Source organism: Lygodium microphyllum, chromosome 20 (genome assembly GCF_053477565.2).
Source record: "Lygodium microphyllum isolate KBCC chromosome 20, Lygodium_microphyllum_v1.1.10, whole genome shotgun sequence".
In the NCBI taxonomy this organism is placed as follows: Eukaryota; Viridiplantae; Streptophyta; class Polypodiopsida; order Schizaeales; family Lygodiaceae; genus Lygodium; species Lygodium microphyllum.
Window position 1 is genome coordinate 139,912,385 of NC_141154.1, and position 72,089 is coordinate 139,984,473.

A 72,089-nucleotide genomic window follows, 5' to 3' on the forward strand; every position below is an offset into this window, starting at 1 on the left:
CATCAACTGAAGCATTCACAATCGTTAGTAAAATAACACAATTAAACCGAAAAAAGTGAATACCTAGCAGTCTTCAGCTACATAAATAAATCAACTGGTTAGAAATAAATCCTAACCTTAATTTATTACGAGTGCGCACTCTAAACTCATAAACGTTTATTAATTTAATATGCATTTTGCGGAATCACCCGCTATGGAATCACCCATGTACACACTAAATTAATGAAACGCCCGAAAAGGACAGGCGTCCCCATCAACTTCTCGCACAAAGAATCCTCTTTGTGTATGAGCCCCGGTCATCTAAGTTTACGAAATCCACCATAAAACCTCACGGAATCCACCGTGGAATATGCCTCCTGGCATCAATGCCACACTCAATGCAACTTAGATTAGCCTTTGGGCATTTGTTAGTCTCCATCAAGTCCACTAGCCTTGGTCGTGGCTCTTGTTTTATTCGAGGACTCATAGACTTGCACTTTAGTCTACTCTTTGAGCACGTCAATCAAATATCAAGCTCTCAATAGCCAAATGAAAAACACTTCAACTCTTCTTGCAATGTCAAGTTTTTGTGTGATTTGTTCTTGTATGTATGCTTCCTTTTTTTTTTTGAATCTCTAGGCTTGTTTACTCTTTCTTGTTCTCTCAAACGATTTCCTTTTTTGAAGTTCTACCTTTCAATTTTTTAATGATGATTTTCTCAAATATATGGTTCACTGATCTTCCTTTTGTCAAATTTCCTCTTGATCTTGCACTAATCACAATTGTCTTGGGCCTCACCTTCACGTGTTTCTGTCTTTAACCTCTTTAGGCCTCATAATTGTGGACCTCTTGGATTTTCTGATCCAATTGGTCTTAGAAGTTTGGATGCATCCATCCTTGGTCCTTGTGACACTCAACTTCTCAAGCTCTAAGCAATTGTCCTTCTAATCAAATTGGGTCATGAACAACAAAGCATCTTGATTGAGGTCGGTTCAAGGTCAAGTATCTCAATCAATGAAGTGAGTAAAACTCACTTGACTTTGGCTCAAAGCAGATAGAATATGAGTAATTAGGGTCTAGTCTTGGAATTTTCAACACAGCACTTGGGTCTAAGCTTTGATGCACAATAAAGAATGCAATGCGACCACCAAGAAAAAAAACCTTTGGAGATAAAGAGCACCCCAACTGGATGGGATCGTCATGCGTAGGAACTATATTCATTCCAAGGAGGTACCTCATTAGTATCTAGCAAAGTAAGAAGCCTCTCTTGCAAGTTATGAGAACCAAAGATGCTATCAACATAGCATCACATGCATGTGCCATGATTGCCCTTGAAATCAAGTAACTAGTGGCAATCAAGCTAAATTTGGGGGGCATATCATTTCAAAAGGAAAGCTAGAAATCATTGACCTCGACTCAGATGATGAAGAGATCATACGACCTGCCTATCTTAAGGCTATCTTAACTCCAAAACGGATTCACATGATAGAAGCTCTCATTGATGAAGGGGCACATTATAACATCTTAACATACGAGGCATGGACTAAAATTGGATAGCTCGACCTTGTGCTCGCGACCAACGCAATGATTACCCTATATAGGGGACTCCCTTATGCCATCCTAGGCAAGTGCAAGATTCTAATGACCCTAGAGATTGAAAGCTTTCCGATGATGTTGTATGTGCTTCCCAATTTACAAAGAATATGTCGATAAGGAGATCCTACTAGGAGAACCTTTCAAGCGTTCAGCTAAGTGTGAGGTGGACTTCAAAGCGCATCGAATACACTTGACCCTACCTGGTGTCAATATCATCACGGTCTTTACCAAAGGAAATCTTGCCATTGGTGAAGCAAAGGGCAGGCAACCAATCTTTGAACCCGATAGAAACCCTAGAGAGGAGAGTTAGATAGTTTTGATAGAGAACTCCTAAGGGCACAAGAGGAAAGACAGATCCCCATTAGCACAAATCATCCTAGTCCTAGTCCAAATGTCAAGGCATCTAACAACTCCAATGCAGCTCTCAATGCTACTTTAAATAGACCACCGTGCAGGAAACGATGAAGATCTTGGGGGTACCACTACAAGTGCCAATGGAAAGCTAGCACAACACCATGATGGATACCCAAAGCATTGCTGTGTGCCCAAGGGTATTACATAGGGAATTGCTAGATTTGGTTACCTAAAGCACATGCGTCACCACATCTTTCAAGCAAAGCCTAGCTCTTGCCCAATGTAAGCAAATGCAAGAGACGACCCAAACATAGACCACCGTCTAGGGTAAAATCCCTAGAGCAATTGAGACCTCCCAAATGAAGCCCATTAAGCCAAACGTGACCTATCAAAGAAAGGATGACCAGCCTAACATGGCTAAAGAGCAAGCGTTGCACACAGTTGCCATATCTAAAGAAAGGTTAATAGTGCTCAACGAGCTATCCATTTCAAAACAGGAAGCTAATCACCATTCACATGGTGCTAGTCAAGCTTTGAGAAAAGCTTTGAGCAAAGGCTCAAATGGGGGGGAACATGACACCTTTTAATGAGCAAGGAACAACCACTAGAGGCATCAGCTAGCCAACCCAAGAGCCCCGAGTCACTAAAACCTTGTTCACCTGGGTAGAAATGGGAAGTATGGCAGCAACAACCTAGAAAAGTATCGTTGTTCATTCTACATAGGCAAATACACAAGGAACAACTAAAGGTGATGCCAACTTGTACAAATCTAAGTAGCTACCTCAGCAGTCAGCCTTAACTAGCGAGTGTGCTGGCACAGGCCCTACTACTTCCAACCCTGGGTCCCAACTATCACAGCCTTCAACAATGGTGACAACGCCAGTTACATCCATGAAGAAACAAGACCTTGTCAGCCCATGCTCCTCCTTGACACCTCCAAAACCTCTAGAGCACTCAAAGCCTAGGCATAAGAAGAGGTCTCTCATAAGAATGGGTGAAGAGATGGCACAACAAACTAATGAACTAGAAATGAAGTGCTAGGCAAAGCTAGATCGTAAACTAACATTGCTTATAGACTCCTACGTCCATACCGACATTGGGAAACCAACACCAGAGCACACAAAGCTCATAACAAAACCCTTGACATGGGACGAGTGGCAACACATTTGATCTCAATACATGATCATTGTCAAAGAAGTCATGAAAGGTATACCAAAAGCCACAGCTAGATAGCTACGCTTAATTTCCTCCTTCTATACTGCCTACATGTGACAGACAAAGAGAAACTTGAAGCAATAGCACAGAAACTGAAAGGACATGATACCTTTGCACAGAAATGGTATTCTAGGTCAAAGTCTAGCCGCCAAAATTAGCCATCGAGCGACTGATGACCATTGTAGAGTGTACTCTATAGACCTCCATGAAGGAGTTCACATATATTTCCCCTACCTCTCTAAGAGTACTGTCCACTATCCGTAGTGTCACATTTCCCACCACTATCGAATAGCACCCCTTGTACAATAAAATTCTTGTAGAAGAAAAGCTACATGTGGCCAGTAGGTTAGGAGTCGAGAGCATGGTCCTTGATGTTAGTGCGTATGTCCTTCATCTTACCCAAGGTCCTGCAGTCCTTGATAGCTATGTTGCACTTCAATACAACCCTGACTTCTTCGAGTCTGAGTGATACAGCATCTAATCTACCCCCTAATTCTTTTATCACATCACCCACTACTACACCTACTCATGCGAAGCAAAATGAATTTGGTCAAGATCTTCCCCAACAAGGATCAGGAAGAAAAGAGTAGTAGAAATGAGTGCCTAGACCACAAAACAAGGTCACATAAAGAAAGCAATAGGAGAGACTCTAAGGGAGAGAGTAAAGCACCTTTCAAGACACAAGCACAAGAGAGCCAAAAGATGAAAGGGCCCCTCAAGTCCTAGAGTCCTTCAAAAAAAATCCAGAATCTAGACCAGTAGTTGCCCACAATTGCCGCCATGGTCACATTCATCAACCCAGCAGTTACTACTTCCAATCATGATGAGGGAACACAACTGTCGCACTTCTTGGCTACCACTAGACCCATCAACTTTTCCCAAGAGCATGCTCCCAATGATTTAGAAAAGGGTGCTACCAGCATTAACCTAATGAGCCCTAATGAGTCAACATCTCTCCCACCCAGCTCTCAAACAGAGTTGGATACAATCTCGGAGGAGCGGCGAGCCATGTGGAGGTCCTACAGAGATACAACGTATGTGTAGCTCCTACTTTGCTTTGTTTATTAGTAACTGTTAAAGGTATGAGCTTAACTGGGACCACCCTAGAATACCCCCTGCTTGATAAAATTCTCACAAAAGAGGAGCTACATATTGCTAGCCGGCTCAGACAAGGAACTGTATTTCTTGATGTCACAAAATATTTATTTTTGCTAGCAAATTTACCACACTTCCTTGACATTTGTGCTATACTTGAATACAATCCTAAGTTCTAGAATTGGCTTTTGTTCTCTCAGTGTGACATGGTAGCATAGTTGTTAGAACTGCATATAAATAAAACTTGTTCTCCATGATGGTGTATAAATAAAACCAATATAGAAAAATCCACGCATACCACAATATCACAATCCCTACCTCACTTGAAAAAAATTTCACTTTTTTCATGCCGGGAGCAAGTAAGCAAAGCTGCCACTTGGAATTTGATAAGAATCTCAACCAATTGTCAAGTTATAATTTTTCTTGATCCTATTCCATATGCTTTCAATTTCTATCAAGTGACTGTAGACAAATAGGTGACAAATGGTGAAATCATAGCAAACAACCAAGCGCTCAAAAACATGGGAAGGATGAAGACAAGGATGTGAAGATTTCTTAATGTATTCCATGGATACAGGAGACGAAACTAGACAACAAGAAGTTGATCTTGCCAAGCAAGATGGACTCTACATGCTATCTCAACTCCTCTACTACTTCAACATGAAATACCGAGGTTGGCCACGAATCCCAAGTGCATCTCTTCATCAATGCAGATCCTCTACCATCGAGGCCTATGGAGAAATCACTCTATAGTATTCATCATTCTCAGTCCAATGGACCTCAACACGTTCCACCCTATTTGAACGGCTGAAAGCCTCATTGTATGGCATTATTGTAGTATCCCACCCAAAAAAAAGAAAAAAAAGAAAAGCAAAAATGCATGTACACTCATGGCACCGCACCTAGGGATCCTCAAATTAGGTACGCCCCGTGACCTCGGTCGGCTGGCTCTGTCCCTAATCCCCTAGCCCTCGCATATTCCCCCACCTCCGCTCAGGGCATATCAAGGGCAAGACATACTTAGGGAGCACACCTCACCTACGGCTAGACCTGTCACGCTAAGCCACTTACATATCTCCATTCCATCACAAGTAGCCATTAAGAAAGGAAGCAAGGCACCACAAAAATATAAAACCCTCTTTGGCCAGTGTCTCCAGTGCTCTTCCAAGTATACCTTCCCTCGGCATTGACAATTTTTCCATCTTGTTGTATCCCTTGCTTTAGCAATTGTACCATTACGAGAAATCAGACCAGTAGTCTTCTAGCTAAAGTAATACCTAAGTATGCACGATAGGAAGACTAGCACTACCCCCTAGAAAGAGACCGCACGCGAGATTTTCCACTTGTAGGTACTAAAGATTCCAAAGACTCGGGTATCAGTGGCTCTTCTTCGACCATCAACCCACTATTTTTGTCCTTTATCTCATCACTGACACTTGCTAACGATGCTTCCCATTTGAAATTACTAAGTAGAATCCCAAAGATGCCAACAACTTCAGTAGCCATGCCTATTTCCACCACCCAACTACTATTGACCAAGCGCTGTCCGCATCCTTCATCAACAACTCCATTACAATCTCTCCATGGTGACATACAACTGTCCCTAGCATCCACGTCTTTGGTACAAGCTAATGCATGCTACCTTTGATAAAGAGTGCCATGGGGCTGGCACTCAGCTAGGAGGGGGATAATGTTAATTGTAAAATGAGACAAATGACAGATGGGCAAAGACAGAAACAAGGTAAAGGCGTAAGGTGTACAGTAATTTTTAGGAAAGCCCATAGCCATATAATTATTTGTAATATTATTTTGAGAGCCGGGTACAATACCTGTGCAAATTGTAATATTCTCTGCCAAAGATAAAGACCCGCAGCTCAGTGAGGGAATGGGCATCAGCCCCATTCATTCCCACAATGGGTGTACTCTAAATATGTAAGCTTAAATTGGCAAAGCCCGATTGAGAGCCAAACAAAAGAGATAGGTACCCAATTTAAGAGAAGGGTGTGAGAGGTGGAGCTGAGGTGAGGTTAGGACATCTCTTCTTCCTCTCTACATCTCCTCTCTTCGTGGAGCGCTCGAGGAGTGGATCGGTGGTGACGAAGTGATGGAGCTGAGGGAGAAAGCCATGCTTGGGTCATGGGACCATCATCTAGCCTTCGAGAACATCGGACTACAACGTGCGAGGGCAAGCCAGTGAGTCCACTACAACTTGGTCATGATAGATTCTTTTACTGCTGTTTGAGAGACATTGGAAGAGGAAGGTGAGAGACTAGGTGAAAGATAGTTAACCCTAGACTGTTGAGAGTCCTGAAATAATAGGAGCTCTGTGTGGTCCCAACTATCAAGCAAGGTTGAAGCCTGTCACTCTTACCATGAAAGGGGAGGAGGAGGAGAAGAAGAAGAAGAAGAAGAAGAAGAAGAAGAACAAAAAGAAAAAGAAAAAGAGAAAGAAAATCAAGGAGAAGGTGAAGAGCTTTACTATTCCTCAATCTCTCATGCAAATATAACTCTCACTCACATACACTCGTATGTGCACACATACACACACACACTTACACACACACACAAAACAACGATGAGACAGAATGGTAGAATAGAATAAGAGATTGCATGCTCAATAGTTGCACTGATAGAGCTTTCACAACATGGATACACTAACAAGGATACTTACAACTCAGACCTCCCACCCTTATATATTTTGAAATTAGCATTAGACCCCCCTTTGTGAATTAGGGTTTGCATCCCTTTATGTTTCAGGGTTTCCACCACTTTTTGGTATCCTATAGGTGGTAGTACGTTAGGGCACTACAACATATACGAGGTATAACGACGATAATAGTGACGGAAATAGTCTATTGGAAAATTGTTCCCATCGTCGCTATTTGCGGCGCTATTAGCATCGCTATTTTAGGGATGCTAATAGCGATGCAAATAGCGATGCGTGCAATAAATTTGCGACAGTTATAGCGAGGAAAATAGCGACGATAACAGAGAAAATTAAAAAATTTTGTTGTGGCAGGGTTGCATTTTATAGTTGTATGATACCAAGAGGCAAAACATATACACAATAACCAACGAGATGCTAGTATAAAACATGGATACAACAATCAAAATACTGCATCTCATAGCTGCACTGTACGAAGATAATAAAACAATCATAATGTGGATATAATGTACAATCACAAGCCGTAGCCGTGAAAATCCTACAATGCTAATGAGAAGGCCACAAAGCCCTATACAATAGATGATACATGTCGGCTCTTCCAAGTGTGACCGCTACATATCATCCTCATCAGATAGCTCCTCGTGACGCAGTGGCTCCTCGAAGGGGGTCTGCAACACAAATTAAAATAGACATAAACATAAAGACGAACCAATAAATGCATTAAATGAAAAATAAACATAAATACTATTAAGACATACCGGACTGCCGCAAGCATAGAGTCTGTCGATGAGGGCATTTAGACCATACTTCTCCCCATACGCTATCTCGAGTGCAGTTGGATGGCGATTCGTGATGGAATACTACATCATAAAACATTAAAAACAGACGTCACGTTTTCATTTACAATTACATTAATATAAAACATAGTAAGTTCAGGATTTAGTGTTGGAAAAACTTACAAAATCCTCCAAGTAAGTCCTCTGGCACCACTCCCATAATGATGTATCACTCCTGCCCTCGCCGACTCTCTCTGTTGTCTCCACTTGTCGGGGGTCCTTGTCGCCTCGTATTGGAGGTTGCTACAGTCCTCCATGTCTAGCCAATTGGGCTGCCCCCTCCCCTCCTTGAGTGATGTGCGAGCGCAGGACCGTCTGTGGCTCTGGTACGCTCGCATAACGTCTATCATCCATCCCCGAGAAGTGATCACTGCTAGTAGGCTGAGAAAACTCTTGATACAAAATCTCCACAATGTGATCCTTGCTAGCTCGGGGGACATCCTTCCAATCATCTATCATGTTGTGTCGAAGGACCTCTCGACACAACTCATGCATACGTCTAGTCACCATCTTCCCCTCATCATTCATGCACAAGCGCCCTGTCTCCTCATTTATAACATAGGAGTAGCCTAGTGGGGTGGGTAATGCGTAGGGCCTCTCCCATCTGGGGCCATGCCATGGGGTGTGCTCTGGTGATTCACCCTACGGAGTCCCCTGCAACGAAGGGGTGGCAGTAGCAGATGGCTAAGCGAATGCGGGCATCACCAACGGGGGAAGCGGTACCTAGAGGTGTGGGGGCAAAACTAGGTGATCTCTCATGTGAGACCTGCTGTGGTGAGATCAAATTGGTGCCTCCGCCTTCGGAGCATGATCCGTCTCTACTAGTCCCACTCTCTCATCTATGTGAATGTGGTGTGCCACCCTCTCTCGCTAGTCTAGATTGGCGACTATGCCTACTACTGGAGATCGATGCCTCTGATCATGCTGCTGAACCCTGAAACCGAGCCGATGTAGATGGAGATAGGTGCTGATCTATCTTGTCTCTAATAGACGTCAGCTAGTCTGGCGACATACGCACAAGATATGCCTCAAACTTCTCATCTGTGAACGATCGACTCATCTTGATCAACCTACACAGAAGGAAAAAAGAATATTTAAAACTAGTTTCTCTCACCTCTTTTTCCCTCTTTCCCTTCCACCTCTCTCTCTCTCCCTCTCTTTGTACCTCTCATCTTCTCTACCTTTCTCTCTCTCTTTCTTTATGATCTCCCTCTCTCTCTCTCCCTCCCCCTCTCTCCCTCTCTCTCTCCCTCCCCATCTCTCTCTATCTCTATTTTTACCTCTCCATCTCTCTCTATCTCTATCTCTCTCTCATCTTCACACCCTCTCTCTCTCTATGATCTCTATCTCTCCATCTCTTTATGATCTCTCTCTCTCTCTTTCTTTATGATCTCCCTCTCTCTCTCTCCCTCTTTCTCTCTCTTTCCCTCCCTCCCTCTCTCTCTCTACCTCTCTCTATCTCTCTCTCATCTTCTCCCTCTCTCTCTACTTCTCTCTCTCTCTTTATGATCTCCCTCTCTCTCTCTCTATTTCATTCTCCACCTCTCTCTCTCTCTCTTAAAAACTATTACATTTTTTTCATTCTCCCTCTCTCTTCCTCCCCCTCTCTCTCTCTATTTCATTCTCCCTCTCCACCTCTCTCTCTCTCTCTCTCTCTTTCTATCTCTCCATCTCTCTCTCATATTCTCTCTCTCCTCTCTCTCTCTCTCATCTTCTCTACCTCTCTCTCTCTTTCTTTTTTATCTCCCTCTCTCTCTCTCTCTCTCTTTCCCTCCCTCCCTCTCTCTCTTTCTCTCTCTTTATGATCTCTATCTCTCCATCTCTCTCTCTCTCTATTTCTCCATCTCTCTCTCTCTCATCTTCTCTATCTTTCTCTCTCTCTTTCTTTATGATCTCCCTCTCTCTCTCTCTCCCCCTCCCTCCCTCACTCTCTCTCTACCTCTCTCTCTATCTCTCTCATCTTTTCCATCTCTCTCTCTACTTCTCTCTCTCTTTATGATCTCTCTCTCTCTCTCTCTATTTCATTCTCCCCCTCTCTCTCTCTCTCTCTCTCTCTCTCTCTCTATTTCATTCTCCCTCTCCACCTCTCTCTCTCTTTCTACCTCTCCATCTCTCTCTCATATTCTCTCTCTTTCTCTCCACCTCTCTCTCTCCACCCCTCTCTCTATACCTCTCTCCCTCTCTCTCTATCTCTCTCCCTTCCCATCTCCCTCTCTCTCTCTCTCTCTCTCTCTCTCTCTCTCTCTCTCTCTCTATGATCTCCCTCTCCCTTCCCATCTCCCTCTCTCTCTCTCTCTCTCTCTCTCTCTCTCTCTCTCTCTCTTTATGATCTCCCTCTCTCTCTACCCCTATCTCTCTCTCATCTTCACACCCTCTCTCTCTCTACCTCTCTCTCTCTATGATCTCCCCCCTCCCTCTCTCTCTCTCTCTCTCTCTTTATGATCTCCCTCTCTCTCTATCTCTCTTTCTACCCCTCCATCTCTCTCTATCTCTATCTCTCTCTCATCTTCACACCCTCTCTCTCTCTCTCTCTCTCTCTCTCTCTCTCTCTCTCTCTCTCATCTTCTCTACCTCTCTCTCTCTTTCTTTTTGATCTCCCTCTCTCTCCCTCTCTCTCTCCCTCTCTCTCTCTCTCTCTCTCTCTCTCTCTCTCTCTCTCTCTCTCTCTCTCTCTCTCTATGATCTCTATCTCTCTATCTCTCTCTCTCCCTACAACAAAAAGGCTCCATAGACACGCTTGTAGACGCAATATTTGAATTGTGAAAAAAAAAGTCGGGTGCGTTTATTAACGTGTCTATTTTCGCGTCTACAAAATCACGTCTAAAAGTGCACTTATAGACAGAAGTAGACGCACATTTAGACGCGCCTATAGACGTGGGTATAAACGCGCTACGTAAATATATAATCATATTTAAAAAATGTGGATATATTCATATTGTGCGTCTATACACGCGTGTATCTACGCGTCTAACACCGCGTTTACTCTGAAAGTTTTTTACGAGAATAGACGCGCATTTATCCTACAATTTAGACACGTTGATAGACGGGCAAAACAGAGGTATGAAAAAAAAACCAGAGAGCATGTGGCTAAGCCACATGCTCTCTGGTTTTTTTCCCCCCCATCAACATAAAATTGTATACTTAGGGAAAACAAAGAAAGATTATTTCGAAGATTGGATACTGAAAACAAAACAATGTATGTAGCACACAAAATTTCATATATATAGATGAAACGTTTTTACATTATGAGTTCTAGTGCTTGTGACATCATGATCGCAAGCACTAGCTGAAAGTAATACATATCAAAAATGAAAATTACAAGCCAAGGGGAGGCATGCATGCATGGGGCTCCTCTATATCTCCTCAGAAGAGGCATCATCATCTTGCATGGGGTTCGCCTACACAAAGGATTAAAGTATATAAATACCATTACAAATAATAAATCATATTGATCTATACTTTTCATGTAAAAAATAAAACATACCTCTTCTGGTGGTGGAATCCTCATGGCGCGATTATATTGCTCCTCCATGATGAGTCCCTCCTCGTAGAAATGCTGCCAAGTGGACGCCCGGTTATGACCTCGATGGTAGCCTACCTCTCTAGGAGTAGGCATCCTACCAACGATATGGAACTACAAAACAATTTGAATATACAACGTATTAAAACACACTACATAATGAAGTGAAACAAATTGCAAAATTTAATTTAACAAAAAAAATCAAATAATACTTACAAACTCAGCCTCCCATGACTCCCTGCCACCCGATCCATAATGCGACGATCCCATGGTTGCCATCTAGATACGTCGCACCTCTGCATGCTGGCGACTTGTCATTTTCTCCGTTGCTCTCTTCTTGGCCTCTTTCCACTCCTTGCGGTGGCAATTGGGTGGTTGGCCATATCCAAGGCGCCCCTGCTCTTGTCTCCGCAATGACTCCTTGGCGCACGTCATAAGGTGAGACCTCTTGTTATGAAGCGCACATCTCACCTTTAACCGTCCCCAATCATCTGAGAATTGTGAATTCTCAGGATTAGGGTACCTTTTATGTACTGCTCGCAGCACCTCTTGCCACAAACCATTTTTTTGGTGCTTGAAGGGAATCATGCAATCTTTGTATGTGGCATGCACGACACTCCTCAAGTAGGCTATCACTTCCCTCCCCTCGAAGTCATGCAAGATACCACCAGCATCAGTGATAGAGTAGTACATTTGTGGAGGCTCACCTCTCTCATTTTCCGGTGAGCGTGATCGAGAGCCACCACCTAGGCAACCCCCACAAAGCCCTCGACCTCCTCGTCCTCCCGCACCACTCTCCCTTCTCCCTCGACGTGCACTACCCTCTATCTCACTCGATACACGTGCCTCTGCAGTACGTGCTTCGGCCGATCCATGTACCTCAGTTTATCCCTGTCATTAGGAGAAATATGGACTCTCTTTTTTGCCCTTTAAGGGGTTTCTCTCACCTCTCTCTCTCTAAAAAGAGATTCCAAAATAATATTATAAAAAGAGATCTTCTACAATCAAGAAAATCTCATTTTTGTGTTTTCAATAGATTTCACCTATTATTTTATTCCCAAACTGCAGGATAAGGTCACTTTTTCTCAAAATCCTCATAACTAAAAAAATACAATTCTATTTTTTCTAAAAACGCAGCCAATCATTCTTTAATGCCCTCATGACTCTTTAATGCCCTCTTTAGTGCCCTCATGACTTTTCAATCATTCTCATTCTCGCTTCTTAAAAGGGCGGAAGTTAAAAAACGATATAAAATGACGTACACATCATATTTTAAGATTATTTTTTACCCAGAGACACCTTTTTGACTCAAGAGTTTCCTTGTAAATTTTCGTCTTTTTTGGACAAGTATATACCTATTTCTGGGCATTTTTTCATTCCCTCAGAAAGCTCTAGTTTTGTCCCAAATTTTGTGCATTCTTCTCTTTCCCTCCAGAATATGGTTTCTTGCATACGAGTTCTTCTGAAGCAGCATTGAGGAGTAGTTTTGATACCATTTGTTGAAATCAAAGAATCTCTATCTACAACACACTCTACCCTGCTACAAGCCATCTTCCTCTTTAGAAATATGCAGTAAGAAATCTCCGTCTTCAACAGTCTATACTACAAGCAATCCAGTGATAATGGAGGTATCTTTATTTTTTAAATCTTTGTGATGTTATTATTCTTCACAGTTGTTGTTCAGTCCTTAAGCATCAATTCAGAGAGAGAGAGAGAGAGAGAGAGAGAGAGAGAGAGAGAGAGAGAGAGGAGGGGAGAAGGGGGGGGACAGAGAGGACTGTGTGAGATGAACAAAGAAAATAAGTGATAGAGTGACAGATAGTAAATTAGGGTAGAAGATAAGATGATGTTATTGTTTTCCACTAGCCAAGCTTCAGTATGAATGTGTTTAGGGTTTCCTTGATGAATTTTTGTTGAGAGAGAGAGAGAGAGAGAAAGAGAGAGAGAGAGAGAGAGAATATTTTGGATAGAACAGAAGATAAGATTTGATGCTAATTAGAGGTAGATTAAAAGCCAAGATTACAGGCTGATTAGGGGTTGATTAGGGTCTATCAAGACTGAAAGCAAGAGAAAGAGACAAGAACCAACTGGGTTTTAAAAAAAACACAGATATAGTGAATCAAAGGGGTGTAGTTCTGCTATTTGAATGTTAATCCAAGTTAACATTTGCATACTTTTTTTTTTGCAGAATGCAGGTGCAGGATGTACCAAGAGAAAGAGAGATATTCACTTTCAATTGGACGATGAATATGCACCAATGTTCAAAAGAACTGTGGAAAGAGATGATGCAATAAGATGTAGGATGCAACAAGAAAGAAATGCAGGGAAAAAAAATGTGGACCTTTGGGTTGATGGGTGCATTTATCCACCCGATCCACTCACTCGAAGGCCACCACAATTTGAAGGGCTTACATCATTTGTAAAGTTTGCTTGTGAAGGCAATGAAGGATTGTATGGATACACATGCAGACTTGTCACACAAGGAATAGCAGGGGCTCATCAAACCTTGACAAATATGCAGACAAGATTACAAGGGAATATGCAGTCTTTGATGGAAAAGGATAGATTATTGGCTGAGAAGGATAGAGAGAACCAGAACCTACAACAAGCAATGTCTGTCATTGAAGATGCTATGCATGCTACACACGTGCAGAATATGGAGTTACAGTCTAAAGTCAATGACTTGGAGAAGGAGAATCAAAACATAGAGAGGAAGCTCACAAAAACTTTGGAGATTGGGCCCACTTTAAAAACCAAAGGGGCACGTCGGCGCATTCGATCCGTTAAACCAATTGGCCAATTAGCCAAAGGAAGTGGACAATATCATAGACGGATATATGCTCAATCTACTACAATGAGAAATATGTTTCCTCATGCAGAGAATGATACTATTGCCAAAGTCCTTAGCAAGAATATGGTAAAAAATGCATTGGAAAATCGTAAATTCAGGGACATTGTGGATGGTGTTGCTAGTGAACGTCTTAGGGATGTGAGCAACTTGTTTACTGCTACAGATGCTCAGGGATTATGTGACAAGGTGGGAATGAGTTCTGAGTCATATAGTATGCTCTATCAACAATTGGATACAGGTTTTAAGCAAGTCTTCAATACTAAGCGAGTAATGCCTCTGCCAAAACCATTTCACGTGAAGAAGGCTCGAAAACAACTAAATGAGAAAGTTTTAGAACTAATTGGTGAGCCTACGCATCTGGAACACACACACATATTGAAGTATGGTTCCAAAGAAGTTGCCTTTGTATTGAATGCATCCAACAACTTTGTATTGGATATATGTAGGGTTCAGATTGCTATGGTCAAGTTTTACAATATGTCTATGGAAGAATGTAGAGGCAAGCTTAAGTTTGTCCTCAAACTTGATGAGAGTGAGATTATCAAGGGGCAAAAACTTGAGCGTGTGAGTATAACACTTATGAATCGAGCATTGGATCCCAACATCGATGAAAAACATCCTTTATACTTCAGTGTACAATCGGAGAATGAAATATGGTGGCTTGCAGCATTTGAAGTACCAAAGGAGGACCATGAAGTACTTAAAGTTTTTTTTAACCTCACTAATATACCCAGTGTTATTCAACAGCAAAATAATGGAGCAGTTTTACATGTTGAGGGGTTTGGGGACTATCAAGTTGAATGGCATCTTGCATGTGATTTAAAAACATTGAAGTGTATGTTTGGTTTATCAAATGCAGCAAATGCAAAATTTCCGTGCATATACTGCATGCAAACTAGGAAGAAAGGGAAAGATGGAAAGAAAGAATGGCTTGCCAAGGCAGGACAACAGGGTGCTCCGACACGTGATCAAAAAGTCATGAGAAATGGAATGCTAATTCCAGTGGATCCAAACTGGCGCCCTATTTTGGAAATACCACTAACAAGGGTTCACTTTTGCACATTGCATTGTTTGGTTAGAATAATTGAGAAGCTAGTATATGAATATATATGCTTTGCATACAAGATGCAGCCCGTGTCAGAATCTGATGCTACATGCAAGAAGGTAGAACAAGTCCTCTCTGAAGTTGGATTGCACGGAGGCCAAGTAGAAATAAAAAAGGACGAGAAAAAATCGGGGAAGAGTGGAAATGTTCCTTGTAAACCATGCTTTGGCGGACCCAAGGCTGGGAAGTTTTTATCTCCACCTCGAGATGAGGAAGGCAATATACTAGTAAAACAACCAAAGAAGTACGAAGCATGGAAAAAGTTGCACCTTGCTGTTTCAAATTGGAGCAATGGGGGACGAATGAGGATTGCGAAGGCAGAAGTGTGGATACACCTAGATAGATTAGCAGCTCTCTTACAGAAGTTGGGGTTTATGGATGGTGATGCCAATGCATTTAAAGAAACAGCTGCTAAATTTCATAAGTCCATGGTGGAGGCATGGACTACAAATAGCATAACACACTACATGGTCAGTATTATCACCATTGCAAAAAAAAATCATCATTTCGAATTACTTTGTGTTTCTAATCTCTTTTCTTGTGCAGCATATACTTGAAGCACATGGTCCATACTTTGCAGATCAAGGAAGTTTTGCAATATGGTCAACTCAAGGCATGGAAAGATCTCACTGGCAAGCTCGCTGTGCTTTTCAAAAGGCAACTGATCATGGAGGTGGCATCAATGATTCCAATTCTATGAGGCAATTATTCCAATGGTGGTATAGGAGACTAGAGATACGATACGAGGAAAAAGAAAAGAAGTCCAAAACATCTCAAGCAGAATCTATAAGAAGGGCAATATATGAAGTGAGAAAAGCAAGATATGAAAACAACACAGCTAGACAACGGCACGTAGAATGGTTGGCAACCCAAGAGAGAGATGGCAAAAAATGGAGACCTAGATAAAGATAATAATTTTGATGCATTTAGAGTCCACAAGAGAGCACAAGTCCCAAGGATATGACACATCAATACTCATATCTCTAACATGAGATGTCTTATAAATTTTCTTTAAAATTTCAAAGGTTTGTCACTATATTTTTCAAAGTCGATTTCGAACTTTGTTTTTTAATTATGAAAAGTCCATTTTGAAATCCTAAGACAAAGATATGAAAATTCTAAACATTGGAACATTCATTGGCCTAGAGAGAGAGGGGGGGCATGAGGGGGTGTCAGGAGATAGAGAGAGGTAGGGATGGGGTGGAGAAATGAAATGAAATGATAAATTTAAAATTCATTTACACCACAGTAAGTTTGAAAGTTTCGTATTTAAGTCGTCTCTCCTTTCATTTTTTCCCATTGCTCTCCACTCTACCCTCCACCTTTCTATCCTTCATTATCACAGCCATGGCATGTTCCAAGCTTCCTATCAAAAAGGCGCCTGCGAGAGCAAGAGCTCAACACTCTTCCGAATCTAGTGAGCGTACTGTGAGTGACAAAGATCCCCTGGTGACCGATAACGGTGGCCCTACTGCAGCCAATAATGGTGGCGCTACTGTGGCCAACAATGGTGGCCCTAGTATGGTCGATAATGATGGTTCGCCATTGTCCAGAAATGGTGGTCCACATGCTCCAGCTGCTCCACCTTCCACTACGGCTCCAACTCGTAATACACGCCCTCCAACACATAAAAAGCGAAGATGGAGACCAGGCACAGCTGCGCTACGCGAGATAAGGAAATTCCAGAAGAGTGCCGACTTGATTATTCCTAAGGCACCATTCTCCAGGTTGGTGCGAGAAATACTGCAAGATCTACAGTCAGGGCATCATCACAAGTTCTTTTCGAGGAACCAGGCAAGGAATGTGGGGCGATGGTCAAGCCAAGCCTTGCTTGCTCTCCAAGAAGCAGTTGAAAGCTACTTGATTGATCTAATGAGTGATGGTCAACTTTTAGCCATTCATGCCCGACGTATCACTATTAAGCCCATAGATCTGGTTCTTGTTCGCAGGATCCGCAATAACAAGGATGCATTTAATCTTAATGTCAACAATATGCTTTGAGAAGCTACCTTGTAATTGGATCTATGTTTTTAGCTCAGGTTTGGTTGTAGATTGTAAGGATCTTAGTTTTGGGTTATCTTTCCAATAGACCTTCAAGTATTTGATAGTAGTGGCCTGCAAAATGGAGCTAAATTTTCCCTAGCTCTAGTCGTACTTGGTGCGATGCACTATCTACCGTGTATTTCATAGTTTCGCAATGCTAAATCCAATATGTGATATTCTATTTTGACCATGTTTCGCATTGTGTGAATTTTCAAGTTTCCAATTTTGTAAGTAGTTTTGTTGAGGATAAATTCAATGTGCAACCACGTACACGTCGGTGATCAGTTGTACATGGGCCGATGCACTATATCCTTACTATATTTAGTGGTTTGGCAACAGTATATCTGATGCGATATTCCATTTTACCCATGATTTATTTTTTGTCAATTTTTAAGTTTCCAATGTTTCGCATTGTGAGGTTGACAATACATTTAATCTGCAGTTGCACACACTCATTATCAATACATTTAATCTACAGTTGCGAGGTTGACAATACATTATCAGTGCAGTATAATGCAGTTAACGCATTTTCAAAAAAAGATTGAACCGTCAAATTTATAAATCGGAATCTGGTGAAACTTCACCCTCATGTTGGGCATTAGAAAAACTCATTTATATTAAAAATTTGGCCCCATCAGAAGCCTCTGGGTCACCTGTCCGGAGGCTCGCGTCTGGGGCCCTGAATCCCCAGCCCCATCAGAAGCCTCTGGGTCACCTGTCCGGAGGCTCGCGTCTGGGGCCCTGAATCCCCAGATTCAAGGCCCAGACGCGAGCCTCCGGACAGGTGATCCAGAGGCTTCTGTTGGGGCCAAAATTTTTTTGGATGGTTGATGTGTCCTTGAGGAGCCTACAGGTAAAATTTCATGTGAATCGGAGCACTGGTGATATTTTTCCTAAGCGTGGATTCATTAATTGAAATTTTAGGATTTTTGAAAAGTTTGGCTATAAGTTTAAAGTTTCACCTCATTTTACACATTTCACTTTTGAGTTCTGAGTTCTCTCTCCTAGAAGACATGGTACGCACCAAGCAAGCGGCCCGGAGATACCCCCCTGGAAATTCCATACGGCAGCCACGTCCTCCAGCTCCACCACCACCACCACCACGCCAGCATCGCAAGCGTCGATGGAAGCCAGGCACAGTGGCTCTTCGCGAGATCCGCCACTACCAGAAGACCACTCACCTCCTGATACCGAAGGCTCCATTCCAAAAGTTGGTGCGGGAGATCATGGAGGGCATACTGATCATGAACAACAGGAACCAGTTTCCAAACACATCACGCGCGAAACAACCGGATCGCTGGACTGCCCAGGCCCTCCTCACACTACAAGAAGCTGCTGAAGCCTACCTCGTCGACTTATTTGGAGACTCAGTCTATGTAGCGGTGCATGCAAGGAGGGTCACTGTCACCGAGAGGGATCTGCGGATAGTCAGGTTCTTTTGGCGATGGAAAGATAGTCCTCACGGAGGTTAGCAAGGATAGAGGTGTACAAACTCAAAAGCACATGGAATGTAGCTTCTGAAGACATTTTGTAAAGCCTTGGTCGTAATGGACCCCATGTAAAATTATTATTAATACAAATACAAAGTTTTTGGCGCGTCTTATTTTTGTTTAGTCACTTGATATTTATTTTATTTACGTCGTTGAGTTATCGTTACATGCGTTCGAACAAATACATGTTGCGCACGAATTCGATAAAGCACTGTGTATTAAATTTAGGGTACGAATTGTGTTACGTATAAATTCGATAAATAAATGTAATATTCAAGTTAAAAAAAACAGTAAATGACACGTATCACAAACTACATTGCACGCGAATCCAACAAACATCAGTTTTCATTACTTGAAGAGAAGATTACAAAGTGCAGTACATCAATGATGCGATATCAGTAGGCAATAAGTACATCTATTCTCTCCTAGGCTTCTTGGAGCTAGGGTCCCCATGGTCAGAGCTATTCTTGATCATAGGCAACAATACATTTTGCCCCAATAGTTCCTGTCTAATGACAGTGGGGTCTTCAACACCGGCAACCATGCCACGGGCCACCATGGAGAAAAGTGGGCCAGACCTAGTACTCGTGAATAAGTAGAGAAGCTTCGAACGTCGAAGCAACACTACTTTCTCCAGGCTGGAGTTGGTCGGGATGGTCTTGAAGGGCCCAGCCTTTGTTAGTGCCCTCAACTTCAAGAAGTTCTCTGCAAAAGCAGGGGAGCATGTCTTATGAAATACAATAATGTCGTTGACAAGCTGCCCAACATACTCCTTCAATGCCGAGTCTTGCACCCTTCCTTGGCTACCAGATCGGCCACCCTGCCTAGATGAAAACTCATCTATATAGACAATCTCCTGCAACACACAAGTTCAGTATCAGACTCACTATGCATGGAGTGTGCTGAAGATATATAAATCATATTCATATGAAACTTAACCAGTAGGGTCTCTAGGGCATCGGGAGCACACACATGTGTTTTTGTCGGGATCGGACCCCCAGAAGTGCCCTGGCCGGAGGCTCGCGTCTGGGGGCCTGAATCTGCATAACCAGTAGGGCCTCTAGGGCATCGGGAGCACACACATGTGTTTTTGTCGGGATCGGGCCCCCAGAAGTGCCCTGGCCGGAGGCTCGCGTCTGGGGGCCTGAATCTGCAGATTTAGGCCCCCAGACGCGAGCCTCCGGCCAGGGCACTTCTGGGGGCCCGATCCCGACAAAAACACATGTGTGTGCTCCCGATGCCCTAGAGGCCCTACTGGTTAAGTTTCATATGAAACCGAGAACATTACCTTCTCTGCATCATCTATCTGCCGCTGTAATGGAGCATCCAGGTCTGCTCCTGCCACTGGGCTGCCCTCGTCTCTCTCCTGGGTAGGCACTGCATAGTCGGGTCGAGGACCAAAAAGGCTTTCCTGCAACCGCTCGAACTCCTCATCAGAGATCTGATACTATGGCGCCGCATCCTCAATCTGCTCCTGGATGCTCACAATGGCAGAGATGTCATCGATGCTCGTGCCATCATAACGAGCCACCTCATCAACATGTGGTGGGGCATCCTGTAAATCAAAATCTATGAAATCACTAGGTGCATCACGCACCATGATACAGTATAGTTCTTCTTCCCTAAGCTCCAACAACTCTAGCACATCCTGCATGAGTAGATATTCCACCCCCTCGATGGTGATAGCATGGAGAGAAGAGAGGGGTGGCTCTTCGCTCGTGGGCATCTCATCAGGGCAGGGAGGTGGGTGCACAATGGCCAAGCTCTGTGCTGCCTCAACACTCAGATCGAGAGTGATCTCCTCAGGCTCCCTCTCAAAGTACTCTAATAGTGGCCGAGAGGGTGCGTCGATGTCCTCGTCACTGTCCTCTTGCACCTCAGTGCACATAACATATATGGCAAAGGCGGCATCCCTCTCAATGAGATCCATCGTGACGTGGTCCTGTGACGAGGTGGGCACTGCTCTAGCGCGGAGATGTTGCCCCACATGCACCAGGGCTCGACTTATCACCTTTATGGCTGGATCCGGCACACAAACTATACAAAAAATCCATGGGAACCCACCTGAGAGTGGAGTCGGGAATAGAGCAAGTGAGAGGGTTCACTGCATCACAAAACGATGCTAGTATACTAGAGTCAGGGTCTACAGCGGAAAGCGACCTCTCTAGACTCAAGGTCACGCAAAACCTAGGGTATATCTGGTCCCCTATGTGCGCGTAGCATGTGGAACTGATCCATGTGGCGAAGGCGGGAGTGGTAGCCATGGCACACAAAGAGAGAAGGAATGAGAACACAAGTGTAGGGAAGTGAAGAATGAAAGCGAAAATGAGTTTGGAGTTATAGCTTTTATGTGTCTAGGGTTTTAAATAAAGGTTCTTTATAAAGTTATTAATTCTAAAGTTTCAAATTAAAACTCTTACCTTAGTTTCTTTATTTCAGTACTTTAAAGTCACTGTTAAAATTACTCATACAGACAAACGCTTCGTTCTACATCATTATATCCTCGAATATGTTTGGGTCGCTGAGTATATTCAAGTCTAACGAGAGAAAATATATAATTTTTTAAAGAAAATAAATCTAAAAGGCCTTGAAATTCCCTTTGGATCCAATTTAATATTAAAATGTAATAAACGAGCAGCAGAGATGCGCTACAATATATCATTGTGCAAAGACAATATTCTCTAGATTATAGACCTCTAACCTGCAATTTAATTATGATTTTTAACTGCACGATTGAGTAATTACAGTATGTATTATCGCACGCTTGGATCACAGTAAACTAAAATTTAAAGTACTCAGAAGTTTAAAAAAGGTATGTATTCGCTCTTTATAAAGTTTTTTTACAAGGATTCCACTATCTCAAGGATATGTGGAGAAGCACATTGTTTACATGTCATGGATTGCTCACTACGAGTCCTGACTTTTCTATTATCTAACTTGAAATAGAAGTTGTAGAGGGGCTCACTAGACATTAATTGGATTTCTTGTCTCAGAAAATAAATGGGCCAATGACTCTCTGCACTGACTATGAAAGGATTATGACCACTCCACAAGATTACCACATCTACGAGCGCTGTATGTGTGTCATCTCGGATATCTTGATCCAAGCTGATCCACTCCCCTCGCAAAAGTCGCCATCTTCTATATCGAAAGCGAACGCACAGAGTTTGTCTAGCAATGAAATACCTGTAATAAAAACAAAAATAATGGTAAGTGATCAATGCGACTAACATAACAATTCATCTAAGCGAGACCTATGTCAATTAAATCAAGGTATGCAAAGTAGTAAAAAAGTTTTACCTGAATGTAATATCAGATTGGTTGACCCTGCACTCAATCGTCTCATCAAAATGTGTTCTTTTGACTTCCCAAGACTCACCCAATAGCTGACTCATCCATTCCTCGGATGGACACTTGCATTGATAAGTAATCTTTGTTTTCTTCAAAACATCACATGAACCAAACAAATGTGCAAACAATGAGAATGGAATAAACCAATTAAGATGCACATCTTTGGAGCCTGTGGTGGGTTTCATAGCACTATTGATGTCAGATTTTATCTTCGACTTGCAAGCTCCTGACAACTCCAAGCTACCAATGAACCATTCACCACTAGACAATGGCGGCAATGGGACATGCTGCAATCTCTGGCTTTCTACCACATACAATGAATTATAAAAAAAGATATTTTGAGTGGCAAGTTGACTTGTAGAGGTATTATCATAGATCAAAGAACCTATCTCTTCATGCCAAACATGTATCTTGCCGCTTAAACATTCCACATTCTGCCATTCATGCAAAGTCGATGGATATAGAGCTGTCAATCAAACAAGACTGAATTAGAATACTGCAAAGAATTTTAAAAACAACTCTGATACAAAAGAATAATCAATGATAAAATTTAACAACTTACTGTTTTGTTTATAATTTGCAATGTTGTTCTCATCGTGTACAGAGATTTGTTTATGCGTATAAACATGTTGAATCAACACTTCTGTTACTGCACTTGTGCCATTAAACACTTTTCTGAACTCTAGAATTCTACCTTTCCAATGTTTGCTAGGGTTTGCAACATCCTTGCGCTTGACCTTGAAACTCCCTCGAGTACTTGGGTGCATCAAAATCCAATCCAACTTATAATACTTATCACAAATCCAATTACCGCCATTATCTTTCCTATTGAAGACCTCCACTGCAAGTATGCTACTGATATTTTTCCTCCGTGAAGACATCTGTAACAACCAAATACAAAAGTTACCTATTAACATGTGTATAATTTGCAAATGTTATCTCCAAATGAAATTAAATTTAAATGGATCAATTTAAAAAAGAAACATTGTACCTGTAATTTCTTTCACAAAGATCCCTAGATATGTTGAACAAGAAGTTGACTTATAGCAAGACCATTGTTCCTTCACTGACAGATTCCTGTAGTACAAAAACAAAAGAAATATTGGGTCAACACATATATATAACTTATATAGGCTTTGTCCAAATGCGTTGAAATTTAACCATGGAACAGTAGTAAAAAATGGCAATATACCTGTGGCTTTCTCTGCAAAAAATCCCAAAGATATTGTAGAAGTTGAGTTCTTAATAAATCATTATTCTTCACCCTCGAAGATTCTTGGAGTAAAAAAACAAAGGAAAGCTCAGTATGCATGTAACTTGTATACATTTTGTCTAAACGAGATAAAATTTAACAGTGGAGCAACAAAAAAACAAGACAATATACCTGTAACTTTGTTTACAGAGAAACCCTAAGATGTTGAAGAAGAAGTTGAGTGTTCAAAATCCCAAAGATGTTGTAGAAGTTGAGTTCTTAATAAATCATTGTTCTTCACCCTCGGAGATTCTTGGAGTAAAAAAACAAAGGAAAGCTCAGTATGCATGTAACTTGTATACATTTTGTCTAAACGAGATAAAATTTAACAGTGGAGCAACAAAAAAACAAGACAATATACCTGTAACTTTGTTTACAGAGAAACCCTAAGATGTTGAAGAAGAAGTTGAGTGTTCAAAATCCCAAAGATGTTGTAGAAGTTGAGTTCTTAATAAATCATTGTTCTTCACCCTCGGAGATTCTTGGAGTAAAAAAACAAAGGAAATCTCAGTATGCATGTAACTTGTATACATTTTGTCTAAACGAGATAAAATTTAACAGTGGAGCAACAAAAAAACAAGACAATATACCTGTAACTTTGTTTACAGAGAAACCCTAAGATGTTGAAGAAGAAGTTGAGTATTCAAAATGTCACTATTATTGACTATAAGAGACTCCTAGAGTATCAAAACAAAAGAAATTACATGTCAGAGAATGCACATAACTTGCACAGGTTTTCTCCAAACGAGATAAAACTTCACCATAGAACATCTATGGAAGAGAAAAATATACCTGTAGAGTTTTGTGAAGAGAATCTTAGGGCTTTCGTAAAACAAGCTCTGCTCTCATGAAACACATGAATCTCTCTCTGTGCTTGTGCAAAGCAAATGAAATTTTACAGGGTTACAGACATGGCAAGAAACAGTGAGGCTGTAAAATTTCGTCAGGAAAGAAGAAGCGGGGAAAGAGATATGACAAATTTGAGTTCCGCCTAAAAAAGAGGGGGAAACTGAAAAGGGGAGAAAAGAAAAGTCAAACATAAAAAATAAGAAAATGAAAATTCGAGGCACAAACTTCCAAGAAGTGACAGCTTTGTACTCCCCTTTTCCCTTATTATATTGCTGAGGGAAGATTTGGTCCAAGATATGGCTAGAAGATTCATGTTACATGAATCTGGAATCCCAGCTCTCTCATTGGTTAGGCCTATATTTGTTTATTCACTCCTTAAGGGGCAAAAAAGAGAGTCCATATTTCTCCTAATGGTAGGCAAAGATGTAATAGGTGTCCCGGACATTACACTGAAAACCTCATCTGTAGTGGGAGGGCGACCAAGATAATTGGTCATCTCCCCTATGAATTGCTCCTTGTTGAATGGGGTGCTGGAGAATCCAGGATTCCACATCTACAAAAAAAAAATCATATTACCCTATGTAGATAAAACATATTACATACAGCGTCTATACCTGCGTCTCTGTGCACGTCTATACTTGCGTCTCTGTGGGCGTCTGTCAGCGCGTGTATCCTCACGTGTACATTGCAAAGTACATATGCTCAAAGACGCGCCCCCAAAGAAACGTTTTTCGCATCTATATCTGTGTCTATACTGAGATGTAGACGCGCTATTAGACACGCTTGGTTAGATGATTTTAGCACACGACCGCCATTATTGATTTACAAAATGCAATACATAATGAAATCACAAATCCTAAATACATAAACAGAGCAAAGAGAGGAAGAGAGAGAGAGAGAGAGAGAAAAAGAAAGAGAGAGAGAGAGAGAGAGAGAGAGAGAGAGACTCACCTTGGGTGTTTGGTGTGGCGGGCGGTAGCGCTTCTTCCTTCTCCTTCTTCCTCTTCTTGGTAAGTTACCCTCCCTTGATGCTTGCTTCCTTGCTTGCTGCTTCTTCTTGTTCTCCTCTCTCTTGTTCTCTCTTTCTTCCTCTCCTTGGCTTTCCTTTTTCCCTTCTTGTGTGTTTGAAATGAAAGAAGAGGTGAGTCATGAGGAGGTGAGGCATGAAAAGACTAGGTGAGGCATAAAGAGACTCCATGTCGGCTAAACTCAAGCTTCAGAACCGCAAAAAACGTAGGAAAGGAAAGGCATAGTTTGAAAAGAAATGATTTAAGTATGATTTTAATTTTGACGTGTGCGTCTATTTTTGCGTGTATAAATGCGTCTATTTGCGCGGATATAAAGACGCAAAAATCGCATCTATTTACACGCACGTTTACACGTGCTTATAGATGCTACGATAGACGCGCCCGACTTTGCGCGTCTAACATGCGCATCTATGCCTCGTTTCTGTTGTAGTTTCTCTCTCTCTCTCCATCCCTTTATGATCTCTATCTCTCCATCTCTCTCTCTCTCTCATCTTCTCTACCTTTCTCTCTCTCTTTCTTTATGATCTCCCTCTCTCTTTCTCTCTTCCCCTCCCTCCCTCTCTCTCTCTCTTCCCCTCCCTCCCTCTCTCTCTCTACCTCTCTCTCATCTTCTCCATCTCTCTCTACTTTTCTCTCTTTATGATCTCTCTCTCTCTCTCTCTCTATTTCATTCTCCCTCTCTCTCTCTCTTTCTATTTCATTCTCCCTCTCCACCTCTCTCTCTCTCTTTCTACCTCTCCATCTCTCTCTCATATTCTCTCTCTCCTTCTCTCCACCTCTCTCTCTCCACCCCTCTCTCTATACCTCTCCCTTCCCATCTCCCCTCTCTCTCTCTCTCTCTCTCTTTATGATCTCCCTCTCTCTCTATCTCTCTTTCTACCTGTCCATCTCTCTCTATCTCTATATCTCTCTGATCTTCACACCCTCTCTCTCTCTCTCTCTATGATCTCCCTCTCTCTCTCTATCTCTCTTTCTACCTCTCCATCTCTCTCTATCTCTATCTCTCTCTCATCTTCATAGCCTCTCTCTCTACCTCTCTCTCTCTCTCTCTCTCTCTCTCTCTCTCTCTCTCTCTCTCTCTCTCTCTCTCTCTCTCTCTCTCTTTATGATCTCTATCTCTCCATCTCTCTCTCTCTCTCATCTTCTCTACCTCTCTCTCTCTTTCTTTATGATCTCCCTCTCCCTCTCTCTCTCTCTCTTTCCCTCCCTCCCTCTCTCTCTCTACCTCTCTCTCTATCTCTCTCTCATCTTCTCCCTCTCTCTCTACTTCTCTCTCTCTTTATGATCTCCCTCTCCCTCTCTCTCTCTCTCTCTCTCTTTTAAAAACTTTTTTTTCAATTATTTTTATCTCCCATTCCCCACCTCCCCCCCTCCCTCCCTTCCCCTCCTCTCTCTCTCTCTCTTTGTATTTCTCTCTTCCCCTCTCTCTCTTCCTCCCTCTCTCAATAAGCATGAAAATTATTAAAATAAACCTTCCTCCCTCTTCTTTTCCTTCTCTCCCTCTCTCTTTCACAAATAACAGACCACATTGAAAGCCACAAAGCAAGAGGCCGATGCCTACTTTGAAAGCTCCCTTCTTCGTGCGCTCCCTCCTCCACATGCCCCTGCCTTCTCGTGCTCCCACTCCTGCGTGCTCTCTTTTGCTTTGATTTTCCTTGCTCTCCGTGCTCACTCTCTTGCCTCCTCTCTCTCTCTCTCTCTCTACCTTGCTTTGAAAATGCAAAAAACTCACGATTAAACGCGCTGCCCTCTTTTTTTTGCTCTGTATACCGTTGCTATATGCATTGCTATATAGCGACACATTTTTTTTTGGCGCGACATTTTTTTTTCAAGTTGGATTGTGACGAGAATAGCGACGCCGAAAAAAAACGTCGCTAACTTGTGTCGCTATTTGTCTAATCCCTTGTAGTGCGGGTCTCCACCGTTTGGATCGTCTTTGAGTTTTTGGAACAACGGGTGTTTGATACAAAGGTGATTGTGTCCATACATGTGTTAAGAATCCATTGCTTCGAGCATTGCCAAGCCCAACCTCGATCTTGGTACACCAATTTTTCACACATGTACTGACGTGGAAAAATACCTCGATGGTGCTTTCATGGACATGCCACATCGGCAAAAATGTATGCGTGTCCCCATACCTCCATCGAGGTACATGGTAGCCACATAAGCTCAATGACGTGGAAGATTACCTCGATCGTGCTATGTTGAAAGTGCCACATACACAAGCAGGATGATGTGGTACAATACCTCGATCGACGTATGTGGCATCCATATAGGCATGTGATGTGGAGAAGACCTTCCACGCTAGAAAAAAAAACCTCTTCATCATAGTCCATGTCATGGAATATTATGCATGCACATCAACCTCGATCGAGGTATGATGCACATACATAACGACCTCTATCGAGGTATTCACCATACCCATCAAACCTCAATCGAGGTACGATGCACATACATAATGACCTTGATCGAGGTTCGACAACATACATAACAACCTCGATCGAGGTACGACCACATCATCACATAGATCTCGAATGATCATGTTTCTTATTCCCTTTAACTACCCTCGCATTCCATGATCGCAGTTGCATGCACATTCCTCGATCGAGGTTGTATCTCAGGACCTCGATCGTGATATGGAAAGTCACCATTTTTGGTGGATTGACCTCGATCGAGGTAATTATAACGTTTAAAGGACCTGATCGAGGTCTCCTATATTTAGAAAGATAACCGCGATCGAGGTCTTATCCTCCAAAATAGGAAAAGAAACCACGATTGAGGTATTTAATAGCTAGATACGCTTGCATGGACCTATATCGAGGTATTTATTGCGACTTTTTTGTTTAATTCCTCCAATTCTGACAGGGAAATATCGCCCGCTAGAATTAGTTAAAACTCGGATATCTTTTGAGGGAGACAAACAGAAATCCAAAGCACGAATTTTCCTCCACTATTGCCGCCCGAGTGCGAATATACATCGACGCCCAACGTTACCACCTGTATCACCACCCGCTGCCACGTCGCCATCTCCATCGTCGCCTACGTCACAGTGTGGTTTGTTGATAAACACTAACGAAAGCTTGGTTTCTTTCTCTTTCTCCATTTAAGCGTCATTCTCTGACAAATAGTTATTTGGATTTGTCACAGCGCCACCGCCACTTGGGCATTTCTCACGAGGAGCGCCGCCGCCGTGCCGTCGAGGCGCCACTGCCGCCGACTACCACCACCGTGCCACTGCTTCTGCTTCGATTGTATCAGCTTGAGAGTCGACCACATCAGCCACACCATGTAAGTCGACACCATGTTACCTTGCTTTGAGATTTTAGGTGAACGAATGAAATAATATCATCTTAGGTTAGCATGCATTGCCTTTTTCTCATAGGTTAAATCGTATTAAAAATTTAAAGTTGTTGTTCGTCTAGGTGTTAAATTTAAAGTTGTTGTTTATTCGCTTAATGAATGGATTGCATAAAGGAGTGAAAGCGGGCATTCCATTGATGGGGAGATTGCTTGAGGCCATATAAGGACTGTAGGAGGCGGCAGACATAATGAGGGTGGTCAGGATGGACAAAGTGGGGAGGCTGTACCATATAGATCTCTTCCTCAAGTTCGCCATTAAGAAAAGCAATCTCAACATCCATTTGGTGCATTTCCAAATCATGTTGGACTCCAACAGCGAGCAATGTATGCAATGATGCGAGGCAAAGTGTAGGGAAGAACATCTCAAAGTAATCCACTCCAGGCTCTTGAGAGAAACCTCGGGCTAAAAGCCACACTTTATAACGCTCAATAGAACCATCAGGACGGTATTTGTGCCTGAGAAGCCATTTACATGTAATGGGTTTGCGATGTGAGGGAAGAGGTACCACTACAACAAAAAGGCCTCATAGACGCACATTTAGACGCGATTTTTGAATACAGAGAAAAAGTTACGGGCGCGTCTATCCGCTCATCTATTTGCGTGTCTATCATTCTGCGTCTATAATCGCATATATCAATGAATTTACACGCACAAATAGACGTGCAATAGACGCACATATACATGCGCATATAGATACGCTGGTAGACGCACTTTTACAAGCACTGATAGACGTGAACGGAAAACAAAAAACGTTCTTTTTTAAAAGATATTTAATTTCCTTTTTTAATTTGAATTATCAAGCGTGTGTATAAGCACGTGAAGTCTGCATTATAGACATGCGAATAAACGCGAATTACCTGGAATTTAGACGCGTTGATAGACGCGCAAAACAGAACTAGAAAAAAAAAACCATTTCTCTGGTTTTTTTTTCCCCTCCCATACATCAGATTGTGTATTTGGGAAAAAAACAATGTATCTTACAGGCACGAGAATTGAAAGTAAAAGTCCATGTATTCATTATATATCAAAGCATTTAGAAGGGAAGTTTTGAGTACTTGCGACGTAAAGTGTGGCCACAAGCAGTAGGCTCAAAGAGATATCATACATAAACAAGAAAAGAAGGCCTCATGAGGAGGTATGGTGCTCCTCTACGAATCTGAAGAGGAAACATCCTCGCTAGTACCACCATGGCTACTAGCGTCGCTATCCCCCTCCTCGCTATGCTCCACATCCGGGTTCGCCTACACACACAAAAGATCAAGGTTGCTTACATAGACAAGGTGGAGAAAAAGTTATAATTAGTTATACTTTTAATAGGAAAGTAAGAAAAACATACCTCCTCTGGCTGTCAAATCCTCATGGCCCAGTTGTATTGGTCCTCAGTGATGAGACCCTCCTTATAAAAGTGAAGCCATGTCGCTGCGTGGTTATGCCCTCGATGGTAACCTACCTCTCTAGGGGTAGGTGTCCTACCAACAATGGTAGTCTGCAAAACATTTAGAGATCTACAAACAATTAGACGTCACAATATATTAGACTAAAATATATAAAGAATTTAAAGAAATATAAATTTAAAAAAAATAGAAATCAAAATATACTTACAAACTCTGCCTCCCACGACTCTCTGCCGCCCGATCCGTAATGCGACGATCCCATTGTTTCCATTTGGATCCGTCGCGCCTCTGCGTGCTAGCGACTCTCCACTTTCTCAGCTACTTTCTTCTTGGCTTTCTTCCACTCTACGCGGTGGCACATAGGTGGTTGGCTGTAGGCTCCATGCCCCTCCTCCAGCCTCCGTAATGAGTCCCTGGCCCGTGTCATGAGGTGGGATCCTTTGTTGTGAAGTATATCCCTGACTTTTGTACGTCCCCAATCATCTGAGAATTGCTGACCCTCAAGATTTGGGTACATCCTATGGACTGCCCTCAACACCTCCTGCCACAAGCCGCTTGTGCTTCAGCTGATGCACGTGGAGCACGTGGAGTACCTGCATGTGGAGTCTGGGAAGTAGTGCCAGGCAAAGACGTCAGAGTCGTCCCAGACATGACACTGAACACCTCGTCTGCTGTGGGAGAGCGGCCAAGGTGTCTGGTCATCTCTCCCATGAAGTCTTCCCTACTAGGAAAACCTCCAAAAAATGCATTGACCCCCCTACCAAAGGAGGCCAATGTATCATTCATGCGATCCACATCTGGGTCATTGCTAGATGAACCAGGATACGCCATCTGCAAAAAAAACACAGGAAAAAGACAAATTTATTTGCATACAAAAAATCATATATTACCTACATTTTCAAAGAGCTTTCTTTAGACATTGAGCATAACACTTAAGTGCTAATGCTTCTCTTAAACAAGAAAACTGATAAACACAAACATGGGATACTACACATACATATCATTGAACCCTTAAACTTCTCTATGGATTTTTCAACTACTTAGAAAAATGATTCACACACTATGCTTCCCAATAGTTTGTTTTGTTTCAAAAAGTCGGCTGAGATGAGATGGCTTAAGACAAAAGAGATGTAGAATAAGGTTAGTGCTCATATATGGCACATCCATGTTACAACTATACTTTAAAATTAATAGCTATCATAGCAAAAGGATAGATCCCTACTAAGGACAACTCTTTGGAAGGGTAAACATAAGAAAATTGTCCACTTTTAACATAATGGCACACTTATACTCATAGCCTTCATGAAGAAACATAGAGGTCATACTCTTTGTCATGAAGCACTAAGCTCTTCATTCAAGGATCACAAACAAAGAGCATTAACATACCACTCCTTTTGCAACTCCACAACAAGTGGAAATATCGAGTCACACTATTACATAATGATGTTTTATGTCGATTACGTTGCATTGCTACTCACATCACTATGATACATCACTTCTACGTGGCTTGCAACAATGGGTTTTGTGCAACTTAAGTTACTAGAAGTGCATTATTTAGGAGATGTTGTTTAACATTGACCAATGCATCAATGAAATGACAATGTTACTTAAGCAATATTTGTAGCAAATGAAAATGTGAGAGTAACCCACCATTTTTTTTGTTCCTCCTAGTCAATGTGCCATGCTTTCTCTTTCTTTCTCTCTCTCTCTCTCTCAATCATACAAACTCTCTCTTTCTTTCTCTTTCTAAAAAATACATGTCCAGCGCGTCTATCTGCGCATCTAAGATGCAGCACAGACGCACTGTCAGACGTGCATCCAAGGTCAATGCACGTATATAATCACATGTAGACTGCAGGTCAACATTCTGTGCAGCGCGTGTATCATCGCGTGTAAACTGCAGAGCACACGCGCTCTAAGACGCGCCCTCAGACGCTTTGAGAGGAAACAATTTTTGTGTCTATGTCTGCGTCTACACTGAGATGTAGATGCACTATCAGACACGCTCAGTCGGCCGATTTTAGACCGACAACTGCCATTGATGATTTACATAATGCAATACATAATGGAATCACAAATCCTAAATATACAGATAGAGCAGAGAGAGGAAGAGAGAAACACACACACAGAGAGAGAGAGAGAGAGAGAGAGAGAGAGAGAGAGAGAGAGGGACTCACCTTAGGTGTTTGGTGTGGCGGGTGGTGGCGCTTCTCCTTCTCCTTCTTCCTCTCCTTGGTAAGTTACCCTCCTTTGATGCTTGTTTGCTTGCTTGCTGCTTCTTCTTGTTCTCTCTTTCTTCCTCTCCTTGGCTTTCCTTTTTCCCTTCTTGTGTGTTTGAAATGAAATAAGAGGTGAGTCATGAGTAGGTGAGGCATGAAGAGACTGCATGTCGACTAAACTCAAGCTTCAGAACCACAAAAACCGCAGGAAAGGAAAGGCGTAATTTGAAAAGAAATGATTTAAGTATGGTTTGAATTTTGACATGTGTGTCTATTTTCGCGTGTATATGTGCGTCTATCGTTTAGGTAGACGCGAGTATAGATGCATAGATAGAAGCGGATATAGACGCGCATTTGGGATTTATCATAATTTTTTGTTTTAAGATAAGTTTTGATAGTGAATTCTTGTTAAGTTTTGATAAGTTAAGATAAGTTAAGATAAGTTTTAAGATGATGATTTTTGTGTACTTAAAATTAAGATCTTATGTAAACATATGAATGACAAATATTTTGATGTTGTCATGAATTAGGTTTAATCATGCCGACGTCGTCATCACGTAGTGCGGTGCAAGCTGGTGAGTCAATGAGCACATCCTCAAGTGAGGATGAAACATTGCGTCTTCATAATCGAGATGCATGGCTACGACGAAAAATTAAATGCATGTGTGATCGTTTTCGAGAGTGTATTTTTTGAGCATGTCGAATTGCAATGTCACACCTCAGCTTGTATGGAGAATGGGACCGAGAAAAATCACCGATATTCATAGTTTTTTTTTACCACTAAGATTGGATGTCTATGTTACAGGAATTATATATCAACGTACATGAAACTCCCTTTTGTGGTTGAGCAAGATGCGGTGCCACATCCTCAGATGCTCCGTCCCAGGCATTGAGAGGCTGCAAAACGTCGACGCGAGGAGGCAGAATCTTCAAGAAGAGTAGAGACTGACGAACATGATAGTAGCCCTTATGAAATGCCCCATCAAGTCGTAGAGGATGAGATTTTGGACAACATGGTACACCATCTATTTTTGCAACCAGTTCAGGGAGAAGGTCACTCTACGAAGCCAGATGATCCACTATATGTAGCATCATCTACTCCGTTGTATGAAGGTTGTACGTACTTCGTTCTTCGTGCGTCCCTCGAGATACTTAACTTGCAAACAATTTATGGATGGAGTAATGTCAGTTTGGATGCATTAGTGAAGTAGATATCAATTCAGTTTGGCTTATATATGAATCATAATATTAATTGTTAATTCTATTTTGAAATCAGACAGAAATATATGTTGGTGGTTTTTTAACTCACTTTTAAAATATATGTAGGTTATTATCGCAAATGCTTCCAAAAGGAAACAAATTGCCAACTAAGAGAGAGCAAGCAAGACATTACTTGACATCTCTAGGAGGCCTCGATTATGTCAAGATCCATGCATGTGTCAATGATTGTGTCTTATTTCGTGGGATTCATGAGTTCACATGAGAGTGTCCTGTTTGTGGCGAATCAAGATACGAAGTGGAGATGAAGTCAATGGATGTGCCTCGTAAGGTTTTGCGACATTTTTCGATTGTTCCACATATAAAACTTATGTTCAAGTGTAAGTCTATTGGAAAGCTCATGTCATGGCATGCTAGTCATCGTTCAAGTGATGGAAAATGGAGAATCCCTATAGGCACACCCGCATGGCAACATATAGATAATTTGTGGCCCGTTTTTAAAGAAGATCCAAGAAATTTGAGATTTGGTTTAGGTATGGATGGAATCAATCCATTTGGCATCAAAAGCACATCATACAGTGTATGGCCAGTGGTATTGGTGAACTATAATATTCCTCCATCCATGGCAATTAAAAAGGGACATGTGATGTTGTCCTTTCTGATTCCTGGAAAGCACAAGGTAAAAAACATGGACATTTACTTAGAGCCTTTGATTGAAGAGTTAGAAATGTTATGGAAAGGTATTGAGGTGCAAGATACAAGTGCATCTGCATCCTCTAGAGATTTCACATTGAAGGCCATGTTGTTGTGGACCATGCATGACTTTCCAGGATACGGAGAGTGTTCAGGTACATGTATATAACTCTATATTTAAAATTCAAGACTTGAATCAATTGCATTTTATTAATTCACTTGTTTTTTCAAGTTTAACCACGTCAGGATATCATGCATGTCCTATTTGCGGTCCCTCTCTAGTTTCCTCTAGGCTGGCACGTTTAAAGAAGGTTATCTACGACAATCATAATCGATTTCTTCCTATTGACCATCCCATATATGTTCTCCCTACTAATGGAATGACTCCACAATCTCTAACCATTCGAGATTGGAAGGAGAGATGGATTAATGCCGACAGCCACCCTCCACTCGGTGGTAAGAAGTACATTTATCTCGATTGACTTTAAAGTATTTAGCATGATGAATTGTTTACATAATATATTATTTGTTTGTTAGGTTCTCTATATTCTTTCATCTTCCATACTGGACTGAACTCAAGATCAATCATCTATTGGACCCCATGCACATATTCAAAAATGTTGTATCCACATTATGGGATCACTTGATAGGGGCTCGTGATTCAGTTAATGTAAGGGAGGATTTACGTAACATTGGTCCCATGAGACGAGCCTGGATACGCATTGGACCCAGAGGAAAGATTGAGCTACCCCATGCACCTTGGATATTGTCAAAGAACGAGGAAAAAATAGTGAAGGAACAAATATATAGCTTTCGAACACCCACAGGATGTATGAGATGTCTCAAGGGAGCCTTCATAAAGAAAAGGAAAAGAGGTGTGGAGCAACTATCTGGTTTGAAGTCCCACAATCGGCACAAAATGATTTAAGTAAGGGTATCTCTAACCATGAATATAGTAATTAGTGGCGTAACTATGTGTAAACTTTGGGGTATGATGACTTTTTCCTCAACTAATCATTTGATCTATGAATATTGTTTACCTTCAGTTCGTACTTCCTACTAGCATATCCCATTGTGCCTCCAAAGATGTACGTGATATCATTTACAAGATGGGAGAGCTTGTGAGGTGTGTATACATTGTATTTTTTCATTATAAATCTTTGAATTTCTACACAAAAATAAATAATTCTCAAATACATCTTGACAGATATGTGAGCTCGAAGGAAATTGATCCAAACACATTGCAAGATGCTTGAGTATTATCTGTTGAGGTGGTTTGTTTGGCGGAGGAAATTTTTTCTCCATCCATTTTGATTACTCAATTACATTTACTCATACATTTGATTGATGAGATCGCACTTTGTGGGGCAGTTCATGTAAGGTGGATGTTTTTTCTTGAGCGCTTCATGAAAACCTTGAAAGATTTTGTGAGGCAAAAAGCACGGCCTGAGGGAAGCATGGCTGAGGGTTGGTTAGTGCAATCATCCCTTGTTTATATCTCTGAATATCTTACTGAAGTGGATCCCTCTCAACCACGACTATGGAAAGATTATGAAGACTTGAGGATGACCTCTATAGTACCTCAAGGAAAAGGAATGAGTAAAGTGCTAACAAAAGAAGAACTTCGTAAGTTAAATAGTTTTTGTGTGCTCAATAGTGATGTTATGAGCAAATTGGTGACACTATATAATGAAGCAAGGGCAAGAAGAAAAAGCGAAAGACAAGAATTTCACACTAGATATGGACGTAATGTCTCATTTCTAGATCATCTAAATGCGCTCCCACATCATATTGACATAGATTGGTTACATGAGGAAATGGAGAGAATGGAAAAAGAGGAGGAAATTAATAGATCTCAAGAAGAGTGGAAATGTCACAACTCTATAGAAACAGAATTTGTATTCTTTTTCATTAATTTGTCTATATAATGATTTATTAAATTTATTTCCTTTGCACTAATTAGATATAAAGAAAAGTGCATTGGAGCTGGCCACTGATGAGTGGTCACAGGTTATGGTGGACCCACGCAGTGGGTTAGAGAAAAGATAGTTCACACTTCTACCTATATGACTCGATTGGGCGCCTGTGACTAGAACTCACGCATATCAGGGTTAGACTTGCACACAGAAAGGATTGATGCCGTGAAGTGTGGGGTAGATCCACCAGAACAAACAGTTACAATCAACAAGATGGCATGATCATGAAATGCTTGTATAATATGCATGTGTGGGCTGAAAGCTTGAAATGCACATTTCTTTGCATAGGAAAGTCACATGAAGATTCGGATAACATTTTTGCGATGTACACGGAAAAAGCTTTCATATGATACCCATATTGGGGGGTCCCTAAATTCTAGGAGATCCCTAAATTTTAGGAGCCTCGAATTAGCCTAAAAATGCTAGTCCTAAAAAATAGGGATGTCATTCTAAAAATAGTAAGTTCTGTACTCTGACTGTGCTTACTAAATTTGGTTGTTTCTATTCTTGACAGTATTCAACCCAAAAAGGAAGGCCATAAAGAAGAGACAAGTATCATGACACTTGTCACACAAGTTTCCAAGTGTCCCACCACTTGTCACATCTCATGACATGTGGCTGGACACTTGTCTTGTGCTACTCCACTTTCCCCTTTTGTACTAGCTCTCCCCTCTCCTATAAATAAGAGCTCGTTTTTCTTCATTGAGCATCATTTTTCTTTGCTGTAAACTCATGTACAGCACCCACAGATAGCCAGAAACTAGCCCCATCCATCCCCATCATCATCCCCCACTTCTCCATTATCAAAATCCTCCATATTCCCTCTTCTATCACTGCTGTTTTACAAGACAGCAAGCCTGTAAATTCATTACAGCACCTCCTTCTTGAGCTCTTTCTTCCATTTTAGCTACAAGAAGCAAGCTCTATCCTTGTACTGCTGATCAACGATGGAGAAAGGCTGAATTCCCCTTTTTCTTCTCTCATATTGTAAAGAAATCAGTTCTTATCATTGCATAATAGATAATGCATGTGTATTTGTACTTCTTTGCATGATCTTGTGAGAGTGAGAATTACTTCTTCTCACTCTCAGGTTGATTGTAACTGAGCTCTTCCCTAAGGGACTTGGGTTGAGCAGAAATACATTCCTTCGGGGGGGGGGGGGGGGGGTTGCCCATCTTCAACCCTCAATCTTGTCTCCATTACTTTTACATTTTCATGGCTGTAATTTTGTGAGTAATTTTCATTTTCAGCTTTAAGTGTTCATTCTCTTTTATATTAAATCTCGAAAACGAGCAAATATCATAATTGTTAAGCATACTACGTTGTTCGGAGCATTTACAGGAAATACGCACGAGGTTGCTTATCAAAGGTGAGATATACTATCAATTAATTTGTTTCTATAAGTTTTATTTTATATAAATAATTGATATGTTTGATCTTTTATCTTTTACTACTAGTGCACATTATTCAATGCACTTTGGTATGAGGGTAAACATCTTCGAACTCAACGTATAGATGAAAAGAGAAATACCCAAGATTGTGGTGTCCTTGCTTACTTCGAGGCTGCCAATGGTACCATGGAAGGTTATTGTGGCTTGATCCAATATATTCTGAAGCTCGACTTCAGACAATTCTTTATATATGTATTGGATGTGAAGTGGTTTAAAGAAGTGGTAATAAATGGTGAACATTACACAATCAGACGTCATCCAAGTGGTTTTGTAATCATTGACTCTACAAAATTTCACCAAAAAAAGAATGACACATTAGTACTACCTCAACAATTCGACCAGGTATATATGCAAAGGCTAATTTTTTTATATGTATACATGTGATACATATACACAATATAGTAAGTACTTAAGTTTTTTGCTTTTGTTTTTCAAATACAGGTTGTGTATCATCCAATGGTAAGCAATAACCGATGGTGATATACCATCCCTATATCTAATTGTTCAAAACCAATATATGGTAATATTACCGACATGGAGATAGCAGATGACAATCCAACAATTAATGTTGATGTGCATGATGACACCATAATGGATGATATGCGTGATATAGTACAAGATGAACCTTGTGATGATGTTCAAGGAAACGCAGAAGCAGATTATAATGTGATTGTCGATGATATTGATGAAGTTATTGAGCAATATACCAACACATCTAATAGTGGGATAGACTTATTTGTTTCGTTACCACTTGGTAACATAGACCTAGAAGTAGATAGTTTAGCAAGGGTTGATCTCATTGAAGATGAGATGGATCATTCACTGTAACATACTTAATTTGCTTATTGATTCAATGTGTATTCCTAATTCTATGCTTTTTATCATGCGCACACGTGCATACTCAAGAATCAATAATCAATTTTAAAGCAAGCATTGAATTTTCCATAATAAAAAGGAAGTATCTTTTATCATCTTCAAGTAAATAAAGAAATTACGAGATACATATTGCAATGCTTGCTACTAATTGTAAGGTTTCTGTCACTTGCCGCTAATTACTTATATCAGGCAACTGGAGGAACTGCCATTCATTAGAGAGCAATGAAAAAGTAATTATTAACTCTATTTTTTTAATTCAATGATTCAATGTGTATTCTTAATTCTATGGTTTTTATCATGCGCACATGTGCATGCTCAAGAATCAATTTCAAGTGGTTAAATAATTATTAACTTTGGTTTTTCAATTATGTGAATTGCTAATTTTAGGTGGTTAAATAATTGTGCGTCTGCTAGCGCGTCTATATTAGTGTCTATTTGCGCGGATATATAGACACAAAATCCGCGTCTATTTACACGCAGGTTTACACGCATTTATAGACTCTCTGATAGACGCGCCCGACTTTGCGCATCTAACATGCGCGTCTATGCATCGTTTCTGTTGTAGTGTACTAGAACCCATGTGTTATTATGAATTAAAGAGGTCATTTCAGCCTCCATTGCAGCACACCAAAGGTGAGCCTCAAGTGAGCCAAGAGCAGCAGCAATGCTAATAGTGCCATAAGGAGAAAGAGCATAATCATCAAGTGCTATAGAGGCATGAGAGGTCTGTGCCAAAGCAACATTAAGGTGACCAAGTATATTAGCTAGACTTCGAGTCTTTGTTGGAGGAGACTCGGTTGAGGTGGGAGAAGTAGATTGTGAGTTTGGAGGTACACGTGTAGGTCGAAAAGAAGAAGAACCTCCTCGACTAGAGTTAGGAGCTCATGAAGAGCTTGGTTGATTAGAAGGTTGGAACACAGGGCTCTCATAATGAAGGCAGGTAAAGGGGTTGCGAGGAACTCTTGAGGTAGTGGTGTGTTCAATAGGACTAGAGTTATGATGCAAAGGAATATTTGGTGTGGAGAGGCTTGCTGTAGGGGACAAGAGAACAGGGGAAATCACTTCTCGAGGAGTTGGTGTTATAGGTTGAGGACCAAGAGGAGGAATCATAGGGGGTGGAGGAGGTGAAGGAAGAGCAAGTACATCTGGTACAGGTATAGTGGACATCTCAAGGACTCCTGAAGAAGGACCAGGATCCATGGTAGTGGTGGATGATGGAGGAAAGTTTAGAGAAGTGGAGCTTGATGAAGGGTCAGTAGTGGAAGGGGTCACATTTAGCAAATGCTCTTGAAAGAAGAGGTCACGACTAAAGGAGAAGGTATGAGTTGTAGGATGATAGACCCAATATCCTTTGATACCAAATCGATCACCATAACCAACGAGAATGTCACGCTTAGCATGAGATGAGAGTTTGTCGTGCTTATCTGCTGAAATAAGAGTGTAGCAAGGTGACCCAAAGATGTGTAAATGAGAGATGTTTGGTTTCTCACCAGTCCATAGTTCATACGGAGTTTTATATGGAAGAGTGCGTGTAGGGAGCCGATTTTATACATAGCAAGCTATAGCATCAGCTTCTTCCCAAAAGGATTGGGAGACACTAGCAGTAAAGAGCATGGCACGCACAGTATTCAACAAGGTGCGATTTTTTTCTTTCAGCCACCCCATTTTGTTAGGGAGAGTAGGGAACTGTGAGCTGATGTAAAATGCCCTCTTGATTGCAATATGCCTTGAAGGCATTGGAAATATACTCACCACCATTATCCATGCGGAGGCAATGAAGGGGCTTGTTCAATTGGCGCTCCACAAATGTCTTGTAGTGCTGAAAATGAGTAAGCACCTCAAATTTGTGCTTGAGAAAGTACAACACTATGTACTTGGACCAATCATCAATAAAGGTGAGTATGTAAGAGGAACTTGTAAGAGAGACAATAGGCATTGAGCCACAAAGGTCCGAGTGGATCAACTCTAAGAGATCTTTGGTTTTGCTCTTGGACCTAAGGAATTTGGTGTGTGTCATCTTGCCAAAGATACACGCTTCGCATAAGGAAATGCGGCTCAAGTTAGGTGTAAATCCTATAGCCATCCTATGAGTCTGGATAGTACGCATCGCTTGGACATGAGGATGTCCCAAGCAGTAATGCCACAATAAGGTCTCCTCGTCATTTGAGCCATGGGCAGAATAAAGCTTCATGCTGGGGTGTATCACCTCAAGTCCAAGAGGGTACAACTTGCCTTGTTTAGAACAGATTAAGTGGGTAGGAACACCAGAAGTACCAGGTGTCTTGATGACACAGTAATTGTGTTGGAATTCCACACTAGTGCCATGTTTGGTTAGCTCATCAACCGAGAGAAGGTTCTTTGTTAGGCCAGGGACATAATAAATGTCAGGGACTATAGTAGTGGTGCCATTGGGTAGCCGCAAGTGTAGAGATCCTTTATTAGCAGCTTTATAGAGAGAGTCATCACCAAGTCGAACCTCAAATGAAGAGGATACAGGGTGGCAATCATGGAGCCAAGATTGGGTTCCCGTTGACGAAGGAAATTCGGTATGGCAGCCTCTATACTATGCCAAACCCCCTTCTGCCACAAAGTGAATGAGATAAGGGCACCACCTAATCATGGAAGAGCGGACTAGGACGCTATGCAAGAGGGAGAGGAGATTGTAAGGGAGAAGAGATGAAAACTAAGAGAGGAAGAGAGAGTGAGTGAGTGAGAATGAGAGAACTACGAAAAAATAGATGAATCAATAAACTTAAGAGATGGAGAAACCTCATGACATAACCAATATACACAATATGGACACCAATATCCTGGGCTTATTACATTGTAGAGCATACATAAGCTATAGTAAGAGAAGGAATTCCATAAGCTCATGAAGGTGAATGGGGAAGGCTCAATAGGGCTGAAGGAGGCCTCTTTGCTCTCTCTCTTCTTACAAATTACAAAGGAGAAGGCCTCTTTATATAGGCCTTGAGGGTGTTTAGGGAGGAGGTTAAGATGTAATAGGAATTAACACCACCAAAGCTGCATTAAGGCGGTTCCACCAATATGGAAGCTCCATCTAGATGTTTTGTTGACCAATTTGTACTTAATCAAGCTCCATCATAGGTGAGTTGTCTCCATTCTCCCCCCCATAGCTTGAGTCCAAGAGCTCTCCTATAAAAAAATATAGAGAATCTTCATAAAATAAGATCATATCTAGCAATAATAGAGAGAGAGTAATGAGAGTTCATACATTACTACTACAACTAAGGATGATTTGAGGGTGATTTAGGAGGGGAATTCTAATGGTTTATTAGCTTGAGAGAGAGGATAAGAGAGGGGAAAGGGTTGGGGTCTAATGAATGATGTTTTATGGAAGTGTTAAGTGTGGGGAAGAAAGTATGGATGTGTATTAAATTGGGAGGTGGTCTCCACTGCAGTTGGAAAAAGTTGGCATCTACCATTTTGGCCATATCTCCCGACTCGTAGCTCCAAAAAATTATAAAAAAACACCAGCCGAAACTTCAGCTCACGCGCTACAACTTTCATGTTGAAAAGTTTTTTTGGATCGGAGTGGAAGTATTTTTAAAAAATCTTACAAAATCATGTGCCTGATTTTTCTTCCACTAATGCTTTCAAGAAGGGTCCCATTTGGTTGAATTGTCATAAGGCTCCAAAGTCATGACATTATGAGCCTCACATGCCCTTTGGATGGCTCCAAATCCATTTCATATCTTTCCTTTTCACATTATACATTTTTCCTTCACCTTCCTCCATTGATCTTTACTCTTCACCCCCCCTTAGTAAACCGGTCCATGAAATATTTTCATCCAGTGATGTCTTGGATTTTCCAAGAGGTTGTTCCCACCCTCTTCTTTATTTCAAAGCTCCAAATGTACAAAAAATCAACAAAATGTTAGACAAATATTTTTTTGTGATTTTCTCGGATCATATGGCCCCCCCCCAACCTGGCTAGAGGTATTTATGTCTCTAGACACTCTTTGGTATCTTGAGCTAACCCCACCCTGATGTGATAGGGTTTTAAGCGCCATCCATTTACACTGGTCTTGTGAACTTTTCCCTCAATGTCTTGAAGTTTGTAGGAGCCATTGTTGAATTTTTTTGTGACCCAAAACGGTCCCTCCCACCGATAGAGAAACTTGCCATCCTTTCTTTTATCAAAGCGATTGTCATATCGAAGCACTAAAGATCCCTCCTTGATGTTTTTATCTGTTAGCTTCTGGTTGAAATTTTCTCTACGCTTCTCAGCTTCCTGGGAGTAGTGGTTGATGGCTTCTTCACAATCCAATTGTAGCCTCTCTAGGTCCAGTAATCTTTGATGTAACTTATCCTTTTGAGAGCCTACTATGCCACCTAATACTCGAAGGCTAGCTAATTTTACCTCAATAGGCAAAAGAGCCTCTTGTCCATAAACTAGATGAAAAGGTGTGAACCCTAACATGGTTTTGAAGGAGGTTCTGTAAGCCCATAGAGCTCCACTAAGGTGCTTGTCCCAATCCCTGGGCCTTGAATGTACCTGTTTGTTGATGATTTTACAAATCATTCCATTTACCTTTTCGACCAATCCATTGCATTGAGGGTAGTAAGGGGTAGAGTGTCGTCGTTGAATATCTAGCTTTTGCATGAGTTCACCCACCACATTAGCTCTAAACCCTGGTCCTCTATCTGATAGTATTTCAAGAGGGGTACCAAACCTACAACAAATGTGGTCAAAGATGAATTTACTCACTTCCTTAGCAGTGATTCTTCTAGTTGGCATAGCCTCGGCCCATCTAGTCATGTAATCTATCCCCATGATAATATACTCTTTTCCTGATGGAGTGCGTGGTAGAGGCCCTATGGCATCAATTCCCCACTTCTCAAAGGGTCCATAGACCTTGATTGGGGTTTGGGGTTCTGCTATGAGCCGTCGTGGTCCTGATTTCTGACATTCTTCACATGTTTGACACCAATATTTGACATCTCGGTGTAGACTGGGCGAAGTAAAGCCAGCTTGTAGAACCTTTCTACTTGTGATGTCGTGTGCAAAGTGGCCTCCACACACATCATCATGGCAAGCTTTTAAGATTTCTTCAATTTTCCATTTTGACGGCACTTTCCTAAGCACACCATCCTTACCAAGACAATACAAACTGTCATTTACTATGCGATATCTTGTAGCCTTCCGAGCTAGCCACTGTCTTTCTCCCTTAGTCAGGTGTTTGGGAGCTTCTCCTTGTTCTAAGAGATGTAGAATATCTTCTAATTCTTCCTTGCCTTGTCGAAGTGGGGGTTTGATAGCCATTGCTCCCACCATTGACTCATTCAGCTTTGATGATGCTAGATGGTCGGCATCTTTGTTCTAGTCTCTTGGCACATGATGTACTTGTGCCTCCCTAAATCTTCTCATAAGAGATTTGGCCTCTCTCATTTTAATAGAGAGGTTTATATTTTTGCATGCCCATGTACCTTGCATCTGCCTTACCAATAGCATGGAGTCTCCAAAAGCATTCAATCTCTCGATTGAATTACTAAGACACCAACAAAGACCATGAATTAAAGCTTGATATTCTGCCTCATTGTTAGAGTGGACACCTTCCAAGATGATTCCTTCACAATAGATTTTCTCTCCTAAAGGAGAGAAAACAACAATGCCTGTGGCTGCCTTATCCTTAGTTCTCTTGTATGCACCATCAAAGTAGAGGCTATAAGCATCTACAAGAGTTTTTATGGATGGGGGTGGTGGAAGGTTCTTTCTTTTCACCACGAGTTTTTTCTCATAGCACCTATTTGTCAAAATATCAGCCAAGCATGCCCGAGTTGTTTTTTCAACCTGCACTGTATAGTCAAACTCTTGAAGTCGGACCACCCACTTTGCTATTTTGTCAGAGATTTCCATATGTTGTAGTGCATAGGGAAACATATCCTCCACAGTGATGATCACAAACCTCTTTGGAAGTAAATATGGCCGAAATTTGGTTACTGCAAACATGAGGGCCAACACTAGTTGTTCCATGGAGGTGTAAGCCTTCTCTGAGGCTTTCATGAGGCGACTGGCAAAATACACAGGCCTCATGAAGGATGTTTTTGGATCTTTTTGTAGGAGAGCAGCACCAATGGCCTCTTCTCCCACACTAGGGTTTACAAAGAATGTTTCTTCCCAACAAGGCTGGAGGATTATAGGAAGTGACCCCAACATTTTCTTTATCTCCTTAAAATGTCCTTCGCTCTATTCACTCCATACAAGTGTTTCTTGGCGTGTCAGTTGCTGCAGGGGGTATATGGCCTGAGAGAGTAAGTGTATAAATCTACCCAAATATCTTAGCTTTTGTAAGAAGGAGACCAATTGTTTGATGGAGGTTGGGGAAGGTAGTGCTAGCAATGTTTCTACCTTATTTGGATCTACCTCAATTCCTTCAATTGACACTACATGCCCTAGTAGTGTAACCTTGCTTTCCCCAATGTGACATTTATCCTTATTTAGTTGTCCACCCAACCTAGCTAAGCGAGTAAATCCTTCATCAACCTTGCGTAGATGTATATTCCTTGAGCTGTAGATACAAAATTCATCTATGAAAACCCTTATGGACTTACCAAAGTAAGGTTGGAAAACCATATTCATGAATCGTTGAGAGGTTGGTGGGGCATTTGTGAGACCAAAGGGCATGACCCGAAAGGCAAAACAGCCCCATGGTGTGATGAAAGTGGTCTTCTTTTGATCCTCCTCTGCAATGCGAATCTAGAAGTAGCCAGAGTAGCCATCACATACCGTATACCGCTCATGTCCCGCTACTTCATTCAAGATTTCATCCTGAAATGGGAGAGGGAAGTGGTCCCTCTTTGTTGCAGCATTTAGCGGCTTGTAATCTATGCATACTCGCCACTTACCATTTTTCTTTGGCCTCACTACTACTGGGGAGACCCATTCTGAATCTTCCACTGGGTATATGAATCCTGCATTCAAGAGTCTCTTCACCTCCATCAACAGTGCATCCTGTTGCACAACTCCCAGTCTTCTCAATCTTTGTACTATAGGTTTGCTTCCTTCTTTGAGTTGGATGTGATGCTTCACTACAGTGACACCTATAATGTGAGTATAATCAGAAATAAACAATGATGCATGCTTCTTGAGAACATTCACATAACCCTCCCTTTCTTCATCCTTTATATCCTTGGATATCATCTTCTCTAGGCTAGCATCCCACACATCTTCTCCTTGGATTCTTGGGTTGTCTTCTGATAAGGTAGGTTCTTTTAAGGTGACGCCCATAACTTCGAGAGTGCTATCACTCTCTCCACTTGAACTCTCTTCCTCTTCTACTGATGAGGAACATCCACTTGAGCTCCACTCATCGGCAGACATTTCTAGTTCAAGGTTCTCTTGACGCCCACTCTTCAAGTTGTAAACCACCTTTTGATCGTGGCCACCCACCTTACGTGGCCTCAACTCCAGATCTCCTATTGCCCAATCTTGCCTAGCTCCGATGCCCATAAGCCAAGGTCTCCCTAGGATGAGGGAATATCCTTCCCCCTTTACTGGCATCACATAAACATCCACTGCTGCAGTGATTCCAAAAACAGAAACTCTCAAAGCTTTCACTACACCCACACATGTGACCGCATCATTGTTGGCCATCTTTGCCCTGAAGGTTGAGGATTCCATTACTTCTAAACCTAATTGATACATAAGTTTTTCTGTCATGACACAAACCTCTGCTCCACTATCGATGTATGTTTTTCGAATCCGTTGACCTTTAATTTGAGCCTCCACTATAGGCACTATATCTTTGAGTCCATATACCTTGATTGCACTAACCATTTTACCTTGCCTTGCCCTTGTGCTTACCATTTTTTACCATTGTCGTCGTAGCTTTGGAGAGGCATGAAGTAGTTGTGGCCAAGTAATTTTTGGCCCTTGAGAGCTCACGTCTACTACCAGATCATAAGGTTGTGTCCGAGAACCCAAAGGGAAGTCAGAGATATCAATTTTAGACCTAGTTCGAGTCTTTCTCTTCTTCCCTTCATCTCAAGTTCCCGTGATGTACTTGCCTCATTGGTTGCTTCCTTGCTTGCCTCAGTCTGGACACGTACCCACTTGATAGGCATGGTCTCTACTACATCTACCTTCATCTTACCTCTTGCTATTTCTTCTTGGAGCCTTCTATCCCTGACCACCTCCTCTATTTTTATGACATTAACATTTGGTTGAACAACAGGGGTTTCAGCTTGAACATAAGGTGGTTGTAAAATTGCAGGTCGTGATTGCTCTTGCTCTTGAGTCCTAGCACGAGGAGGGCTTACTTGTTGTCGAGGACCTCTGCCAAGGTGATCATATCTTCTAGGGTGAGGACAATTGTACATGCCATGTCCATTTTCTCCACAATTGTAACACAACATCTCCCTTGCTTGTCGCCGCATTTGTGGTCGATTCCCACCATTCCCCTCGATAGGTCTTCTTGCACCTTGCACAAGATTCACTCTCAAACCCTCTAGTTGATTAGTAAGATTGTTTATTTGTTGGATCATGTCTTCTTGACCTCTAACACGGCCTGGTGCATTAGATACATTTGGGGAAACTTGAGAGGCCTCCATAGTTGTGATGTTGTTTCCCAAACCTGCTTGGCTAGCTTGGGCTTGGTACAGAATCTTTCGATTCTTTTCCCTAGTGATTCTCAAAGCATCTTCAAAAGTGTTTGGAAATTTCACCTTTACCTTCTCCCTGAGCAAGGGATACAAACCTGAAATAAATCGATCCTTTTGAAGGCAGTTTGAAGCTCTCTCTCCAGGGTTCAGGAAGTCTGACCACTGCCCCCAAAGCTTCAAAAACCCTTCCTCATAAGTTGCATAACCATAAGGATCACTTTGATGGAGGGCCAAAAGCCGTTGCCATAACTCTTCAGCTGAGTTAGTTTATTGAAATCTCTGCAAGAAAGCTGCCTTCAATCCTTCCCATTCAGCTCTTTGGGCCGGATTTAGAGTTTGGAACCACATTCTAGCTTCTTCCTTGAGCACCAAAGGAAAAGCCCTCAACTTTAATGCTTCATCATCCCTCCCAGAGACAAGGAAGGCCATCTCAAGGTTGTCCAAAAAATCCAATGCATTTTCTCCATTGCGCCCAAAGAAGCTTGGAAATGCCATGTTGCCTTAGTAGAGTACAAAGATGAACACGTCTAGACTTAAGTTGTATTTTATGAGGGGAAGGATGAATGGGTTTACAGATGCATTGATTTCAGCAAGACGTCTAGGTCCCAATATGCTTCTAATAATGCCTTGGAATCTAAGCTTTGTGCTAGCTACAATATGCACAGTTTGCATAGCAAGTGGACGGATAGGTCCATACAACTCGTTGTGATTCATGAGAAACTATTATAATAGGATAAAGACACGTACATTGAAGGATGCATTGTAGTCTAGCATTGGGAAGATTATAGGTTCTGGTGATACAAGAATCTCCCTTAATCTTTCAGCCCCAAAGTACATGACAAGACGCTGGTGGAAGAAAATCTTCCTACTGATGCATACATTAACTTGGATGTTTTGTACAGAGTGGAAGGTGTAGAAATTCGGGCCATTATTATTATTCATGAGTAGAAACTACTTAAGGGAGTAGAGGAAATGCACTTTCTTGAATTATGAAGGATTTTTCCCCGAATGTTTCTTTTGGGATCCCACCAACTTTGCTATACGGAGAATTTACTCACCAATGATTGTTCTTGCCTTGGTGTGTCCATCCTCGGCGACATATATTTCATAAGGTGTGATGGCCACCTTTTCAACCACACCCAACCTTCGAGCTAACAACAGTTGAAGGTAGTCTTCATACTTTGCACTTCTACAAAACTCCACACCATTCATGCATAGTTGTCCTCCTTTGATGTGGATTAGGCCAGAGAGAGTGAGGGATTTGATGATTTGGAGACGAGGACCTCTCGGAAGGGCTTTCACTTTGTTTGCAAAATACTCACCACAATTATGAGAACCTAGCAATTGATGGCAACATATTTTTTTCCCTTGTGAGATAATGGAATTTCTAAAGTGAACACCTTTTACCTGCATGCGTGCCGTCATCCGATAGGCATACTTTCTTTCTTGGGCTTCCTTGGGAGACCATTGTGGGAGTTGTGGACTTCGATCAGCTTCAAAAAGAGTTGGTGAAGGCGTTGGAGAAGAGCCACTTGGAGTACTTGTTGTAGAGGATGCACCACCATGTGTTGTATCGTCCCGCATGGATGAGAATGTCCTCAGTGGGGGCACCAATTTATGACGAAGGAAATTTGGTATGGCAGCCTCTATACTATGCCAAACCCCCTTCTGCCACAAAGTGAATGAGATAAGGGCACCACCTAGTCATGGAAGAGCGGACTAGGACGCTATGCAAGAGGGAGAGGAGATTGTAAGGGAGAAGAGATGAAAACTAAGAGAGGAAGAGAGAGAGAGTGAGTGAGAATGAGAGAACTACGAAAAAATAGATGAATCAATAAACTTAAGAGATGGAGAAACCTCATGACATAACCAATATACACAATTTGGACACCAATATCCTAGGCTTATTACATTGTAGAGCATATATAAGCTATAATAAGAGAAGGAATTCCATAAGCTCATGAAGGTGAATGGGGAAGGCTCAATAGGGCTGAAGGAGGCCTCTTTGCTCTCTCTCTTCTTACAAATTACAAAGGAGAATGCCTCTTTATATAGGCCTTGAGGATGTTTAGGGAGGAGGTTAAGATGTAATAGGAATTAACACCACCAAAGCTGCATTAAGGCGGTTCCACCAATATGGAAGCTCCATCTAGATGTTTTGTTGACCAATTTGTACTTAATCAAGCTCCATCATAGGTGAGTTGTCTCCATTCTCCCCCCCATAGCTTGAGTCCAAGAGCTCTCCTATAAAAAAATATAGAGAATCTTCATAAAATAAGATCATATCTAGCAATAATAGAGAGAGAGTAATGAGAGTTCATACATTACTACTACAACTAAGGATGATTTGAGGGTGATTTAGGAGGGGAATTCTAATGGTTTATTAGCTTGAGAGAGAGGATAAGAGAGGGAAAAGGGTTGGGGTCTAATGAATGATGTTTTATGGAAGTGTTAAGTGTGGGGAAGAAAGTATGGATGTGTATTAAATTGGGAGGTGGTCTCCACTGCAGTTGGAAAAAGTTGGCATCCACCATTTTGGCCATATCTCTCGACTCGTAGCTCCAAAAAATTATAAAAAAATACCAGCTGAAACTTCAGCTCATGAGCTACAACTTTTATGTTGAAAAGTTTTTTTGGATCGGAGTGGAAGTATTTTTAAAAAATCTTACAAAATCATGTGTCTGATTTTTCTTCCACTAATGCTTTCAAGAAGGGTCCCATTTGGTTGAATTGTCATAAGGCTCCAAAGTCATGACATTATGAGCCTCGCATGCCCTTTGGATGGCTCCAAATCCATTTCATATCTTTCCTTTTCATATTATACATTTTTCCTTCACCTTCCTTCATTGATCTTTACTCTTCACCCCCCCTTGGTAAATCGGTCCATGAAATATTTTCATCCAGTGATGTCTTGGATTTTCCAAGAGGTTGTTCCCACCCTCTTCTTTATTTCAAAGCTCCAAATGTACAAAAAATCAACAAAATGTTAGACAAATGTTTTTTTGTGATTTTCTCGGATCACCGTTATATGATGTGTAGCTCCAGTATTAAGATACCAATCATCAACATGAGAGTTGGAGGTAGCAATGGCAGCATAGAGATGCATAGTGGTTACTTCATCACTCAAGTCATCAACCCCATAGGCTAAGTTTGCATTCATGCGAGAGTTGGAAGGGCGAAGTTGATGCCTCTTTGTGCGGCAGTGGCGCTCAGTATGACCTCTACGATGACAGAAGTTACAGATAGGGACAATGTGAGTGGAGGCAGAAACACCTTGATTATTACGAAAGTGAGGAGTTGAAGAGAAGTGCATGAATGGCTGGCGTGATTGTCTAGAGGAGAAGGGTTGTAAAGGTGAATTAGCTTGGGAAAGCAATTGAGATTGGTGGGAGTTAAATTTTCTAGGGCGAAATCGAGAGAGTGGACGAGAACCACTAGCAAGCATGGCTAAAGGTATAGTGGGAGAGGTGGTTGAGGAGGCGGGTGGAGTTCTTCCCCGATTGCAGATTTGATCTTCTTATGTTATGTTAGCCAACAAAGTTGTGAGTTTTAAATTAGGTGTATTAGAATGTTGTGAGACAAATGATTGCCATGTATCAGGTAAAGCTGCAAGAAGTATGTTTACTTGAACCTCCTCGGGAAGGTGTAGGCCTGCAATTAGTAGGTTGTCATTTGCAGATTGCCAAGCTTCGAGGAATGCTTCAGTTGTAGGGTAATTCATCATCTGAATCTCGTTTATTTGCTTGTGAAGGAGGACACGTGAAACAACATTGGTTAGTTGATACTAAGTTTTCAAGAGGTCCCACGTTTCTTGAGCGGTTTCTAACGTCCGAACGAGCTGTAGTTGACGATCACCAAGATGCAAGATGATTTCAGTTCGGACTTCCAAATCTTTCTTCTTCCAAGCAGCTTTCTCAGCATCAGTGGGTGCTTGGGCACCAGGCACAACAGGTTTCTTGGCAGGATCAGGTTCGGAACCATCAGTAACGCCCCAATTACTAGCATTTTCAAGGAGCATCTTTATATGCAGGCTCCATGGAAGGTAATTGCTACCTTGCAGCTTTTCGATTTGATAAAACTTCGATAGGGATGAAGATGATGATGCTGCAGCCATGGCTTCTTGAAGAGTCCGGATCAGATCAGGAAGCAATGCTTGCAGTAGAAAGCGTGAGAGCACTAAAACGTCAAAGAGTTAGTAGTTTTCAGCGAGTGATACCATGTAGACAACTACATACAGAACTGTGTATATAGAGAGAGAGAGAGAGAGAGAGAGATGGTACGCAGGAGCACGAACAGTAGGAATGAACAGTTATGTTTTTTCATTGTGTTGATTTGGTTATACAAGGCGATGACCTCTCGGCCATCGCATCTGTTCAGTTATTTTTTTAAAATAATTGGTTATTACGTAAGTACATAAAAGTACATATTTGTTTAATACACCAATAACCCAAAGATCAGTGCCGGAATCCTAGAGCTTTTCATCTCCGTCAAGATATAGAAGGGTTGTTAAGAGATCATGGAGTGCATGCAAGGTATGATTGATATCACATTTACAGTCATAAACAATGGTCTGGTTGAACTCTTGGACCTTGAGAACTGTGTAGGTGAAAGACCTCTTTTGATAGAAGCGGCCGATGAAGGGTAGCTAGAGGAAAGATAGGTGATTGTATCATATCCTTTTATCACCATAGCAGCCAAGGCGGCTGCATCATTAGGGCTAATGCCATAACCTCTGTTGAAGACACATGCTAAGGGAGGCATGCTGGAGGAAGGGATGGAAGGCGGGGACTGCAGCAGCGGCATTATGTCAAGCGCCAGTAGAGACAACGGTGGCCTCTTCATCATCACAGCCACTTCAGGATATCATGGAATGGAGCTTGGAATGGGGGTGTGTGCATGGGCGGCTATGTGGTGAGCGAAGAAGAGGAGGGAAGCTGCCAGGGGGCATCAGCTTCGATTTTCAAAACTGACGGCAAAGGTGACGATAAGATTTCAAATTTGACAGTTGTCATCAAAAAATTGACAGTCGTCACATCTACCAACAAGTGAATCAAAAGCACAAGAGGCTTTGAAAGACTCAATTTCAAAATTGAGCGGTGAAGCTGACAATTCTAAAATGTCGAAGCTCAACCTAGAAAGTCAGCCTCAAGATTGAGGCTTTTGATATTTTGACACTCACAAACATAAGCCTTCAAAAATGAACCCGAACATTGAGCTCAAGGATTATGAATGTGGAATTTAGTGTTGCTAAGTATTCATCTAAAATGCTCCTTAGTTGTGAGCCTTATAGTGATGATTTTGGATGTCATAAACCTACAAAGTGAGTCTCAAGTGTGAGCCTAATGAAAATGATTTTGGAGACATGGACTTAGAGATGCATGTTAGTAAGCCTCAATCTTATTTTTTGTTTTCATATTATAAGGGAACATCAAAACAACCTCAATCTTCCCATCATGTTCTACTATCTCAAGGATACAAATACTCAATGTGTATATCCATGATAGTGCATGTCTAACTCCCCACAGTGTAGAGATACGATAGTCTAGGATGGTAGATCTCAAGCTTGAGTTGTTCTAGAAATTGCAATCTCTTGCGCCCGAATTGTAAGCTTCAAAGATGCCAACGTTCATTAGAAACCTTTCTTGTGGTAACCCTCAAAATTGATTTTGTCATTTCATGAAGGACATGCCATGTGACAAAGGAGAATGGTGCCAAAATTCTGAATTTGAGCCAAAGTTTCTAAATTGGTCTTAGATTGTGAATTTCAAAGATAGTGTGGGGAATGGAGAGTATCTAACACTCAGTGATAGAGCACATTGACACAATGGCATTTTATACACAATAACACAACTTGATCCTATCCAAACTCTAAGATTTTGCTACGTTGCCATTGGTTGACAATCCATTCAAATCTAGATATAAAGGTAAAATCTAGATAAAATATCCAGATTGAATTACTACACCATTGGTGGACCTTTATCATATGAGGATAATTTACATTTATCCTCATATGATAATATAAAGATAGGCCTTAGGATAATGAAGCATGATTGATGATATTAATAACCAAGCTAATAGGATGCATGGCCACCTTAAGCTAATATGTATATACTAAATGGACACTATGCATGCATGCATGCATGGATGCATGGCCATTCAACATGCATGCATGCATGTCCATGCATGCATGCATGCATGCATGGGCATCCAACATGCATACATGGCTACATGGCCAAAATGCATGTATGGCCACCTTCCATTCATGCCATGTGGCATGCATGCATATATGAGATGGTGGCTTGCCATGCATGGCATGCCTATGAGGACATATTGTACTCTTTTGCCATGTCACTACCATGTCACCATATTGACTAGGTTTTTTGAGCACATGACAAAATGATGACAAGGCCCATGATGACATGGCTAGGGTGACATGGATGCCAACTCATTAATGACTTAGCATTAGATAGTGAGGTGGCAAGGTGAGTTAGCATGTGATGATATGGCATGGATGACAAGGATGACACATCACCATGTTGACATGGCAACCGGATGATGTGGCATGCCAAGTTGGTGTGATGAGGTGGGATTTGTTGACGTGGCACAATCTTTAAGATGACGTGGCAAGAGCCACCTAAGGCAAGGGGAGAGGTGGAGCTCATGAGGTAGACTGCCACATCATCACCAAGCCTAGAACTAGGCTATGAAAATAAGGCTGCAACCCAAAAATGGGTAATTCTCCTTATTGGGGGTGTAAATCAACCTTCCTCTATCCAAATTGACTCAATTTTTTTTTCTATGAGTAGAGCATCACAAAGACTATGTTCTCATTGAGTCTCATGTAATTTGCAATTAATTTAATATTTTTAATATTTAAATATAATATTTGTTTACCCTCTCTAAGACTATAACATTAATTTTGGAGGATGAATATCTCAAAATCCAACCGTTAAAAATTCGATCAGGTTTGTGTCCCACAAGGACCCAATTGATACCTATTGGCACATATAATTAACATAAAAAACTATGCTCATTGCATAGAGTTATTGGCTATACAAGCAAAGTGGTCATTTAGGCTAAGAAAATTTTACCACAAAATTATACTTAATTAAAAATTAAAAAAAATATTTTAAAAATACCAATAAATCATGTTAAGTCATTTGGAATGTGGAGAACATATGTACAAAGTTTCAGACCTATTAGATATACCATCATTTGAAAAATAGTACCTAGAATGTGTGCATGTCATTTGGGCCAGTTTCAGGACACAACAATAGATACATAAGTCTACCATGAGAATTAAAGAGAAGTTGTATATAAAATTCCGATCAAACCATACCATCATGTGACCCTTGGTATAACAAATGTTTGGTCAAAAGACATTATCTTTAAATTCTTTTTGGATCTAGGTGAGATTTTCAATTTTATGGTTAAAAAGTAGCTAAAAAATAGGTTTGGGAGGAAAGAAAAGGCTCCAAAGTGGAGACCCTTATCTTGCTACCACCCCTATCCACTTTGTGGGCTCTTGGTTGGTCCTTCCTTATTACATGCTTCGCACTTAACCTAAGCAGACCTAGTCTAGACTATTGCAATTACATTTTCATGTGCGCAAGTCACACAATAGTTGCGAGTGCATCAAATACAACTATGAGAGATAATACAATGTGCACGCAAGTGAGCCTAGCTCTCACAAAATAACATAATAAAAAATAACGATGTGCCCATGACATTCCACAACTGCCTACAATTACACATCAAAAAATAATTTTGACATATGCTCTTTGACTAATTTCCTTTAACCTTCTTTAAATTCCTTGATTCTAGCCTTCTCAGAAATTTAATAGCAAGCGTGCGTGCGCGCGTGCACACATACATACACACACACACACTCACTCACTCACTCACTCACTCACTCACACACACACACACACTCTCTCTCTCTCTCTCTCTCTCTCTCCATCTTTTCATCATGCCATTTTCATCTTGATTTAGTTTCTACCACAAAACAATCATCTATGTGGTATGTGTGTGAATGTGTTTGTGTATGTGTGTGTATGTATGTAAATATCTAGATATATATGCATACATGTATATATAGTTTAATATATGTTTGTGCATAGATATATATGTATATACAACATATTCATGCACATCAATGGACTCCACTAGGCTCAAATATTCACAATGAGTACGAGTATTGGTTCCAAACTAAAGAAAACATGTTTGTATGGATCAACTAGGTTTGCATATACAACTATCTTTTTGAATGTTTGAATTGTTATTTATCATGAGCAAGAGTAAACCTTGTGACCGAAAAAATTTATGAGTTGTAATTTTTCTATTATCTAACAACAACATGGCTTGTAAGCCGATTGGGCAATGCCCTCACCCCGTTTTGGACTAATTTTGGGCTTTCAAACTAGATGCGTTTTCCAAAGCCATGGGAACATGCAAATCGAGTAGCCATATTGCATCATGGTTGTGATCCAATTATTGGTGGGAATAGTCCGATATGTTTAGGGCACGTGGGCTGATTTAGATACAACTTTCATACTTCTTGTTGGAAAATCCACATGTGGGTGTATGCATGGTAAAGTGGTATACTAGTTACCAAGTTTTTGGATGGGAGGTATCGACACTTGCTACCTCTTATTCCATGCAGTGGTACATAAATGTCCTTGCATGATGAAACTTGATTTAGAATACTTTAATATATCATTTTGTTCATGTTTCAATGTCGCATGTCATGGGGGATGGACTCTTCTTCCTTTTATTTACCCATTGTTTGATCATTGGTGGTTTTCTTCTAAGTCCCGACATCGTGGAGTCTCAAAAGAGAAAAACACCTTTAGGCATCACAACACTGTCAAGGACATGTTAGAGCAGACAATAGAGGCAAATAGGACATGCAGGTACAATCTGAAAGAAGGGCAGATGTAATTTGATTGAATCGCAAAAAACCCTAGCAAACTAGATGGTTCATTCACTAAACTTGACATTTTTCAGGAGATTCAATCACAACTTCTCTATTAGACCCACAACTTTTGCTCTGCACACCAGCTTCTATGAAGATGTCTAGGTGGAAACCTCCACATTTAATCTTTGATAGAAAGAGCATGTTTTGCATGACAAAGTAGCGTGCTCACACTACAAGGGAATGGGGCAATAGCGACGGCCATTTGCGACGCAAAAAGGCGGTGTCACTAAAAGCGTCGCTATTCACGTCGCTATTTGCATCTCTATTAGTGTCGCTATTCGCGTCGCTATATGCATCGCTATTTGCGTCGCTATACTCTATTAGCGTCGCTATTCGCATCGCAAATAGTGACGATATAGCGACGCGAATAGCGACGCTGATAGAGACGCAAATAGCGACGTGAATAGCGACGCCGGTCTGGGAAAAAATTTTCGAAAACCCGAGCGTAACATTCGTCGAGAGAACATTTGCGAGAAAGAATGAAAGAGAGAGCAAGAGAGCTTAAATCTTTGCGAGAGAGAGAGAGAGAGAGAGAGAGAGAGAGAGAGAGAGAGAGAGAGAGAGAGAGAGAGAGAGAGAGAGAGAGAGAGAGCTCATCACCATGCCGCCGCCGCTATATATGAAGAAGAAAGAGAAGTGTGCAATGGAGAAGAGAGGGAAGGTGCAAAGAGAAGGTACAACATCTTCAAGCCTTTGAGGTAGGTACATTGCCTCTTCTTGCTTTATTTTTGTGTTATCTTGTTTTCTTTTTTTATTTTTCTTTGCAAAGAGATACATGGAAAGAGAGGGAGGGAGGAAAGAAGGGAGAGAAAGAGAGAAAAAGGTAGAGAAAGGAAATAAAGAGAAAGAGGAAGAGAGAAATGAGAGATGAAGGGAGGGATAGAGGATGAGTGAGAGAAACAACGAGAGAGAGAGGGGGAAAAAACAAAGAGAGAGGAAACAAAGAAAGGGAAATAGAGAGAGGGGGAGAGAAATAGAGAGAGGGAGAGGGGAGGGGGAGAGAAATAGAGAGAGGGAGAGGGAAGGAAGAGAGGAGGAGGACATAGAAAAGAAGGGTGAGGTAAAGAGAGGAAGGAGAGTGAAAAGAAGAGAGAGAGAGGGAGAAAGAGAGATAGAGAGAAAAAATAGAGAGCAAGAGAGAGGGAGAGAGAAATAGGAAAACAATGAGAGAATGAGAGAGAAGGTTAATAAAGAAAAGTAAAGGGAGAGGGGGGAGAGAGAGATAAAGAGAGGTGGGGTGACATTTCTTTCAATATCTTTGTTTCTTAAGCTTTTTATTTTCTATCTTTGATTGTCTTTGCAATGAGATGAGTTGAGTGAGAGTGGGGAGGGAAGGAGGGAGAGAAATAGAGAGAAGAAGGGAGGGGAAGGAAGAGAGAGATGGAGAGAAATAAAAAATAGGAGAGAGAAGGGCTTCATAAAAATTTGTCAAAACCCGAGCATGGCATTTTACAAGTTTGTAAACAAGCAAGAGAGAGAAAGAGAGAGAGAGAGGCCGTTCCCACTGCCACCATCCATGAAGAGGGAGGAGACAAGTGTAAAGGAGAAGGAAGGAACTCCCGAAGAAGAAAAAATTGAGAGAAGTACGAAGGGATTCTTCTTCAAGCTTTGAGGTAAGTGCATTATCTATTCTCTCTTTGTTTTTCTCTTTTCTTTACTTCTCTCTTTCTTTTTGTTGATGAGTGTATCGAGAGAAGAAGTGAGAGAGATCAACATGTACAAGGGAGATTGAGAGAGAGAGAGAGAGAGAGAGAGAGAGAGGTCGCTGCCACCGCCAATCCACCACAAAAAGAGAGGGGACAACTGCAAAGAAGAAGGAGGGAGCCCGTGAAGGAGAAGAAGAAGAAGGAGAGAAGCGCGAAGGGATTCTTCTTCAAGCTTTGAGGTAAGTGCATTATCTATTCTCTCTTTGTTTTTCTCTTTGAGATAAGTGCATTATCTATTCTCTCTTTGTTTTTCTCTTTGTTCTTCAAGTTTTGAGGTAAGTGCATTATCTCTTCTCTTTTTGTTTTTCTCTTTTCTTTAATTCTCTCTTTCTTTTTGTTGATGAAGAGTGTATAGAGAGAAGAAGTGAGAGAGATCAACATGCGCAAGGGAGATTGAGAGAGAGAGAGAGGTCGCTGCCACCACCAATCCACCACAAAAAGAGAGGGGACAACTGCAAAGAAGAAGGAGGGAACCCGTGAAGGAGAATAAGAAGAAGGAGAGTAGCGCGAAGGGATTCTTTTTCAAGCTTTGAGGTAAGTGCATTATCTCTTCTCTCTTTGTTTTTCTCTTTTCTTTACTTCTCTCTTTCTTTTTGTTGATGAAGAGTGTATAGAGAGAAGAAGTGAGAGAGATCAACATGCGCAAGGGAGAGAGGTCGCTGCCACCACCAATCCACCACAAAAAGAGAGGGGACAACTGCAAAGAAGAAGGAGGGAACCCGTGAAGGAGAAGAAGAAGAAGGAGAGTAGCGCGAAGGGACTCTTCTTCAAGCTTTGAGATAAGTGCATTATCTATTCTCTCTTTGTTTTTCTCTTTTAGATAAGTGCATTATCTATTCTCTCTTTGTTTTTCTCTTTGTTCTTCAAGCTTTGAGGTAAGTGCATTATCTCCTCTCTTTGTTTTTCTCTTTTCTTTACTTCTCTCTTTCTTTTTGTTGATGAAGAGTGTATAGAGAGAAGAAGTAAGAGAGATCAACATGCGCAAGGGAGATTGAGAGAGAGAGAGAGAGAGAGAGGTCACTGCCACCACCAATCCACCACAAAAATAGAGGGGACAACTGCAAAGAAGAATGAGGGAACTCATGAAGGAGAAGAAGAAGAAGGAGAGAAGTGTGAAAGGATTCTTCTTCAAGCTTTGAGGTAAATGTATTATATCTTCTCTCTTTGTTTTTCTCTTTTATTTACTTCTCTTTTTATTTTTGTTGATGAAGAGATGTATAGAGAGAAGAAGGGAGACAAATCAACACAAGGGAGATTGAGAGAGAGAGAGAGAGAGAGAGAGAGAGAAGCTGCCATTGCCACTACCATTGCCACCACATCCACTAAAAGAGAGGGGACAACTACAAAGGAAAAGCCAACCTCTGTCTCTTCTCCATCTTGCCCTCCTCGAGCTTGCATGGTAGGCACCAAGCAAGCATGTCCCCGTTTCTCGGCCATGGAGAGGCCTCATGCCAAAGCCCACCACCTGGAGTACAAGGTGGAGCCTCCTCTAGTGTAGCAACAGGTACTCCCCATAGAGCACAATGACCACTAGAGAAGAAGAGGAGATGGAAACCAGGCACAAGTGTGAGACAGCCCACCAGTAGGAAGGTAGACTGCTACAGCTATGACGATAGAAAGAAGAGCCTACATGATGTACTACATGTACCTTCTATTACCAAGAATCTATTGTCGATTGGACAGATGGCAGAACGAAATTTTCAAGAGTCTAGTGTCGGTTGGATAGATGATTTCAACTGATACACATGGCTGTACATTCGGAAGTACAAGGATGAGGTACTCGATGTCTTTAAGCAAATGGGTTTATAAAGAGAAATGCAAGTCAGATGGTTCATTGGAAATGTATAAAGCCAGGCTCGTTACAACGGATATGCACATCAATATAGCCTAGATTATGAGGAGACTTTCAGCTCGGTTGCTAAGATGGAAATGGTGAGAATAGTCATTGTATTAGTGGCTTCTAAGGGCTGAAAATTATGAAAAGTGGATGTCAAAAATGCATTCATGAATGGTGACTTGCTTGAAGAGGTATATATGGAGTAGCATGAGGGTTATGTATACAACCTGAGGTGTATATGGATACTAACTAGCAACCCCATCTACCATGCTAGATCCAAACACATAGAGATTCATTACGATTTCATCAGAGAAATGATACTTGTAGGACAGATTGATCTACTTCATGTGAAGACACAAGACCAAGTAGCTGATATCTTTACCAAATCACTTGGTAAAGAGAAATTTGTTTGTTTCATGGATCTACTTGGAGTATAGTAACTAATCTGAGCTCAAGAAATGGAGTTTGAGAAGGGGGAGAATAAGCTGGAGTAAGCAGAAGATCAATGGGACTTATTCATACCTCAGGGTTCTGACTATAATGAAAGCTTGAAGTGAAGCTCTTCTTCTTGGGCCTAACAAGTGATAAAAAAGCTCCTTGATTAATACTTTTTTGAATTGATTATATCTAGCTTTTGTAATCACAATCTCTTTTTCTTCTCAAGCCTAAGCAAGTGATGAAAAAGCTCCTTGCGAAATACCTTTTCGAATTAATTATATCTTACTTTTGCAATCAAAGGATTCAGTTTTTTTAAAATAATCTGATACACAATTTTTAGACATTAGACATAGCTGACATTGGCAAATGAATTATGCAAGAATAGTTAGTGCATATAGCTAGAAGGGTGGCAGGGCTGTATGCCCTGCCACCTTTTTTTTCCCCCTCTGTAACCATCGCTATTTGCATCGCAAATTTACTCTGCAACCGTCGCTATATGCGTCGCTATATTGGTCGCTATATGCGTCGCTAATTGGGCTATATGACACTACAACATATAGACCCAATAGCGATGCATATAGCGACGAATCGATCGCGTCGCTAATAGCGACGCGAATAGCGATGACGGGGATAATTTTTTCCATGAATAATTCCATCGCTTTAAACGTCGCTATTAGGTCTATATGTTGTAGTGTCATGAGGTCTACAACCTCAAAATATTGATAGAGATCCCAAGATGCTTACATAGGATGACTTTAGTGATGATGATTGGTTAACCATCTTTACTAATGTGCCTAGAAGAGGTAGTAAAGTAAAATGCAAGTCAGTAAAGAAGGAATTTTGGCCAAAGTTTTACACATTATTCAAGTCTGTCTACTAAGAACCTCCCGAGAATTATGGCATGGAATTAGTAATAAAGGCATCTACCATGGGATTCCTGTATGAGCATCTTACTGGTTTGGTTAACTAGGTAGCATTTGCAAAGAGCATTGTGGCCAATGTGGACTCAGGGAGGCTCTCAGCAAAAAAACAAAGGTAGGCAGCATTCCACTCAACTACTACACCTCAAAGTTCTCGACAACTAATGATGGCCACAGAAGGTGATAACTTTGATGCAAGCAGGGGTTCAATCTTGAAAGCAGGGGTTCAATCTTGAAAGCATTGGCACAAGTTTATTTTGGGCCACCACCACTTTCTCATTTAGATATGTTGTTGGAGATGGTGGAAAGCAACCACCACATGGCTCTGTCAAAACTTATTGAGGCCACAAAGCGGCTAGATGAACCAAAGGAAGAACTTCATTATAATGAGGGTGCCATGGGCCTAATTGGGAGTTTGTCAAGACGAATCAAAGATGCTAGAAGTTGCTTGGGATAGCACAAATTGGCTATGTCATCTGACCATGCCAAAATCAAAGAAGTGAGGAGTAAAGTGACTACTTTTTCAGTAAGCATTGGCACCCAGCTTTAGACTGAGTCTAAATGTGTAGGCACTACTAATAATCTGAGAGCTATTCAAAGAGATTTTGATATGAAAAAAATGCATGCTAATTCCATAAGTTCTCAATTTGATTTTTTTCAAATTGATGCAAGGTAGAAACCGATATGTGCTCCTCATACTGCCTGTGGATTGGCGATGTTTGATGATGAGATGCTGGGCATGTTTATACTACCTTGTAAGCATGCATATCACATTTACTATTTTTCTCATCTTGCTGGGAGCATGAGCACATGCATGGGGCCTAGGTGCAGCTAAGCAATCTCTCAGCATATCAAATCCATGATGTTGTTGGACAATCGTGCATTGTCAAATGAGTGTATTAAGAGAGGTACTCATTAAAATTTTTATTGTTGTCTTGCCTTATTATTGTAGCAAAGATATTAACTAGTAAGATTTGTTTGGGAAATAATTGAGGTTGTTTTAATTATAGTTGGTATATTTAGTTACTATTATTATAGTGGCAGCTACCTAATGACTACTAGAGTATATTGGTGTCAGTAATGCCTGTATACTTGTATGTCTATATTGGAATTATTACAGGAATGGATTGCTACCAGATTGTGCACCAAGTGGTGGGTACCAGTATCATTGGTAGCTACAAGTACAAGTTTATTGGTAACTGTTAGTACAATTAGTAGCTACCAGCATTATTGTCATTGATAGCTAGAAGTACAAGTATGCTAGCTGCTATCAGTCTAACTAATAGCAACATGACAGTCGCCAGTGTTAGTAAAATTCATACCATGTATACTGGTAGATGTCAATAAAACCGATAGACACTAGTTATGCTAAAAGTTTTATTACTAGCTAGCAGTTATATTGGAACGACTTACCACCGATAGCTAGTCTTTAAATTGGTCTCTATTGGGTAGTTATACTGAAATGACCTAGAACTAGTAGCCACATGGTAGTTACCAGTCATATTGGTACTTATACTAGTATATTGGTAGCTATAAGTACAGCCGATAACTAGTTGCTAACTTCTAGTAATACTGATAGTCATATTGGTAACTACCAGTTATACTAAAACGACCCACAGCTAGTAGCTCTTCTTTGTATTGATAATTTCTAGGTGGTTATACTGACATGATACACAACCGATAGCTATCAATTTTGCTAGTAGTTATAGTGGTAGCTACCATTTATCATTCAATTAATAACAATAGATACAAATACACTTGTAGCCAATAGTACAATTGGTAACTACTTGTTATAGTACAATTGATAGTGACTAGTAATGGTAGTTACTGGTTATGCTATATGAGTTATAGTCAGCACTTATACCGGTTGCTAGTAATCAAAGCAGTAGCCACCAACTGTACTAGTAGCTACCAATAGTACTATAGTCCATCCAAATATTAGGGTTGTAGTTCTATAACTTGTCGATAGACTGTTTGTAGATAGTTCACTATTTAATATAAATTACCACTTGCTTGTAGAGTGCATACCTCAAAAGGAGATGAAAGAAGAAAGGAGCTCTTCACTATTGGTAGAGATAAACTAGTGTTCTATAAGAAAATGTAGGATTTCTAGAATGTCTACCCTGAATACAATGCAACTGGTACACTTTTGGTATGATGATAGCACTTACAAGGCCATTTGAAATCCCCAGGCATGATGTTGCAGGGAAAGAAAATTACACATCAACACTGAGAGGAGATGAAGAATGATCTCACCTCCATTGTGGTAGGCTGGTTATCTCAATGACTGAGGGTGGTAGACCAGATGGGGTTTACAATCAGCTATCAACTGGAATCTGAAAGTGACAAAGAGAGTCATGAGGTCATGCTTAAGCTGAGTCTTTTTCGTGGGTATACATAAGGTCTTCATGAAAGCTTGACATGCATTGTGCTACCTTTGTAAACACATGCAAGTGAGCCTTGTAAGCCTTGTAAGCATTGCAAACATTCTAAGCCTTATATATTTAATGAACATATTTCTATCAAACCTCTCTCTCTCTCTCTCTCTCTCTCTCTCTCTCTCTCTCTATTTGAATATATTACAATTTGAACATACTATAGTTTGAACTTTTCACAAACAATGTGTTTGTTTTGAGTAATGGATAGCAAAATCTAGTTTGTAGCTACCACCAATCTTTTGGTAGCAAACCAAATAAAACAAGGTAAAGAGTCAATAAAACGACTAAAAGCGATAGTGACTATGTCAAAGTAAGATTTATGTTGTCATATCACAAGATTTGTACAACTTCTAAAGAAAAGTTATTGTGAAATAAGTTAGACGTTTTGATATCAAAAGGTGTGTTGTGTGTGATAGCAGCATTTAGTGGAAGCTACAAGCTTATTGTTTTTACTTTTCAAAAATAAGTAGTGTCCACCATTGTCTTGCAAGAGAATCGACTTGGTAAGTACCACCCTGCATATGATGGCTATTGGCTGGCTGGTAATAGCTACCAACTTATAGTTTAAATTTTTGACAAATCATGTGTTGTATTTCATTACTAATGTACTTATCTACCAAATATCTCTAGTTGTGTGCTTGGAGTGATGCCCTATGGTTTCCCTTATTCTTTTATTGGAAAGTGTATGTTTTTCTTATTTACTTGAGAAAGCTTGTATATGTTCTTTAAAGTTATTCTACCAACTCACAGTTTGAACTTTTCACAAATAATATGTTTGTTTTGAGTAGTGGATAGAAAAATCCAATTGGTAGCTACCACAAAACTTGTGGTAGCAATCAAATAAAATAGGGTGAAGAGTTAGTAAACAACTAAAAGTGATATTGACTATGTCAAAGTAGCCTTTATGTAGTCATATCGCAATATATATATAACTTCTAAAAACAAGTTATTGTGAAATAAGTTACATGTTTTAATATAAAAATGTGTGTTATATGTGGTAGTAGCATTCAATTGGAAGTTATTACCCACCTTGTGGTAGCTACCAACTTATATGTCGAAGCTACAAACTTATTGTTTGTACTATAAAAAAATAATATGTAGTGTGATCTGAGTAGTGTCTTGTAAGAGCATCCAATTGGTATCTCTTACCCTACATATGGTGGCTACCACCTTATTGGCAGTAGCTACTAACTCACAGTTTGAACTTTTCACAAACAATGTGTTTGTTTTTAGTGGTGGATAGTAAAATTCAGCTGGTAGCTACCACCAATCTTATGGTAGCAACCAAATAAAACAAGATGAACAGTCAGTGAGCAACTAAAAATGATAGTGGCTTGTTAAAGTAGCATTTATGTAGTCATATCACAAGATGTGTACAGCTTCTTTGAAAAAGTTATTGTGAAATAAGTTAGATATTTTAATATCAAAAGGTGTGTTGTGTGTTGTAGCAGCATTCAATTGGTAGCTACCACCTACCTAGTGGTAGCTGTCAACTTATGTGTCAAAGCTACAAACTTATTGTTTATACTATTCAGAAATAATTTGTAGTTTGATCTGAGTAGTGTCTGGTAAGAGCATCTAGTTGATACCTCCCACCCTGCGTGTGGTAGCAACCACCTTGCTTGTGGTAGCTACAAACTCACAATTTGAACTTTTCACAAACAATGTGTTTATTTTGAGTAGTGGATAGCAAAATTCAGCTAGTAGCTAACACTAATTTTGCGGTAGCAACCAAATTCAGCTAGTAGCTACCACCAATTTTCCCCTCCCCTCCTTGAGCATTGTGCGAGCCTTGGATCTCCTGAGACTCATGTAAGTTCACATAACTGTTATCATCCATCCCCTAGAAAAGTGATGGACACTAGAAAGCTAGGGAAACTCCCGATACAAGGTGTCTACAACGTAGTCCTTGCTGGCTTTTGGGACATTCTTCCAATCCTCTAGCACATAGTGTCGAAAGACCTGCTAACACAACTCTTGGCACCATGCGATCACCCTCTTTCCCTCGTCATTCATAAGCAACTGCCCTGTCTCCTCCTCTATGACGTAAGAGAATCCTGGAGGGGTAGGTATCATATACGACTTCTCCCGTTATCAAGTGTTTTTTTGAAAACTGAAAAGCCATAGTCAAACTGTAGTTAGGTTTGATTTTTGCTAGCTTAGCTGTTTGTGTGACAGTTTGTTTTGTTGTTTCATAATTGGATTTCTTATGTTTGTTTAGCCTAGGATTTGCTTCTGTCATTTTGTTTGATTTGTTGAGTGTAAAACTTGATAGCCTTGGTCGAGCTTGGTATTTTTTTGAATAGGATGAAGCTTGTGTTTGTCAATAGCTACTGAACATTGAGGAGCTAGGTATGTTTTCTTGTTGAAACTTTTGCACGTCACGGGGATAATGGGTTCACGAGCACTTCACGTTGCACTTGTTGATGCACTGCACTCGGGGGTTGTCTCTTGTTCTTATCAAATACTTCCATGCCATGGATTGGAATTATGCATGTTTTGCACCATCATTGAGCACTAGCACGGCATGAGGTCCGCTGCAGCTATATGCAATAAATTTTAGATGCACGTGCACATGAGAGAACACCTGTCATTGAGCACGCACATTTCTTACACACACGATATTTGGGATGCTCATCACAAAGTTAGGAACCTTTGGTTGAGTGTGTAAGAAGGTTGGGTGAGTTTAGAGGGTCGTGAAGGATGCCACCAATTGTGAGATGGATTGTTCTTATCTGGTCAATATCTTGAGGGCCATCATTTTCTAGAGTAATTGTGAGATTTTGGATGGGTGGAGCGGAGTATATCATATCTTTTTTATGAGAGTTGAAAGATGAGGATAAGGAATTTTAAATTAATCAAGAAATTTTGTTTGCATTTTACATGACGCACGATCACATGTAGATAGACTATGCACACTTTTTTCAATGCATACATTATTTTTGTGTGTAGCATCGATTGATTGGTTGCATATCATGGATCCAACATTGCATATTTTTTCAAAACATGAATGATTGGGCACGGAGTTCATTTCAAAAAACCATATTCCTGCTAGGGCACATTGCATTAAAAAATAGGTTCATATCCAGAGAATATTTATTTTGAAGACTCAAGGATCAAAGGAAAAGATCATACGTTTTACATCGTCAGTGAGTATTTCTTGAAGAAAAAAAAGACATGTGTGCTGAAAGTGTGTGCAATTACAAGAACAATAGGCCAAGGAAGGGAATAAGTCGTCCAAGATAAAAGATGGAGAAAAATGATGCAATTTACAAAAATCAATATTTTTTGCCTATTTTTGATAGATTTTTGTAACGCGAGCTTGTTGACCAGATGTGTTCTAATCGTTTGAGTACTCAAACACCTATATTCGGAGTTCAAATGACGAAGTTATGATCCAAATAAGTTATAAACAGGCATAGAGCAGGAAAAACGAAAATAGTAGAAAAGCAAAAGCCAAAAGCTGAAAGCAAAAAGCCTAATGTATGTGAGTGTGGATAGAAAACTATATAAGAAGAGAATATTGAAGAGTTAAGGGCCTTCCCCCTTGATTACAATTGTATTTTGTGAGAGAGGAGAGTGGAGGGTCGCATATAGAGTGAGCTCTTGTCATGCTAATTTGAAAGTCGGAGCCTTTGGATGTCAAAGCGCCGAGCGTTGGATCATGGTTGTTAAGGTACGAGAATATTTTTTCACTTGGTTTGTTTTCAAATTGTTGGATTTTTTTTGTTGAGTTGTGGTTGTGTAATGCTCTACCCGAATTAGGGTTTTAGTTGTTTGAGCTACAAGAGGCAGTTCTTTATTGTTTTGTTTTTTGTGGTGTGTTGTCAAATATTTGAATTTTTCAAGTTGTGTTGTACATCTAACAAAGTCAATTATCCCAACCTGCACTCCTTAACGTCTCGTTATCGGGTTGTGAAAGAGGCTTGCTCTCGATCACCGCTTGCGTAACATCTCTTTTTTGGTGCCCCGTTGAGGAGTGTCGAAATTGACATTGTTGTTGTTTTGAATGTGAGTTTGTTTTGATTTCTTGTGATTGTTGAAAATGGCTAATGATTTGCCTGATTTTCATGGTAATCACACTGAAGATCTCGAAAGATTTTTAGAAAAAATAGAGATGTGTTGTTTGATAGAGAGAGTGACTGACCCTAAGGATAAACTCTAGGTTCTAAGGTATCAATTGCAGGGAGAAGCACGAAATTGGTTGGTTGACTTTGAAAAAAGCCTGAAATTTACGAGACCAAATTTGGACTATGAGATTACTAAAAATGCTTTTCTATTTAGGTTTAAAAAAGGAGAAAGTTAAAGTGAGATTTGGGCAAAAATAGAAACTTGTGTTTAAAAAGATGATCAATGTATTGAGGATTTTGCTAGGGAGTTTGAAAGATTGTGGAATCGATGGATTTTAACATTGTTAGAAGGTGAGATAGCCCTAGTTATGTTGAAAATAATGTATTTTGTAAATGGGTTGAAATTAGAAGATTGGAGAGTGAAATTAGAGGTAAAAAACCCTAAGACTTTTGAGGAAGCAGTAAAGATAGATCAATATTAAGAGAGGAAGACCAAAAGAAAAAAAGAGTTAGGGTTTGATGAACCAAGGGAAAGGTTGAGTTCAAGGCGAGTTGAGAGAAAAATTTTTGAGGAGAAGAGAGTTAGTTATGCCTATCCTGAGAGAGGTATACTATATTCTCTATCTAGGAGAGATGAGTTGACTTGTGAGAAATCAATTGAAGTATGTGAGGAGAAACTCCCTAGGGTGGTTGAGGAGAAAAATACTTGTTTGACTGATTGGAGTGAAGAGTCTAGGAGTGTGAATTCATACCCATTGACCATGAATACTTCTAGTTCAGTGATTAGTGATTTAACTAAAGAAGAGGGATCGACTGATGATACTTTGGACCTTAAGGACTATAAAGATGAGATAGAGATGGATCTGAGTTGTAAAGAAGAAAATGAGACACCGTATTGTTTTAAGGACCAAGAGTTTTCATGTCCTTTGGGAGAGAATGAGAGTCAAGAAAGTTTTGATATTTTTGATGAGGGAAGGTGTGATGAAAATTCTGATAGTCATGGCAGTGTTGAAGAGAGTAAAGACAATTTAGAGAGTGAGCTTATTTGCCTTGGTAATAGTATAGATGGATCTGATTACTTGAAAGATGAAGAGAGAATAGAGGATGAATTTTTGAGTTTGTTAGAAGACCATGAGGGGGAGGGCTTAGAAACTGTAAGTTTTCAAGATGAAGTTAAGGGTTCAAATTTGTTGCCTAATGAGTTTGTGGAGATTTTTTGTGAGTTTGATGATCAAGAGAGTATTGAGGTTTTGGGTTCTAACTCTTGTTGTGATTTTGGTGTTAGTGTTGTTGACTCAGTTGAGTCTTGTGAGTTGGTTGGTGATGTTTTGAGTAGCCCTGGAGAGGCTTTTATTTGTGGTGTTGATGATGTTATTTTGAGTAGACCTAATCTCTTACTCCTAGATAGTTGTGTAGATAATTGTTTGGTTGATTTTGGCAACAATGTCGAAGAGAAAACTTCATCTGATAGTCTTTTAGTTTCTTTGAGTTCTCCTGAAGGTTTTGATGTTGTTTGTAATGATTCTGATTGGGGTTTTGAGGATCTTGAGAGTGACATTGATGAGGATTTGAGAGAGAATTTAAGGCTTTAAAAAGGATTGAGAATTTGAGGGAAGAGTGGTTTAAAATCAAGAAAATAGAGTTGGAAGAGGTTCGTGATGAGGAGGTAGTTGCAGATTTGGTAGTTCAGGATTCTTTGGTTGAGGTTTTAGACCCAAAAATGTTGTATTGTGAAGATATTATTTGTGATGATGTAGAGGTGAAAGTTTCTTCAGTTTCTTGTGAGGTTTCTTGTAAGGATACTATGGAAGGTGTTTACCACTCTTTGTGTGTGAAAGACTCGATGGAGTCTTGTATTGTTGATGAGTTAAGTGATGTGGATGGGTGTCCTGGAGTGACCCCATTTGTAGATGTTGTTGGTTCTTGTGGCGTTATGAGTCTAGAGTTGACTCCTTTTGATGTTGTGTTTGATTTGGATATTGAGTTGGGAGATCCTTACATAGTATCTTTAGGAGAAGTTGTAGATGAATCAGTGGATGACTTTGAGATTGGCAACAAAGAAAGGGTCAAAAATTAATTTTGAGATTCTAAAAGTAACATGGTTTTTCGTAGAGAGGATGGGTGGGATATCAAGACTTTGGATTATGGTTGGGATTTGTGGAATTTGAATATTTTTGAGTGTGGTTATGATTTGAGGGATTTGAAGAATTTGGAGGATGATGTATTTTCCTTAGATGGAGAGGATTGTCTCAAGGATTTTGATGAGAATTTCATGGATGAGTTTTGTCTACCTATAAAGGAGTTGTTTGAGAGAAATGTGCCATTTGTGTTTGTTGAGAAGATTGTGGATAGATCATTGGATTTCATTTTTGATTGGCTTATAAATGTTGCATCGTTTTATGAAAGCAACTGCTGCACATAAATCTTTGCAGACTAGGGGAGGGCTAAATATGTCAAGTGTTTCTCTGAAAACTGAAAAGCCCTAGTTAAACTGTAGTTAGGTTTGATTTTTTCTAGCTTAGTTGTTTGTGTGACAGTTTTTTTTGTTGTTTCATAATTGGATTTCTTGTGTTTGTTTAGCCTAGGATTTGCTTCTGTCATTTTGTTTGATTTGTTAAGTGTAAAACTTGACAGCCTTGGTCAAGCTTGGTATTTTTTTGAATAGGATGAAGCTTGTGTTTGTCAATAGCTACTGAACATTGAGGAGCTAGGTATGTTTTCTTGTCAAAACTTTTGCACGTCACGGGAATAATGGGTTCACGTTCATATTGCACTTGTTGATGCACTGCACTCCGGGATCATCTCCTGTTCTTGCCATGGATTGGAATTATGCACATTTTGCACCATCATTGAGCACTAGCACGGCATGAGGTCAGCTGCAGCTATATGCAGTAACTTTTAGATGCACGTGCACATGAGAGAACGCCTATCATTGAGCACGCACATTTCTTACACACATGATATTTGGGATGCTTATCACAAAGTTAGGAACCTTTGGTTGAGTGTGTAAGGAGGTTGGGTGAGTTTAGAGGGTCATGAAGGATGCCACCAATTGTGAGATGGGTTGTTCTTATCTAGTCAATATCTTGAGGACCATCATTTTCTAGAGTGATTGTGAGATTTTGGATGGGTGGAGCGGAGTATATCATATCTTTTTAATGAGAGGAGAGATGAAGATAAGGAATTTTAAATCAATTAAGAAATTTTGTTTGCATTTTGCATGACACACGATCACATGTAGATAGACTAGGCACAATTTTTTCAAGCATACATTATTTTTGTGTGTAGCATCGATTGATTGGTTGCATATTATGGATCCAACATTGCATATTTTTTCAAATCATGAATGATTGGGCACGGAGTTCATTTCAAAAAACCATATTCCTGCTAGGGCACACTGCATAAAAAACAGGTTCATATCTAGAGAATATTTATTTTGAAGACTCAAGGATCAAAGGAAAAGATCGTACATTTTACATCGTCGAGTATTTCTTGAAGAAAAAAAGGACATGTGTACTGAAAGTGTGTGCAATTACAAGAACAATAGGCCAAGGAAAGGAATAAGTCCTCCAAGATAAAAGATGGAAAAAAATGATGCGAATTACGAAAATCAGTATTTTTGCCTATTTTTAATAGATTTTCGTACTTTTGTCTACGTAGGCTTGTCGACCAAATGTGTTCTGATTGTTTTGAGTACCCGAACAACTATATTCGGAGTTCAAATGACGAAGTTATAATCCAAACAAGTTCGAAACAGGCATAGAGCAAGAAAAACAAAAATAGTAGAAAAGCAAAAACCAAAAGCTGAAAGCAAAAAGCCTAATGTATGTGAGTGTGGATAGAAAACTATATAAGGAGAGGAGATTGAAGATTTAAGGGCCTTCCCCCTTGATTACAATTGTATTTTGTGAGAGAGAAGAGTGGAGGGTCGCATGCTAGAGTGAGCTCTTGTTATGCTCATTTGAAAGTCGGAGCCTTTGGATGTCAAAACGCTGAGCATCGGATCATGGTTGTTAAGGTACGAGAATATTTTTTCACTTGGTTTGTTTTCAAATTGTTGGATTTTTTTGTTGAGTTGTGGTTGTGTAATGCTCTACCCGAATTAGGGTTTTAGTTGTTTGAGCTACAAGAGGCAGTTCTTTATTGTTTTGTTTTTTGTGGTGTATTGTCAAATATTTGAATTTTTTAAGTTTATTGTACATCCAACAAAGAAAATTATCCCAACCGGCACTCCTTAACGTCTTGTTATCGGGTTGTGAAAGAGGCTTGCTCTCGATCACCGCTCGTGTAACACTGTCCGGGAGTACACCGTGGAATATATCCTGCTGACCCCTCTACAGGAGTCCCTTGCCCCAAAGGGGTAGCAGCAGCCGGACGGCTGGGCAAATGCTGGCGTCACAGGAGAAGCAGTATCTAGAGGCGGTGTGGAGATGAGAGTAGGTGATCATCTAACCCGATCTGGAGAGGTGGCATTCGTGTCTCCACAGCACGATCCGCCTCTGCTACCCTCTACTACCTCCTCGGTGGGACTCAGGGGTCTCAAGAGGTTGCAAGGTGTCAAGAGGTTGTGGGGTGTCGACCTCCATGTCCCCACAACACGATCCTTTGCTACGTCGGTGGGAGCCTCCCTCTATAGCCAACCTAGACTGGTGACTATGCCT

The 72,089-nt window shown here is 40.7% G+C and overlaps 1 pseudogene; it reads right to left on the bottom strand.

Moving 5' to 3' along the window:
* Positions 1–7,515: 7,515 nt before the first annotated feature.
* Positions 7,516–51,156, bottom strand: LOC148019475 (uncharacterized; annotated as a pseudogene).
* Positions 51,157–72,089: the final 20,933 nt, after the last annotated feature.